The 72,089-nt window shown below is 31.8% G+C and overlaps 2 protein-coding genes and 1 long non-coding RNA gene across 6 annotated transcripts; 1 reads left to right on the forward strand and 2 right to left on the reverse strand.

The window, feature by feature from the left end:
- Positions 1 to 18,304: 18,304 nt before the first annotated feature.
- Positions 18,305 to 20,167, reverse strand: LOC129314902 (uncharacterized). Its single transcript, XR_008594319.1, has 2 exons — positions 20,030 to 20,167; positions 18,305 to 18,678 (listed from the first exon to the last, which is right to left on the reverse strand). It is a non-coding gene; the product is annotated as an uncharacterized LOC129314902 (long non-coding RNA).
- A 2,532-nt stretch (positions 20,168 to 22,699) lies between these two features.
- LOC129315595 (uncharacterized) lies at positions 22,700 to 35,084 on the forward strand. Of its 4 annotated transcripts, XM_054959425.1 has the most exons (15): positions 22,700 to 23,026; positions 23,178 to 23,257; positions 23,898 to 24,059; positions 25,210 to 25,423; positions 25,983 to 26,069; positions 26,143 to 26,282; positions 27,472 to 27,552; positions 31,221 to 31,285; positions 32,088 to 32,147; positions 32,244 to 32,260; positions 32,948 to 33,078; positions 33,159 to 33,246; positions 33,675 to 33,888; positions 34,032 to 34,123; positions 34,210 to 35,084. In XM_054959425.1, exons 1-15 carry the CDS (start codon positions 22,841 to 22,843, stop codon positions 34,540 to 34,542), a joined length of 1,950 nt encoding a protein of 649 aa, XP_054815400.1. In that variant the 5' UTR covers positions 22,700 to 22,840; the 3' UTR covers positions 34,543 to 35,084. The 4 variants fall into 4 exon arrangements, with proteins under 4 accessions (XP_054815400.1, XP_054815398.1, XP_054815399.1 ...); XM_054959423.1 differs by having other exon boundaries at positions 32,088 to 32,260; XM_054959424.1 differs by having other exon boundaries at positions 23,901 to 24,059; positions 32,088 to 32,260.
- Positions 35,085 to 58,279: 23,195 nt separating this feature from the next.
- LOC129316539 (uncharacterized) lies at positions 58,280 to 60,795 on the reverse strand. Its single transcript, XM_054960959.1, has 3 exons — positions 60,691 to 60,795; positions 59,715 to 59,966; positions 58,280 to 58,471 (listed from the first exon to the last, which is right to left on the reverse strand). The coding sequence occupies exons 1-3, from the start codon at positions 60,793 to 60,795 to the stop codon at positions 58,280 to 58,282; spliced, it is 549 nt and encodes a 182-aa protein (XP_054816934.1).
- Between the last annotated feature and the right edge of the window lie 11,294 nt (positions 60,796 to 72,089).

Below are 72,089 nucleotides of genomic sequence, written 5' to 3' on the forward strand. Positions count from 1 at the left end.
AAAGGAAGAAGAGGGAGATGCAAGAATTGAGAAGATTGAGAGCTATGCTCTGATACCATATAATAGTATTGTGAACACCGTATTTTGTCCGGGCATTTTTTAAAAATAATAATAAATAACTAAAAAATATATAAAAATACAAAAAAAATTTAATCCTTTTTAGGATTATATTTTCAAGAAAATAATAATAATCATCATCATCATCTAACAAAAAATCCTCTCTCCTTTTACCTTAGATAACCCTTCTCTTAAAAGAAAATTAATTAAAAAAATACTATGAGATATCTTAATAATAGATTGAATAATAAAATAAAATAAAATAAAGAGGTAGTATCACGTGCATGCCAATTTGAACTGCCCAGCTTCAGCAACAAAAACACAGCAGACATGAAACAGACAAAAAGAAGGAAAACGAGAGAGAGAACAGTCAGCCACGCATGCACGAAGATAACGCCGGAAAAACGCACGAGAAGACACAGAAAAAGGAACTTTCAGCCATGCAGAGAAACCAGAACACGTCAACACACAGCCACAGCTGCATAGAGAAAAATGCAGAAAAGAAACAGAGCAGAGACACGCCAGCTGATACACACAGAAAAGAGACACACGCACAGCACGTAAGCTCTCCTCACACGCAAGTAAGCTCTTCCCTATTTCTGCTTTAAAAGAGACGAGAAAACTGGAAGAAAAAGAGGACGGAGGGAGAAAACACAGAAAACAGAGACTGGGAGAAAGAAGCAGAACAGGAAGAGAAGAGAGGAGACGGACAGAGAGAGGAGAGGAAGAGAGAGACTGAGAGGGAGAAGGCACGTCAGAATAAAAAAAGGAGGAGGAGTCTGCTTCTGTTCCTCTTCTTGGTCCTTTCTTTGTGGAGGAAGAGGCACAAGAAAAGCCAAAACGAGAAGAGATCAAAAGGAGGGCTGCTGCTATTTCTAGCAGAAAAAACAGAGGGTCGTGAGTGTGTCCCTTATGTTTGGAACGACAGAGGGTCGTGGGTGCTGCTATTTTCTTGGTGCTTTCTCGCAACCACTATTGCCATTCCTCTTCCAGTCTCGAAGAGACATTCATATCGATCAAGCTTGAAGAGCACGAGAAGAGAGAGACAGAAAGAGGAGGAGAACAAGAGGAGAAGAAAGACTGAGAATGCGAGTCCGAGAGGAGACAGAAAAGGAAGCAAAAACAGAGCATCAAGACGAGGAAAAATGGAGGAAGGAGAGACCGACGATGGACGAGAAAAATGGAAGAAAAACAGAGCATAGAAGGAGAGGAGCGAAAATGGAGAAAGAAAAAAAAACCAGACATGCACGAGGAAAAGAAGACGGTGGCTTCAGCGGTGAAGGGAGTTGATCGAGAAAAAAAAAGAGAGAGAGGCGTGCACAAAGAGACGGCAGAGAACTGAGAAGGGTGAAAAGGACCAGATGAAAATGATGAAGAAGGAGCAGAAGAAATAGAGAACAAGAAAGCAGAGACGGGGAATGAGAGAGAAGAGATGAGGTATTTTTACTTAGACTGGAAGAACGAAAAAGGTAGAGCACGAAGTGGGGACGGACTGTTCACAGATGATAAAACAAAATAAAGGCTTCCGGTTGGAGCTCAAGTCATTGGTTCCCTTAGTATGCCTTGAGGCAGCTGTTCTCATTGTTCAAAAGGGGATGATGATTTATTGGAAAATCGGTCTGCATGTATTGTATGGGAAGGCTTGCTGAATATTGCGTTGTGCCAGCAAATACGTTAACAGTATTACCAGACTCATTGCCATATACAGAGTTTACAATACTGGGATGTGCTGTCTTGACTGCATCTGGAGCAATGGCCCATTCGAAAGAGGATGAAAAGCCAGAGAAAGCAAAAATATTTGGTGCTAACCACGGGAGCAATGATAAGGGCCATACTGAAATCATATGCTGCTGCAACTTGAGGATGTAGTCATTGTTAGTTAAATCAGGTAATATTTAAATCATGTCATCTCCCTTAATTTAGATTTGCTGATGAACATATGTGTGTGCGTGTGTGTATATCTTGATAGATATTGAGAGTGTGGGTTGATTTGGATATACATTAAAGATTTAGAGATCAAATATTTTTATGTAGAATTTAGAACTTACCCGAGAGATGTTTGATAAAAAAAAAAGAGCCTATGAAAGTATTGTTGATGATTTGTGAGGTTGATTATGGTTTGGAGCCGTGTCTATTGTAGTTATGATCTTGCTAAAAGTTTATGCCAAATCTGATTTTTGTTTAGAATATATATCCTCAAGTCGAAAGAATAGTGAATCATCAAATTAATTTATTCTTTTCGTTGTCTTTATTGCATGGATTATTTAGCCAACCATAATATTATGCACCGATTGCAAATGCAAATATCTTGATTATCTATTTGTTGAGAGATTTTAAGAATCTCCATAGGCATTTAAAATGATCCTATATCATGAAAATCAATAAGATTTCGCAGGTATGAGGATTAATTTTGTATATAATAATATGGGTTTCAAAAGGCCCATCATTAAAATTAAATCTTTTTTATATACAATTTAAATCAATAAAATATTTAAGTCTAATGAGAGATTTCAAGAATCTTCATTGAGATTTAAATTAAGTATATCATCGGGTGGGATGATAAATCCTCGCAGATGATGTGATTGTCACTTTGTATACAGTAAATAAATAAATAATTTTTGTAAATAGAATTATAAATGTTTTTAAATAAAATTAATTAATTAAATTAATGTATTAAATCTTTTGGTCATATGAGATTTTTGAATATCTATAGACCTTTAGAATAATCATCATACCGTGAAAGTCAATAAGACTTTGCAAGTATAACGATTAAGGTTTCTATATTTAAGAATATAAGTTATATAATTACACATCAAAATTCAAAAATTGAAAAAAAATGATTGAAATTAAATCACTCTTTTATCGTGAGAGATTTTGAAATCTCCGCAGATATTTAGAATAACTGTATTATCGTAAGAGCTAATAAGGTTCTGTAGGTATAGCAGTTAAATTTTCTAAAAAAATAATAAAAATAAAAAAATAATTCTTAAACTCTTTTCTTTTCTTTATTCCAAAAATTTAAAAATAGAGGAAATAATTGAAATTAAATCACTTTTTGCAATTTAAAACACACATATCAAAATTTCAGAAATGGTTTTATTTGCAAAATGGTGAATTATTTCTAATTAATTTCTCTTGAAAAAAATATTTTCACCAACAAACTTTTAAGCCCGAACTACGTGAACTTTGATCCCCATCACAGGGTACGTAGGCCTCAGAGTCAGATTCTGAGTCAAGTCCGTCCTCCCTTGTAAATAAATAAATATTTTCCACTTAATTCTTATCATTTTTATATCAAACACATGAATATAAAAGGGATAATTAAAATAATTTTAAAACTATATTAATATAGTACAACAAACTTTAGGTAACCGTTCTCACGAACGGGTGTTGTGGGGTGCCTAACACCTTCCCCACACTCAACCGACTCCCGAACCTTTTCTTTGAATTCGCAGACTATCCTTATCCACCTTTAAATGGTTTCCCGAGATTTCCCTCAAAATTTTGGTGGCGACTCCCATTTTTCCGATCTTCCTTCCGAAGGCCGAAACCTCCGCTCTCGCACCGTCCGCGTCGCATTTCTGGGTGCGACAAGTATTTAGACAGAATATTTTATATATTGAGTTGAGAAAGACTCGATACATATATAGGAGAGGATTGATACACATATAGGAGAGGATGGATCTAATTAAATCCCTAAACACTTTCCTAAAATCTCTGATAATATAAAGCTAATTAAAGATTCTAAAAAGTAAACGATACTAATAGAATGGAGAAAAGGAAAGTTAGGTTTTAAGGTATTAGTAAGCATAGGACCTAATAACATAGAGCCCATATCTAATAATTAGTCATGGGTGTCCAACTTTTGATAGAAAAATAATTTGGTTACAAAACTCATGCCATTAACTAAAGCTAGGAGAAAGCTCTCTATAAACATCTAGATCACTACAATCAGACTTTGAATGAAGATTTGGAAGATGTTTGAAGTTTGTTTCCTTTGCTATCAATTTGACAACAAAGTGCTATCAAAATCATGTAATGTGCCATGATGTATGGTGCCTTACGCCTTAGCGCATGTGCTATTTTCTGCACTATTTTACTATTTTGATGTAAATGCTTTGATTTTTCTTCTTAATTCTTATGCTTCTATAAATCCTTCAAACTCTAATTTGAATATATTGAAAGTGTAAGGGATCATTTTAAATTGTGAAAACTTGGTAATTCTTGTTGAGTTAGACCCTTGATTACCTTAGTTTTTGAAGTTAATGGTGATTATAAAGGGGGATCTTACAACTTGAAGAATTCTTAAGAAGCATTCCACTCTTGAATGGATGAATCACGTATTAATCTTCAAGCCTGACTTAAAGTGAGCCTTAATGCAAAACAAACTATTCAAACTTGTTAAGTTTCCGAGATTGCACACATGTGATTCACATCATAGAGAGGCAATATATCTCTGTAAATCATTCATGCTTGGTATTCAAATTACATACACATGATTAAACTCATAGAGAAGCATGGTGCTTTAAACACATCATATGCACTTTGGTTTCCTCTTAAATCATTAAAATGATTGGTGAGTTAAAGTGAAGATAGCTCATCCATGCTTGAATCACTCTTATCCACGCGTGAATGAAAAGTCTAACAACATTTAATACACTTTGCGGGAAAAGTGCATTATTTATCATAAGTCACTTTTACAAATGTATAATGGCTATATTTTGTATCTTATAGGTTCTAATGGTCTTAAACCATGAAAATTTATAAATAAGACCTCATCTTGAGATAGTGGGTAATGATTATACAGATTGAACACATACTTGTTGCATTAAACCTTCAGTTTTTCATTATGTTCATGTAAAAAGCTCTCAAGCTAGTTCTTAGGCTTATATTGTTATATATACTCTTTGAGATAGTTTCTAAGAGTGCCTAACAATTTCCTAGTTATTTCTTTAATAGATAACCTAATAGAAAAGCATACTCTCTATCATTAAAGAGATTTAAGGAAGGATTTCTTTGATATATTGAGAAAGTGCTCATTGTTTTAAAGTGAAGTGTTAAGGAGAATTACTGATGTAGTGAGATATCTTATAAATGGCTTGCAAGTGCTTGTGAAAGCTTATGGTTTGTATTGAGGTAACAAGCACTCATTAAAGCTTGTATCATAGTGAAATCATAACTTCATGCCTAATATATAATTTTATTGCAACATACTTCCACTGAAATCATAATTTCATATCAAATATATCTATATATAATGTTATACCCCACTAACAATACTCTTTTCCAAATAATAATTATATATTTTTCCAAACATGCTTAAGATATTTTTGAACAATTTCATCATACTCCAAACAATAATTTAGTTCACACTGAACCAAATACATATACATATATATATATATATCAAAGTTGAAATGATAATTTTTATTTAAAATTAGAATTTTAAACATAATGTTAATAAATGAGATCAGAGATGATGAAATGATGACTTATATGCCATGATATGATTATGCCTTGTGAGTGCATGAATTATGTTGCATGATCATATGTTGGGTGGGAGGTTGCCATAAAAGGAGTTACTATTTTATTTCTATGTAGAATATAACCAATACCATGGACAGCCTCAATGATTTGTTTAGAGTTAATTCTTTTTGAATCACACCCAGGGATAGGTTGCCAAGACCTTTAATCGTTACATATATAATGTCCATTTGACATGATCAAACTGTCACACTTATGTCATACAATCACAATCAGAGGCCTCGCAAACCTCTTATATTATCAAAATTGATAAATATTCCTAATAATGAAAATAAATACTGTTAAATGTTTGGGATCTTAAAGTCTTTCAAAACCATTGAAAATCATTCAAAAAACTTATTTTACTACTTAGCAGAAGCATATAAGCTACATAAGCCTACTTCAAAAAAGGGACCATATGCCGCAACATGTGTGCTACATGTGCCTTGGCATGTAATATAGAGCGATACATATGATAGTTTTTTGCTATCATGATGACTCACTTATGTGAATTTTTAGCATAAGCCATTTCTTTATATGTTATTCGATTAGAGTGACTCAAGTATTCACACAAAACTTATCTAATAAGCTATCTAATAATGCAAGTTTGTTTTCAATCTGATATTTTATTTGAAAATTTAACACTCGAATGCAAAATAACCATTTTTTATTATTTTCACCTAACTTGAGTGTCCTTAACCCAACTCACGCATCCTTAGCCATATTTAAGGGCTTGACCACGTCTAATGGGACATATTTCACCTGATTGAGTAATAATATTATCAATATTACATAATCACACACATTTGGCCATCAAACTACCTTTTTTCACACAACAGGGCCTATGTTTCACAAATCTACTTCTATACATAATTTTGACCAATTTCTCACGTTATCACCACATCTATGTATACGAATCCACATGTACTACAATCTTAGGCTAACCAGTCACGTTTCACCACGTATCACACATTTACATACATTTGGGCTAAGATTCACATAATCACCACACATCACATCAAAAACATGCTAATGCATTTTATGGCAACTTAAATCATTTAAGATTATAGCATATTAAATTCATTATACAAACTCTTCAATAGTACAGTAGTAGCATCACTACATTAATCCCAAGTCTTTCCTTCTATTCTACTCACTATCAGAACCTATAAAAATGTAACCACAGGGTGAGATAATCATCTCAATAATAAAATAACTCACAATTATTAATTAACATGCATAATTGTAAACAAGTAAGTTTATATAGAAATATAAAAATATATCCATTTTCATAAAACTATTTCCATATTAAATAATTTTCACTGGCATGATCAGCTACCATTCAATCCTTAATGTCACCCTGATTAAAACCATAGGCTCTACTTGGCCAATCATACACTTAGGTAGAATCACCAGGCCAAAAGTATTTTATCCTACTTACGGACTATAGTTGCCCTTTATCACACATGATTGGGCCATCATTACTCTAACATCACATCACACTAATATTTAGGAGCACAAATATCCAACACCATACCCTATATGAGCACAAAGAAGATAATTCTCTAACATTACACTTATACAAGCATTATGGAGAAGGATTCCCTAACAACGTATCCTATCGGGTACTAAGGAGAATAAATGTCATATGGACTTCCACTATTCCTCTCAATTGGTGAACTCTCACCCTCTATCATGATCATGCTCATATACAAAGTACATGATTATATTCAACCGATATATATACATATGTTGCTAACCGCAAGTGCATGGGCTGCAGTAAGTAATATAATGAAAGTAAAGTACCATTCCCTCGAGCATTTATTTAAAAACAATGATCAAACAAAAGATTAAGTAAATTCAATCAAGTTGAGCCACACAAAGTTAGGTGAAAATGATTTTATAAACTAAACTACTACTAGAAAATAAAGAAAAGTAATTGATTCAAAACTTCAAACACAAATTGGGATCTAGGATTATTTATCCCCCTTGCATTTAATAACACCAAAATTATCTCCTCTCATAACTGTTTTTAATGAAAATAAGTGCTAACCTAGAGTTTTAAAAATATTTGGACAAGCTCTCTCAAGTCATAAACAAGTGTTTAGTCAAATTAATTTCTCAATCTCTTGTTACAAGTAATAAAACTCAATTTTAAATGCTAACCATAATGTGGCTATGCAAGGCTAGCAAGTATATCTCTATCTTACTAGCAAAACTATCTATTCAACATGTAAATATCAAATTCTTGCACTATTTTACCTAAATTTTACACTTAATCTAGCCCTTTTAAGCACCAATTAAGTGAACCTAACATTTAAATGATGGCCAATCACTTAGAAGCATTAAGGAAAGAGTAAAACAAACACATATATATCCTTAATTATAAAAAGATAGGAAGAACATAATGTTAATCCATACAAGGGTTCAAAATAACCCTAGAGCAAAGAATTTAGCTACTCATAAATATTAAAAAGCTATAACTACACAAGATATCCATAGCCATTATAAGATTACAAGAAGAGAAATGGAGAAGAAATAAAGGAATAAAAGAAATTGAGTTTCAAATCTCTTCAAAGCTTCAACTCTTAGACCCAACTCATTAAAAGCTCAAACCTTGGCACAACAATGCTCCCAAAGTGTCTTCAAGTGTGTAGAATGACTTCTGGGTCAAACTCTCTGAATATAAGTGTCCTACTCAACCAATTTCAGACTTAATAAAATACAACGTTTTCTGACAGTAGCGAAAGTTGCGAATGAAAGTCATGACTTTAGGGCAACTTTTGGTAGTTTTACACTATTTTTGTAGCTAATGAAAATTATTCACTTTGTGCTTGATTTCTTCATCCAAAAGCCTTCCAAAAACATTTCACAAAAGCTCTAGAAATGCTTCTAATCAAAACTTCAACCAAAATAACATGAAATTAGGCCAAAAATATCAAATCAAAGCCAAGAATACAAACCCAAAATAAAATGCACATTTTTCTAATTTGGGCAATAAAAACATATACAATTGGGCCAAAATAGATTAGAATCTAAGGAAAATGTGATGAAATAACATGAAATTCTAGAGTTTAACAACATACATATACATGTATACTTTTATAAATTCATTTCTTAAATCATTTTCCATGCATAAAATGCTCATTTCACAATATGCACAATTTCAAAGCCTAAAGGTAATGTTATATACTACTCACAAATAGTTATACTAATTAATCAAATAAAGTGAGTTATTCAATTATCTTAACCCTTCTGTCACTAAAAAGATTACCCATCGTATTCTTTAATCACTTAGTATCACCACACTTGCTTCCAAGTCACCAAGCACACATGTATTATTAATCTACACAAATTAGCACTATTTATCAATTTAAAAATTGACCACAAGTACTAATTATAACTATTGATTATAACTAACCATTTATTTCCTTTCACTTGACCAACCTAAGTCCTAAATACCCCATTTAACCTTTCTATCACTTTTATAAATTCCCACGCATTCCATACCAATTTTTGCCCCTTTTAAACTATCCATTTAGGGCTAATTTAAGCCTATAATATCAAAACTTTATAGTTAATTCTCAAACTAGTTGTAAGACCTTAATTCAATTCTTAAGAATCTTTTTGTTATAAAAAAAAGTAAGAAATTAACCCCTTAAAACTTCCCGATCTAATTTTTCTATAACTTAAGCTAAGAGAAATTATGGTACAATTGGAGCATAGGGCTGTATAAAACTTACTTGGTAAGCAACCGGTCGAAAATGTCTCCTATGCTTTTAAAATTTGATGCCTTAGCACAAACTTGCCACCTTCTTTTCTCTCTCGCATTTCTCCTCCTCTCTCCCTTTTGATTTTCTTGTCTAACCACACATATACTTATTACTTTTTTGTGCCATGTGTCATGGTGTATGCAGCGTATGTCGCAGTAAAGAAAAATCCTAATCACTCACTAATTTACTAATTTATTAATTTACCCTTAATTAGCAATTAGTTTTAGAATTAAAAATTCAATATGTTACAATATCTCCCTGGAATGGGTGCATTGTAGAACTTGCAACACCCCAATGAATTTGATAATTAAGAAAATCCATGGTTCAAGAGTAAGTATAGAACCTTTGGCTAGATAGCTCCTCATAATTAGTGAGCTTGGACTAATCTCTTTACACAGATTTAGTGTAACACTTGCCCCGAGTGTTATCCAAAAATCACACAATTTAAATAAACTAAGTGTGGTTAAGGAGTTAATCCTAAAACCAACTTAGGAAACAAACCATTTAAATCACTAAGTAGATACATGATTGCAAAGTAAACATTTAAAACTTTTTTTAAATAAAAAAATTTATAGGTTTTGCCTATAGCGCATGGAAGCAAGCTAGGCAAAAGCGAGATAAAAAAGATGCTGTCATGACAGTATGAAATTGCTATCATGCAGCCCTCCCGGGCTAACTTTCGGGAGGCACCATTCTGTCATCCGATCGCCGATCTAAGAAATTTTAAAGCTCACCATCACATTCAAAGGGCACTATAAATGTACCAAATTTTAAAAAGATCTAATGGTCGGATTAAAAATTAGACATGTTAAAAGTTTGGTCATTTTTGCTGTCATGACAGCTTTTTCAGACTAACTTTCGGGGTGTACCATTTTATCATCCAACCTTCGATCGGAGCGATTCCAAATCTCACATGTCACTTTTAAATAGTACTATTAGCATACCAAATTTTAGAAAGATCTAACGGACGGATTGAATTTCGTGCATGTTGCAACATCATCAATCTTGCTGTCATGATAGCAAAAGTGCTGTCATGACAGCTCCTCCGAACTAAATTTTGGAGTGTGCTGTTTCTCCATCTGGTACCCGATCGATGTGATTTTAAGGCCCACTCCTTAGCTTTCCCATCAAGCATACTACCATCATAAGTGGTAGGATTAGAGCAAGAGAATTCCTTCCAAGGTCCAGATATGTCATCCTCTCAGTTATCAGTAATCGGACCATGAGCTCCCACAGTACTAGAAGATCCTTGCCTAGCACTTGGGTCAAAATGCTGATCTGGAACAATATGACCTCTAAGATTTTACTGTATATCCACCATCACTTCAAGTAGCCTAGCCATAACTGCATCCGGCCCCTGTGGTGGTGGTGGTGGAGGCGGAGGCGGAGTTGGAGGTGGAGGAGGTAGAGGTGATTGTCGTTCCTCATTCCTCAATCTACCTCTTCCCCTTCAAGCCATATTAGAACTGAAAGGTATATAGCCACAAGCATAGGGACCTTTCTCCCCTCCTAAAGGAACAAGCCAGAGAAAGAAAAACAATATTAGTTCAGGTTAGTGTGAGAAGGGAAAGAGCATAAGAGTAATGTATTTAAGGTGCCAAGTAAGAAAGAGGAATAATAAACCTAAAACTGATACCAAATGTAACACTTACCCCTAATGTTATCCAAAAATCACATAATTCAAATAAACTAAGTGTGGTTAAGGAGTTAATCCTCTAACCAACTTAAGAAATAAATCATTTAAAACCTTAAAAAAATTATAGGTTCTACCTATAGCACGGAAGTAAGCTAGACGAAAGTGGAATAAAAAGATGCTGTCATGACAGCATTAAATTGCTATTATGATAGCCCTCTTGGGCCAACTTTTGGGAGGCTCCATTTTTTCATTCAACCTCCGATCGAAGTAATTTTAAAGCTCACACATCACATTCAAAGGGTCCTATAAGTGTACCAAATTTTAAAAAGATCCAACGGTCGGATTAAAAATTAGACATGTTAAAAGATTGGTTATTTTTGCTGTCATGACAGCTAAAAAGCCCACATGTCACTTTTAAATAATACTATTAGCATACCAAATTTTGGAAAGATCCAACGGACGGATTAAATTTCGTGCATGTTACAACATTATCGCTATTGCTGTCATGACAGCTCCTCCGGACCAAATTTCGGAGTGCTTCATTTTTTATCCAATATCTGATTGACGCAATTCTAAAAGCCCACATGAAACTTATAAAAAGTTTTACTTGTGACCCAAATTTTAGAGAAATCCAACGGTCGGATTAAGATTTGAACACCCAGATGCAAAAGTACAATTTTTTTTGGTAAAAAACATTTTCAAAATTGTCCAAATCTCATCCTAATGGTCACAAACCTATGGGAACACTTTGGACACATCAAATAGGACTAAAAATACCTGATAGAATATTTAAATGATAGAAAAACCCTTTACCAAAATTTGACCACCCGAGTGCCATTTTTCAAAATGGACCCTAAACCCCCAAAATGCACAAATCACATAAAAGTGGCCAAAATTCCAAATATCATATACACATATGAATACACACGCTAAACATTTTTACTTGACTCTGAGATTTCTATGGGGCCCACGCACCCACTTTCTCTATCCAAAGTGTATGTTTGCCCATAGCACACCATTTGCAATGCAACCACTTTGCATTTGCTTGTGGAATCATATATATACCAAAATAAATACTTGCTTGTAGTGAAAACTTAATCTACTAAATAAATCCATCAAAACCACACACCATAGCCAAGTTTCCTAGCCACAAGTCTACAAGTAAATAAAAATTCATACCCAAGCCATACAATCTACACATACTCACACACATATACATAATCACATCCTACTAGTACTTTAATCTTAAATACATTAGAATAGATTTTCTCAAAAGAAAGGGGTTGTAGTTGTTTACAATTCACAAACAACCCCTAGCTCTACTCCTTTCCCCGTCCTCTACTGGTTCCTTTGCCTGGACCTGAAAATATTGAAAAGAAAAGGGTGAGACAACCACAGTCTCAGTAACAGAGAAATCTACATTGACTATTACAAAGTAAGCCATAATCAAATAAACGAATAATAAATTTAATATAGTATATAATTTAGCCATTTAAAATGTATGAATGCATGACATAGGCCAGTATGGCCTTTCATGACCAACAGAATGCCCCTTGGCACTCTTTAACTCGTAGGTAAACCTTATACCCACTTGTACCTCCACAGCCACAAAACATAATCTAAGACATGATCTAATCTACCGAATCGCCTATGCCCCTTTGATGTGAATCCTAAGCAGTCAAAGCTAACTTTCTCCCAGAGCTAGCTCGACTTACTCTCCATGTGAGGGCTACCTTGGCCTAAGCACTTAACCTCACACTTCATATGCCAGATTTTCTCTCCTACTGAGAGGTGTCAAATACTCAATACACTAACTACTTTAGTGCACTAAGCCTACAATACATAAGGCAACACTGAGTACTGGCAGTGTACCATAGAATATCAAAAGTCCACACCTTCTCATTGATGAATTCCTACCGAAATCATGCCTTTTGTTCGTGTCTACCTTTCTCAAGTATTGACCACTTCAACACTCTAAGGTAGTATAACATTTATAAACCTCCCTCAAACGGTTCCTTAGCCTATCTAAGGTACCTTACTTAATTACACTTCCTTAAGTGCAACTTCTATTCTTATGATTACAATACATGCAAACAAATCTCATTTCCATAAAAACATTGTTGTTAAACAATTAGAAAAAATATATATTTGCACTATAATTAAAGTAGTACCCTATAACCCCTTATAAAGCACATTTAATCTTTTAAAACATGTAATGCATGATAGCTAGTAATATTTATTCAAAAATAGTTAAAACAAAGTAATAAGAAATATAAATTCCCCTGTTACCTCAATCCTTTGGTACCAAAAGTGTTCCTTTTATATAAAATAGGACTTGTCTTGTTCCTTCACTTCTCAATAAGTTCCACTAACAATTCTCGATAACATATAAGTGATCCACATTACTTATAATGATAAATAGCATTAATGAAGACTATAACTCATACCACACAACTTGAGTTAATAAGTCATAATCCATCATAATGGTTCATATATTAAATCAACCATTCATATAGTATCATTTAACCACCAAAACCATTTATTAGCCAACACTAGGCTAATTTCCAATTTATATAATTTTTAATCAATTAAAAACCTTCACATAGTGTCACCAACTTTCATCATTAGCCCTTATAATGAAAACCAAACCTTAATTTAAATCTTATTAGGCTTAAATAGTAAAATTATAACTAAATTAATAGACTTAAATTATTGAAGAGCAAAACCCAACCTCTTGAGGTTTGATTTGTACCCAAAACACCTTTTTTCATCCAATTATCCACTCAAAACATTAGAACATCATATAAAAACTCAAAACAATCTCCCAAGGACCCAAAGAAACTAAAGCTTACAAGAATAAAGCCTTTGGGATCAAAATTCAGAAATTCTCTCTTCCAAAAATTGAAGAAAATCAAGAGAGAGGAAAGAGGATTGAAGTAGGAAGTTTACCTATCGTGTAGCCGAGCTCGCAATGGTCGTAAAGCCTCCAAGATCCAATCCTAATTTCCTCTCCTTCTTTTCTCTTCTTCCTCTCTCCTTCTCGTGCGTTTCCTTTCTTTTCCTTGTTTCATTTCTGCATTCTGCATCTGTTTTCCCTTTAAAATGTTGATATAAAAATTTGGAGAAAATTATAAGAAAGGACCCAACATTTTTTATTATAGTACAAAAGCCCGGGTCAACTTTGATAATTTTTTTCATATTTAAAAATAAAATAAAACTTAATTTTTGCTTAGAAAAATTTAAACTCTGGATCTCTATCAAATTATTCTTAATTTTAATTTAATTATAAATATTTTATTTTATTTTTTTAAAATAAATCCAAGTCTTAAAATTTCAGGATATTACATTTAGTCCTATTGAATTGTCAATTCTTGGATTCTATTGGTAGCATATGGAGTATATAAGGAGTAGTTTGATCATGCATCGGTATCATGTGATGTGATATTGTGCTGCATATTTGAATGAATTTTTATGCCCACTTTTCTTGCCTTAATTAATTTTATTTGCATGTGTATGATTTAGAGTTTTTCTTGATTACTGATTAGTTAGATTCACTCTTATTTAACACTTTACTGGTACTAACTTTAGGAAGGATAGGGAAAAGACTCTAAAGGCTTAAGAATTCACATTCTTATTGTAGGCTTAATTGCCAACTAGGACAATTCTTTTGTTGCACTATTGCACTTTATTTATGGTGATTAGTTGTATTTAGCACCCTAGCCTTGCTGTATGTGCTGTTAATGTCTATTTAGGGCCTAAATATTAGCGCAAGTATGTTGATGATTATTTCAATTGATGTAAAGAGATTAATAAATGATCTTATGTTGCTATGCCTCTCCCTTAATTTTTGTTGGAATCGGGGTTGAGGAGTAAAATTGAGTTGTGTTGAATATTTGTCTTGTGGTATATTGTGCAAATTGTCCTAAGTCCTTGACTTTTGTTTAGGTGGTTGTGTGAACTTTTGATACTTGGTTGAGGTTTTGGACACCTTGAAAGTATTTAAGTGTGAAAAAGGAGTGATTTTGGTTTTGGATGTCTAACTTTTTGATATGTAGCTAGTTCTTGGAATAAGTTTTATGTGGATACTTAGATTACCTCAATTGGATGTCAAACGAAAGCTTGGGGCATGTCATTAGTTCTCCCCCAGAGCTGTGTTGTGACAGCAATTATATTATTAAATTTTATGCAGTGTGCCACGATACATGGCATAGAGGAGATCACAGAGCAATGCAAAGTAGCATGTTGTAGTAGATGCTTCTAAATAAGGGGGAAATGAAATTTTAGACCCTTTTTCATATTGGTTTCAAACTAAAGGGTATCCTAGGCTTCCATATGCTTTTTAAACTCTAATTTGTATATGTTTAGGCCTTGAAATGTGTTAAATTGAATTTTTAACTTCGGATCCCAAAGATTTTGAAAGGTTATACTTTATCAATTATGATCTTCAATCTTTTCTAGTATATTGGTGTTTATTAATGGTTCTAATAATTTCTACCATGGTAGGGTCTATTTACAATTATTTATATTAAGCAACAAAAATTATAAGTTTAATTCTAATAACTATGATAGACCTTCAATGTATAGGTCTTTTCCTTTTTCTACTATGGCATTATTGTTAAGTTAGTAGAGCAATCTAGTCAATTTTACACTTGCCTTAGTGATTGGAGGCTCAAAATGAAGCCTAAACAATAGGAGACATGAAAACTTAGTAAAGCACAAGGTTTTTGCATCCCAAACTCTCAAAATCTCCCTCTATTTTTATTTTTTGAGATAGATATGAAATTTAAAAATTTTTTGCTGTTCACCATGGCGAACCCCATTTTCACTATGACAAATAACTCTTTCACCACAACGAATAGTATAGTTCACAAATTCTTATTTAAGCCCAATATTTTGGGCCTAGATCTAGCCTAAAACTTGATTTGGATCACAAACAAATATCATACACATCACTAGGCTAAAATTTAATCATAATAAAGTGCTTAAACGATTAATTAACTTTGATAAAACTCAATTAACACCTCATTCATGTTCCTAGGCCCAGTTTTATACATGATTCTTCAATTAACACCTCAAACTCACAAAATTCTAAATTAAATCCTCAAAATACATATTCCCTTAATTAAGTCCTCAAACTCAATTAAATACTTAAATACTTTTATTTTCTCAATTAATTTCTAACTTAAAAATTAGGATGTTACACGTCCAATCAAGGTTTGAGGGCCAAAACGTCAATTAAGATTTAGGGTGTTTATGGGTTCGGTTTGTTTTAGTTTTAAGGAAAAACTAAACTAAACTAAACTAATTGGTTCACTGGAGTTTGGGACCTATTTAGTTTTTTTTTTTGATCAATTTGGTTTTGGTATTGATTAATTTTGAAATTTTTTATGAAATATTTTCCACATATTCGAACTCATATATTCATATTCACTTATAGTTTTTAACTATTAATTACTATTTGCAATGAAAAAATTGCTTTAGCAGAAAATAATATTTTTATCTATTAAAAATCAATCTATTATATTTAAAACACTTGATTGTAAAATTAAAAAAATTATCATAAATAATTATCGATAATATTGAAGCTAATTGTAACATATTTTTATTAATGGTTTACAAATAATTGAACTTAGGAAAGATTAAAAAAAACTTAAAAAAATTTATAAAAATATATATAATAAATATAATAAAGCTTGGTCTTCAAAAGCAAAAACCTGAATCGAACCGAACCAAACCAAACTAATTGATTTTGTCAATAGAAAAATCAAACCAAATCTCATTTATAATTGATTTTGAATAGTTTATATTAATTTGGTTTGGTTTAGTTTGACGTAATTAGTTTGAATTAATTTTAAATATCTTTTAAGTTTATATCCAAACATAACCGTACTCATTGGATTTAGCAAAAATGTATTGTCTTTCATAACATGACAAATTAATATTTAAATTTTATTGAGATGGATGTCATACACAACCCTATCTCAAATATGATTGCTTCTCATAAAAGAATACCTATATAAAATAAAAAAAATTGGATTTAAATCTTCAAAAATTGATATATGTGAATCTCTATAAATTTTTCCTTTTTTAAATATTTTTTTTCTCATTTTATTATTTTTTATAAAATATAAATCTTTCCTTTCTTTCTTAAAAGGTAATCTTTATAGAAATTTATAAATATCAACTTCAGAGGATTTAAATTCAAAAAATTAACATTACACCTGGCACGTACAACCTCTAATAAGAGGATCGTAGTCATAATCAAAATAATAACATAGACACCTGGGCAGGGACATATTAGATGTCAGCGCATTTTTATTTCTTAGGATGTAACGTAAAATAAAAAATAGAATAAAGAATAAATTTTAAAAAAAATAGGCATTCTATTTAGTGTGGGAGGAAGGGAGGAATTTTAATATTTAATATTACTTTATTTGGTTTAAGATGGGAGGAGTAAGAAGAAAAAAATAATTATATATGGACAACTATACTCTTATCTTATCAAATTCTCCCAATCTTTTATGAATAGTAAATAAAATACAAAAGTGAATTTTTAAAAATAATCATAAAAACATAATGTGAGCTAAATTATAATGACAATATATAAATATAAATCATTTCGTTTCATCCAAAAATATATAATTGTAATCATAATTATATAATTAATATATATAATTAACTATATAATTACAAAAGAATTAATCTTCACCCAATTGCACCATCAAGAGTCAAGACCAATTTTTTTTCCCAGCATGAAGACCAATTAGAAACTATACATGCATTATCAAAAAGATAAATTTTCTCCCAATTGCATGCTTAAAAAATATATTTAAATATCTTTAGCAATAAGTTATGACATTAAATATGTAATAAAATGGGACTAAAAAATCCTTTCATCTTAACAGGTGCTTTGGTCCTCAATCATAGAGCATACAACAAAATATCAACAAAATCCCATCAATTTGAAATACAAGTGAAATATGAAAACAACAAAGTCCAAACTTAAAGAAATGCATCAACTTCTATTGAACATTATTTAATGATGATGGCCTATGACCTGGTTGTAACATCTCAAAAATTTAATTTAAAGATTAGATTAATTAATGAAAAAGTTTAATTAATTATTTAAGTTAACTAGAGGTTAGTTAGAGAGTTTAGATAACTTTTTAAGTCCATTGGACTCTATATGGGGCTTAGTGTAGGGCTTAGAAAACTATTAGGCTATCTTGAGTTCAAACTAATGGGTTTTAGTGAAGTGTCCAAATTTTTCTGTTAATGATTAGTAACATACATTAAAAGTGAGATAATGATGATATTGAGAAGTTGACTACATTGTCAAGCAATTAGAACTCCACCACAAATGTTCCCAAAAAGGCAAACACAAATAACATAAGTTGATAATACCTATTCATTCAGAGACTTAAAAAAAAAAACCAAATCATAAGCTAGTACTGTCTTCCTTTACATCCAAATCACCAACACTTTCATTGACAACATTTGGCAAGATTTGATCCTTAGCATTCTTCGATTGAACAGCATGTGCAACTTGTAAAATGCGAGCATCAATACTGTCCTCACCTTGATCCTTCAAACCTTATTACCTGCCCCAAGTGTCCTCCCTTGGGGGTCATTACCTTGAACCTTCACATTGTGAGTATCCTTTTCCAACTACTCCATAGAATGAGTTTACTGTAGAACAAAAGCACATCTCACAGTGATCACATATCTCATAGTATAGATAGAGTTAGAAGACAAATTTTTTTAAGAAAAGGGCCGAATATTAAATCTAAAAGGAGAATGACAAGTAAGAATCTTATAAAAATATTAATATCAAATTAGAATTTTTTAACATTGGCATTATCAAATTCAATACTCTTTCTTTCATGTTTCGATATTAAAATTATTAATTTGATGTTAATTTTTTTACAAGATTTTTACTTGTCATTCTCCCTAATCTAAAGGCAGCATCCGTATTTTTAATTTCCAAAAACGTATTAAAAGTGTTGCATTAAAGCTCAATAGCAATGAACTTAGAAGGAAAGTGATTTTTTTCTTTCTACTCAAAAAAGCATCATAAAAAATCAAAATTTTGCAAAATAGCCATAACACATCTTTTCATTTGCCAAAACCAGAACTTTGAGAACAAAGTCTTGATTAAAAAAATTACAACTCGTCGAATCAATTCCCCTAATAACTTCAATATATGGAGTTTTTCTAAACATCTCAATATGGGCATCATAAGTTGACAATAAATTTAACAAAAAATAAAAGTAAAGCAATAGTTTGCTCAAGAAAAGAAGAAAAATCTCAATCAATTCCTTTTGATTCACTAGAGCAAAAGATGAATGCCTGTTGATTTACAGACAAAAGAAAAGAGAGCATATTAAGTATTCTCTTCAATTTAAATTATAAAATATTTTTTTTCAACTCATTTTGATTTAAAATATAAGACATCCGGTAAGTTTTGAAAGTTTTTTCCTATTTTACCCTTATATTTATTAACTTGGTTTGTTATATAGTATTTATGATGTTTTTCTCACTCTTCATAATAAATAAAACTTTATTAGTCTACAAGAATGACTATGCTTTTTCATATTATAATTCTTCTTTAAAAAATATTATATCTCTCATTTAATTTCTTATTGATAGCGAAAAGGATGAAAAGAAAAACTTATGATATTTTTAATTGAAAACAAAGATATAATTAAATTTTATTAATATTTAAATTATAATTAAAAATATTTTATATTTTAAACAAAAGAGCCATAATAGGATCGCTTTAAGGAAGGCAGAAGAAGAAAAGATCGTTACTTCGACGCAGCCATTCCCAAAACAAATTTTAGCACACAGTCCCTCCCAATTACTGAAGCACAGCACAATTTAGCAACAGCCTTGAACAACAATCGCTGAAGACTCGCTGTAATTTCTAATGCAAAAGAAAACTAACGAATGCGCCAACAAATGAAACCCTAAATTAGCTTACTAATATGCAGATGGTCCCATAGAACAATGAGAAATTAAATATACAAATAGAAAATACCATTCAGCGATGCAATACGATCCGAGACCCATATTCTTGACCAAGTCTTCACTTACACCACTGACTGTTCCTCCGTCGACACCGTCTGTCACAACTATACTCAACTTTCCCTTGTTTGGCTGTTGCCTTGTCTATCTGGTGGTTCTCCGATTATGGATGTTGTGCGCTGAGAAGAGGGGCAACTCGGTCATTTCATTAGAGGGTTTTTTGAATATTGACCTTTAAAATTAATTTGATCCTCAGTACAATTTGTTTCTCAAGGATATCAGCAATTTTCTCAATTATTAATGTTCTTTTTTAATTATTATTAAAAAAATAATAATAAAATTTTTTCAAATTATATAATTAATAATTTAATTATTTAAAATATTATAATTTTATTGAAGTCTTTTAAAATTTATATCTCAACAAATTTAAAAATAAAAAAAATATTTTCTCTTAATTGAAAATCACAAATTTCAATAACAATTTCTATTTAAAAAATAATAATTTTTATTTTATAAATTATAAAAATTGAATAAAAAATTTTAATTTATCAAGTATAATTTTTATTCAAAAAATAATAAATTATATTTATAAATTTATAAAAGATGAATAAAAAATTATAACATATCAAATATAATTTTTTTATTAACAAATAAATTTTTAAAATAACAAACTTCAATTATAATTTTTATATAAAAATAATTATTTTTATTTAAAAAATTATAAAAATTGAATAAAAAATTATAATTTATTAAAAATAAAATTTTTAATTTAAAATTTATAATATAAAATTTTTCAAAATATTATGATATTTTAAAGGTTCAGTTTATTATTTATATAATTTAATAAATTTTATTATTATTGTCCCATTATTATTTTAAGTTTTAGCACGAAACTACGAGAGCCAAGGGAGCCTTGGCCGCCGGGAGCCGAGGGCGTCGTCCGTCACCGGTTTTCTGTCTCTTCCAACCTTGCAAGGCCGCCGCCGCCTCTGCCTTATTTCAGTCTGTTCGTTTTGGTCTCCTCTGATCCCGATCTCTTGTCTCCTCCTCCCTTTCAAGCTTCTCTCTCATCGTCATTGTTTTAAGCCCAGTGAAGGTTTTCTGTTTTCTGAGTTCATGGATCTTCATAATTCGGGCGGTAAAACTTTGGCTTTTTTGTTTTGGAACTATCCATTCTCCATTCCATGATATATGCTCGCTTTGGCTTTGAACTTTCTGAAAGGTTGGTTTACGCTTTCTGGAAATCAACCCGAACGAGTTTGGGAGCAGTTTGTTCCATCTTAGTTGAGAATTTTTTGTTCTTTTGAGCATTGTGCGTGCAAGCAACCAAATACCGAAGCGTGTTTGAGTTCCTAAAAAACTTGAGTTTAGAATCATCCTCCCAAGCCTTGAATTTCTTTGTTTCTGTTTGTTCATTTCAATGGGGTTTTTGTGATGCTAATAAATAGTATGTTGAGTTCATATTCCAATATGAACTTCTCTGCGCTTATTCCTGATAACCATTGACGAACTCATTATGCTTCAAACTTTGGAGCTTATAAATAATAAAATAATTGTCTGGCCTCGGTTAATGAGCTCATTTTGTGATTTATGGATTGATGTTGGCTTCCTTCAATTCGAAAATTGAGCATTGAATTTTTTTTTATTTCTTATATATTATTTTAATGTGTGAATTAAAGATGTATTAATTTAATTGTGATCTAGTGAATAAATTTTAAAACTTAGGTTCAATGGTATCAAGTTTTAATTTTTTTTATGTGCAATAGTACTGCACGAATTTTTTTCTTTTTAAAGTATAGAACGTGGCTTCTATCAAGCCAAATTCAATACTTATATTTAAATAAAAAATAAAAATTTGATGTGACATGTGTGGTATATTTTATAATTTTTTTTTTCTTTTTTTTTGTTGCTAAAGCGAATAACGCAGGCAAAATTTGATAGGTCAACCTAGACCCGCTCAAAACAATTTAGAGTCAAGTTTAAAAAAAGATATTTTTTTAATATTTGTACCTATTAGCCCAAATACCTGAATAAAATTTTTTTATAAATTAATGAGATTTGAAAATTTTTCTTGATTTTAATAAAAATATTAGAAATAATTTATAAATAGAAATAAAATAATACTTTTAATTATGGGTGTAATTAATAATGTTTTTTATTTTATGAAAAATATAAAATATATTTTTTTATACACCTAAAACTTGAAAAATTAAATAATATTTAATTATATTTTATATATTTTAAAAATAAAATTTTTTATTTGGGTATTTAGATTAATAGTCACAAACATAAAAAAATTATTTTTTTTTTAAGCCCGATCCTAAATTTTTTTTGAAATAAATTTACGTTTTGAGTTTGATTTGAATTACCGACTTTAATAATATAAGAAGAAAGAAAGATAAATTATAAAACATAATTATATATTAAAATGAAATTATAATAGACATAATTTGTCATGTCATATTAACTTTTTATTTTTTTATTTAAATATAAGTTTAAAATTTGACTTGATAAAAGTTAAGTTTTATATTATGATACTTAAAAAATAAAAAATTCATTGAAGTCAAGTTTTAAAGTTTATAATATTTAAAAAATATTTTTAAAAGTATAATATATTGATAAATAATTTTTTTTATTGGAATATCATGGTCAAATTAGCGGTATTTTCATTGAAATTTTTTCATTTCAGGTGCGGGATTGTGTTGCGAATCAAAACAGTGCAGACTCCAGGAATGTCTGGTTGATTTGCCGTGGCTCCGGGGTCTGAAGGATCTTTACCTGAAAATTAGTGTTCTAAGCATCTTGGATTCTCCGACTGCGTCTGATGATTCCGGAGGAAGAGATGTGGGTGTTTTACATGATATCGCTTCCTCTGACACTTGGCATGGTGTTTTTCACCCTCAGGTATTTCTCCGGTCCGCATGTTCCTCGTTATGTACTTTTCACCGTTGGATATGCCTGGTTCTGTTCCCTCTCCATTATCATCCTCGTGCCTGCTGACATCTGGGAGGTACGATTTCCTCCCCCCTCTAATTCTCTTCGGTTTACTGCTTTTTTTTTTTTTTTTTTAAATCCTGCAATTTGAGGCTTCAAACCATAAGCTTGATTTAATTCTTGCGATATGAGCTGTAATTTTTTTTTTTAAATTTTTATACTTTCAGACGATCTCTTCTCACCATGAGAATGGAAGTATTTCTTTCTTTTGGAGCTGGTCATATTGGAGTACGTTTTTGCTCACTTGGTATGCTTACTTTTTTATCATTGTATGTTTGCATCACTATCGCTTCTTCTACACGTGGACAGCAAAATAAATTATGTAGCTGCTAAAGGCTGAATTTCAGCTTAATGTGTTGGTTAATGGTTCAACGGTTTTGGCTCGTTTGGTTTATTATTTGTCATGGTTGAGAGTACCGGATTGGACGACTGGATGAAAAACCAGTGAACTGACCTCCTTACTAGTAATCCATTCTTATATGATAAACCACCAGTGCATAACTCACCAAAATAGGTCGAGTTTAAACAGGATGGTTTTTGACTCAAGTGGTCAAATGTTGACTTTCAACAGCACACAGTGGCACATAGCATTCTTGCATGTTCTCATCAGCCTATGTTGAAGCACAGTCAATTCAACTGTTTTGGAATAAGTACTGTCGAGCATGTTATTGTCTACTATAGGCTATATTGCTGTTTGTTGGACATTTTCAAAATTGAGGTGACCTTCTATATGTGCCTTCATGGTAATTTGCCTAATTTCCTTGTTACTTGCGTTCTTATATATTTCTCTGACATACTTGGTGTGATTGTTGCATGGAGATACTTTTAATTGATGCTAACGGATTGCAGATGCATTTCCTCATCTATTTAAATTGTGTTATCCTAAGCAGGGCTGTGGTGCCCCTTATTGAGGGTTTTGAAGATGCTGGTGACTTTACTGTATCAGAAAGATTGAAGACTAGTTTATATGTCAACTTGGTCTTCTATTTACTTCTTGGTGCTGTTGGTCTTGTTGGGCTAGTTTTTCTCATTATGATGCACAAGACCTGGTGTGTATTCATTCCTTGAACCTTCATTTGTTTGGGTGCAGATTTTATTTGTTTGTTTGTTTTTGCAATATTAGCTCTAAGTTATTGCTGCCTGGAATTTTCCAATCGTTTCTGGGTAAAGCTGTTGATCATCATTTGAAGAGCATCATGCTTTCCTCATAGTTGCCAGCACCATGCTTGGTTATGACTGATGTTAGATAGCATCTGAATTTTGGCATACCTAAAACTATCTTTTTTATTTTTTGTGCTTGTGGATGATGACGTTTCTGCACACCACTGTTTTAGAGGCCTCCACTGTAACACAGAACTCATCTGTTAGTGCTCTGCATTTGCAAAATTATATGTAAGCTAAGAAATATTCTTAGGATCTTTCTCTAATTTAGACACCAACTTGCCTTTGTGCATCGTTTTAATAATAGCTTAAAAAACAGTGGTTAAAGCTATTTTCCATATAGAAATGGTGGAAAAAGATAGTGAGGAGGTCTGTAAAGTGATGATTCTCTGTCCTTGTACAGGAACTATAACTCTAAACTTTGTTATTTACAGGAATAACTGTTTTAGAAATTCGGATATCTGGTGTCCTCAGTGGCAATTATGGTTTATGCCCCTAGATGCTAACACATCAATATATATATATATATATAATGTATATGAAACTACACTAATTATAAGCCATGAGTAGTGTGGCTTATTTCTCAATCTCTATTCAATGGACAGGAACCCATGTCTGATTGCATATATATTCTGTAAATATACATTTGATATTCTGTAAATACACATTTATAGAATTCTAAGTTTGACACCATGGTAGCAAATAGATTTGTAATAATAGCAATGGTAAGAAATCACAGTTACAGCTTTTCAATATGTTCAATCAAGGAAAGTTACTGGTTAATATTAGGATATGTAGGCCGCAGTTATCCTATATACTGAATTCAAAGCTTGAACGGCTTTCCAAAAGATGGGCTCATAAATGCCTTCTCTCTATGCAATTCCTTGTCTATTTCTTTGCTTGGTGATTGCGGTCAACAAATTATTACGTCTAATACCCTTTTCATTTGTGTGTGAGTTTTTCATATCAGTTTCAAATGAATCATCTCTTTCTTTCTTTTTTATTTTTTTTTAATTTCCCTTATATGTTTATATACAGGAGTGGCAATCTTATGGGATTTGCCATGGCTTGCTCTAATACTTTTGGACTTGTTACTGGTGCATTTCTTCTTGGCTTTGGTTTAAGCGAAATTCCTAAAAGCATATGGAGAAATGCTAACTGGACCACTCGCCTGAAAGTTCTTTCCCATAAAATTGGGAAAATAACTGTCAAACTTGATGATGCTTACCAGGAACTTTCAAATGCTATTGTTGTATGTAATTTACTATAGTTGTCAGCTAAATTTCTTTTATAATTTTTGCCCTTTTGCTTTCACATTCTGCATGTGGAAGCTCTCAACTCAAATTTACTACTTGCGTTTGAAAACTAATTATATGCTGAACATTAGTTGTCACTTGTCTAGGCATCATTGTTCATAGGTAATGGAAAATAAATTTTGTTTATTAAGGAATGATTAGTCTTTAAGGGGAATATGTGCTAGAAAATTTTAAATCTCTAGTACGGAGACTCAATTTTAGATGATTTTTCCATCTCTATGAAAATTTCACTTTCAGAGACTTTTAGCTGCTTTGATGAACTATTTAGAACTATCATGGGCCATTTTGTAATTAGTATAGTGTTAAGTTTGGAAGGGGAAAGTGGATGAAAATGGATGAAAGTGGCCCTCATGTCCCTGGATTGCATGTGTGCTACTTGTTTATGTTGCAGGGGAGAATGTTGTTACTTTGTTTTCAATCTATATGTACCCAAAGAAAAATATCTCAGAGACCTTATATGGATGAACTATACCTTACTTTGGTTAAATTTTATAGGTTGCCCAAGCTACATCCAATCAGATGTCCAAGCGTGATCCTTTGAGACCTTATATGGATGTTATTGATAATTTCATAATTCAAATGGTAAAGAGCTAGATTTTGTTTATGGAACCAGATTTTCTTTGTAATGATTAAGGTATAAATTTCAATTTTCCAGTTTAGGGAAGACCCATCCTTCAAACCACAGGGTGACAGATTGGCAGAAAATGATATGGATTATGATGCTGATGAAAAGTCAATGGCAACCCTAAGGCGTCGTCTTAGGTTAGCTCAGGAGGGTTACTACAGGTATAAAAGGTAAGGAAATAATCAACTAGTCTTTTACGGGTTGTTTTTATTCACTCAGTATAAATTTATCATTATCTTGAATCCTTTATGGCCTTTTCAAATGGTTATGTTCTTCTTATGTGGATAAATGCCTAATGAAGCAATATTTATTTTCTTTCTTCTTCATGTTATGATAATTGGCTTTGTGAAATTGATGAAAGAATGATAACGTTTTTTACATGGTGTGCCCAACAATTTATTTAAGGGGATAATGCAACTTTTAATCTCTCAAGTTTGCCTTAGTTATTGATTTAGTCTCTCAAGTTCAATTTTTATTGTTTTGGTCCTTGTTGTTTGAAAAAAAATTAACACTGTTAAAATCTGTTGACATGAATAATGGAATATTGATGGTAGCTATGTAAATTAATGAAAAAAAGTATAATTATTTAGATAGGGAAAAATAGACTCAAAAGTTTTAAAAAGCAAAAGAAAAAATGGAACGTAATGTATTATATTGATACAAATTAAATTGATTTAAGAGATAATTTGTTCTCATGTAGCTGCATATACATTCTAAGTCATCACATACTTTACACATTATATTAATTTGAGAGTTGATTTATCTTTTCGAAACTTGAAGGACTAACGTGGTAATTTAAGAAAATATAAGGGACTAAATTGATAAAAATTAAACTTAAGGAACCAAATCGATAATCGAGTTAGACTTGAGAGATTAAAAGTTTCATTACCCTATTTAATTAGTTATTTTCTTCTTAAAGATCATTTTTATCTTCTATGTCAACGAATGACTTTTACATCGCTGGTAATAATGCTACTCTGGCTCATAAATTTCTATTGTAAAATTGACCTGAACCAAGAAAAGTTTCAGCCTCACTTCCTTGCTTCTATTAATAATAACAACTGTTCCTAAAATGTTATTGAGTGAGGTAATAGATCTGTTCTTGCCTACTGATCATTGAAGAGATCAATTTGTTGTAAGAAATTGTCCTGTTGCTAGAATATTTCAACGCTGACATCATCCATAAAACCTATGTATTAAATGAAGTTCTTGTCACTAGTTGTGTCCCAAACCAGTGCAATCTTCTAGTGACCAGATTTATGTGAAAGTGTGGTTATTAGTTGTAGGGCTATGTGTCTTGACCCTACAAGGATGGCCGCTTGGAATTTCTTTTGAGCCATAACTAAAGTTTATTTGCAGCGAATACTTGACTTACGTATGGGAAGCTCTTGAATTGGAGGATACAATAAAGAATTATGGACGGCACAACTTAACTGGATGGTATGCTTATAATGATGATTTTCCCTTCTTTCTTTTTGGTTTTGTTTTTAGGGCCCAACTTCAACGTCATATAGTACAGGGCACTGTGGAGACCTTACAAGAGCATTGGAAAACTCGAACTAATTACAAAATTTCAATTTCTAAACATAACCCTTAGAACACTTCGTTTGGCACTTTCAAATGTTTTTTTTTTTTTTTACCAAATTTGAAAAGTCATAACTAATTCTAGAAAAATCGGGGTGATTCAAGTTTCAAATTAAAGCTCTTGAGGTCCTTTATAGGGGAAAAATGCTCGTGGGTTTGAACAGTAAAGAGTTTGTCCATAATAAATTTTTGGAATGAATTTCCGATTATACTCTTACAATTTTCAGATTTGATGTTTAATTTGTTTCCTCTTGGTTTACTTACTTCCTTGGAAAATTACAATCTAGGACTTCAATTTACATTCTTATATCATTTATGATTATGCCAAAGTCTCAATTTTTTTCCATGGGCTTTGGACCCTTCCTAGCATATTACAACTCAAATTATTATAAATACTTGCATACTTTCTCAATCAAACAAAACATACTTCCATAATACTTGACATGTTATAATACATGATTCAACATGCATAATTAACTCATTGGGCATCATCAAAACGGCTCCATCACCATCCATTTGTAATCCAAAATAGTGATCGAAAGTTGATAGACTTGTTCTCAAAATATTGTTCATAGTTATAATATAAATTTTCCAATCACTTGGACTTGGTCCTAAAAACATGGTTAGAATGATGGAATGAGATTTGAAAATCTCAGTATCATAATTATCATTACAATCACTGAAGCATGTTAATCATTGCAAGTTGCAAAATAATTGCCACTTACATTCTTAAAACATATGATCAATCAATCGACATGGACATGGACAAGGCATGCTCAAAGAATGATCACATAACTTCATTTTGCTAAAATAGGCAAATAAATTATTTTTAAACCACATCAACAATCAATCACATTATGAGTTCAAAAATAGTAAAAATGCTACCTTGGTCACTAGAAAATGAAACTTTCTTTTTCTTTGCTTCTTCAAGGCCACGACTTCCTCCACCACAAATATCAAAGTCTATTGCATAATAATATGTGGCCAAGGTTATTCATGGGCTAATGGAGTCATTAAGCTTGAACAAAAGCTCCGTTACCCCTTACTTTGTTTCTTACTTCCTCTTTTAGGTGAGATTTTGGAGTTTTTTGTATTTCTACTCCAAAAATTCATTTCTTAGCCTTTTCCCTCTTATTTTTCCATGAAGAATCCAAATATGAAGTTGGATTTTTGAAAAACTCACTCCTTCTACTTCAATTGCACTTGGGCGAGACACATACCCTTTTTCTCCAAAATAATAGATTTTGTTCTAACTTGATTTCTAGTATTTCTCCTTGGTTCTTGGTTTTGGTAAAAATCATATTTCTTATGGTTAAGTCCTAATCTAATCAAGTACTAATTTTGTAAACAAATTGGCAACATCTCCCCGTAGGAAAATGAGCTCCCAAAATTACAAAAATATGTGGCTTTCAAGCTTACAACTCCTAACACTTCATGACCAAGCTTTATCAACAAGTAATCAAGCCATAATTCATTTATAATCATCAAACCCTTTGCTTGAAGATCATTTTTGCCCCAAAAAGAAAAAATCAACTTAAATTGCTTAAACACAAGATTCAAGGGAGATTTTCTTTATACCTTACTCCTAGCTTCTTCTTCGTTCTTTGGCCAAGACTTCCACCACCAAGAAGGGACTGTTGAGCTTGTGCTTAGCCGCTGGAAATTGGTGAAGTGGAGCTTGAAGAGAAGTTGTTTGATGAAGGAAGTTTTGGTATTTGAAGTCTACTTATAGAAGATTTTATCCCTTGAACTTGCTTTCTCCCTTTTAACATCTCTTGAACTCTAGAATTAATTTGAGAGAATCTCACCCATCACCAAAAGTGGTGGCAGCCAGAATGAAGAGAGGAGGGGAAGATGAGGTTCTGTTTTCTAAACCTTAATCCTTGTGCTTGCATTTGTTTGGCAAAATTTGTGTTTTCTCCTTATTTTCTCCTCTTGGCTGAATTTTTTAAGGGGGTGGTTGGCTTTTTTAATCACATGCTAATTGCTTGTTAATTCCTAACCCTTGTATCTGCAACTTTGAAATCTAACGCTTAATCAAGACACACATATCCTTCTCCTTAATTCCTATTGGCTAGTTTTGTGCTTCTTCTTGATTTCCACACCATTTCCCCTAAATTAATTTTCTTAAATATTGCCTTGAAATATTTCTACAGTTTTACTTAGCACATAGGAAAAATTTCCGACTCTATTGGACTCAATTCCCTTCTATCTTCTTTTTCTTTTGTCCATTTCGGCCTTCTTCCGCTATCGATCATGTCATTTTAGTCATTACACCATTTTGGTCATTCCTGACCTATCTGGTGCCTTGCCTAGATTTGCATGACTCGTTACAGAAAAACGTGTTTTGGACTGAGGGACTTAAGGCGTTGCCATTGGATCACTTTATAGAGTTCTCTTTATTGAACTAATTGCCCTTGGAAAAATCCCTTCTTCCTTTCTTAAATTGTGATGTCAAATACGATTATGAATGGTCATTTGGCTATTTTGACCATTCCAAGCATTTTGTCATCGGACATTGAACTTAACTGGCACTATGTCATGTAACTTAGTAATCCTCTAACCTCTGCTTAGTACTTTTTATTTGGCTATTTCGCATCATCTTGTGGCCTTTTCTAGCCTTTGATCATGATCTCCTTCTGACCATATCAGGTACCTGCCCTGACTGCACTATACCCAGCCTGACTGACTATAGCGGCCCTAGTTGTGCTATTTCTCATTTCATGTGCTCACTTTGTGTATCCATCTTCCACCATCTTCTCTTAGCCTTAATATGAACATAGGGACTCTTTACCCGGCTGCCATCTTCTGTTCAATTCTCAATGTAATGGCATTTTGTAATTATCACAACAAAAATTTCACTATTTGTCCCTTCACCAACTTAGGTTCCCAGTGATTGGGACCTAGTCATGAGAAACAACCATCACCGCTAAGTCTATTTGGGTGAAAATAATTGGGGAAAACTTTTTCACGCATTTTCATGGCTGTTTGACTGGGTTTCCATCCTCATAAAGCGATTATGTAGTCACATGGCCTAAAAATCCTTTATTTGCAGTGTAGTCCCTGAACTTTCTTTTTTCATTATAATGACTTATTTTTTGCAATTTAGACCCTGTGGACATATCCCCCTTTTTTTGCTATTTATACCCTATTTTTAGGGGTTTTTTTTATACCTGCTGGATTGACCAGGGACCCTGTTCAGCTGCCCAGACAACTTCATATATCTGGATTCTTTTTGTTTACAGAATCCAACAGATTTTTGAGATTCCTTCTCAAATTCCCTCTATTTGCTCCAGAAAGCACCTAGGATTTTCAATGAATAGTAACTTTAGGGCCTAACTTGTCCTAAAGCCATTAAAGTCTTATTTATATTTATGTTTTTCCCGGCTATTTTTACTCACTCTAGGGCATTTCTAACACTCTTAATTCATCTCAATTCATGTCTTAACTGATTTTTAGCTTGGGAGAAATACTGGATATTACATAATTCCATCTTACATTGACATTTTATTCGATACTTTCAGGAAATATATTTCAAGCATTAGACCTGCTCGGCCTGGAAACTTGGGGTCCTTCTTTGATTCTTTAGGTAATAGGCAGATTACTGATCCATTTGTTCTGCTGCATCAGGACTAATATTTAAAATTTACTGTTTTAGAGTCCTGATATTTCTTCACTTGTATTAAGTAATTTCCCTCAAGGTCCCACCACACACACCCACATTATACTTATTCTAATTTCCGAGTAATGAGATATTGGGACTGAGATAATGTGATTTGTGTTAGTGTGATAATTTGAAGTGGGATTAGTTAGTAAATAACTGAATTGATTAGATGGTTTTAGGTAATTAGAGTGACTACTTGACTTAGCTTTCTACTCTTCTAGCATACAAAATAAGAGTGCACTTGTACTTGGAGGTTTTTGTTGAATTCAGCAATTCTGTATTTTTCCTATTCTCTTCTCTAAGCAACTCATACGATTTTGGTATATAGAGAGCTAAGTTTGATAATGTATTATATTTTATCATATTTATGGCTTTAAAAGTGTTCTTGTTAAAATATGTAGATATATTTTTCATTCTTGTAGTAAATATTAGTTGGTAGTTAAGGGTTATAATAGCGTTAATTACTTTGTTTTGTGGTACTTTTATAAATACCATAGCAACCTCTTGTAAATAGTTGAGAAATATCAAAAAGAATCTTTTTTCCCTCCGATTTTTTTTCAGTTCTTAATACCATCTTGCTTTTGTTGGCATTTTATTGTGTTAAATAATGTATTATTTCATCTTGCACGGTTTATCCAATGTCTCTTTTGTTTAATGAATAATCAAATATGAAATAATTTAATCAAGAAGCATTTTGGGTGGGGGAATTTATTGTATTTCTTTGCAGAATATTTCTGGCGATGCATTTTAAGAACGCATGTGGAGAGAGGATTGGCTGCTTCACTTGGTATCCTGTCTGTTGCAATTCTTTTAGCTGAGGCAACTCTTCTACCTAGTGTTGATCTATCTCTTTTCTCATTTCTTATAAAATCCGTGGGAACAGAGGAGGTGTTCGTGCAGGTGAACCCAACTTTCTTTGTCTCATTAGGCAGGTGGAATCCTTTACACATAATATAACTTAACAATATGCCATTTTCCTGCTTCCCGGTTTCTCTCTTACAAAGCACAACTGTGGTGTTTTAAATGTGGACATGGAGATGTTTTGATTTAGATATATTTAAGTGGGTATGTGCAGATCACTAGAATCATATGCATTTATCTGCGTATTAGTGAATTGCATGTGTATTTCTTCTAGTATTGGTGGCTGGTTCCCCCACGTATCTTCAGCAGTAGAAATTTCATCCTATTGTTGAAATTAATTCAATCAAATTACTCTTGAAATTTCATATAATGTATATTTGATTGGATAAAATGGTTTGGTTTAACTACAATTTGAACAAATGTAAGTTACTTTTTGAATTGCACCTCATTGTTGCCCTCACCATACAGAATCAATAAAAGTACAGCTAGAATTTTTAATTTTTTTAATGAAATATAATTTTTAATTTCATGCCACCACCTTGTCAAATATAAATTCTATTGTAATTGATGAACCACTGAGGTTATTAGTATACATATATTTAACTGGGGAGCTTGTTACACTTTTCTAAACTACACCCTGTGGGCAGTGGGGTGAAGCTGTTTTAAACTATTGGTTATATCTTTGAAGTAATGCATGTACTAATTTATCTTCTTTTTCCTGCTTAGGTGTTTTCATTTGTTCCTCTCATGTATATGTGCATCTGTACATACTACTCCTTATTCAGAATTGGAAGGTTGATGTTCTACTCGATGACACCCAGACAGACTAGCTCAGTTAGCTTGCTTATAATATGCTCGTAAGTTGATCTTTCTGCTTTTTGAATCACTGATGCTATCATGAGAATAATATTTATGTTTTATCTTCACTTGCTCCCAGGATGGTTGCTCGGTACGCTCCCCCTGTTTCATATAACTTCCTCAATCTCATTTCCCTTGGTTCTGATAAAGCCACTGTATTTGAACAGGTATTTTTTATTTGGTTCACATCTGTAGAAGTTATTTGCCTTTCCTGATTCAATGAAGTGGCTATAATTCCTTGTAATTCTATGTATTTTTTAGATTTTTTTCTATTCTTTTTTGACTATATAATCAACTCACTCCCTCAATAGATTTTCATTTGCTCTGCATGATGTACGAAGCCACAAAACGCATTACCCAACTCGTTCTCTGTGTTCTTAATACATCTCTTTTTTATCTTATTGTGTTAGGCAGAAGATCGTTCAATATTTTGTAACCCTTGAAAGGTTTTGTTGTCTCGGATCTATTTGTATTCATTAGTTATGCCTGGCTGATCAACTGAGAACACAACTGTTCACTATTTGAAGTTTTGCATCAGAAGTTTATATATATATATATATATATATTTGTTACTTCATGAGACTTATGATTGCAGAAAATGGGGAATATCAACAATGCTGTGCCTTTCTTTGGGGATAGGTTTAACAAAATCTATCCGCTTATAATGGTTATATATACCCTTTTGGTTGCGAGCAACTTCTTCAATCGAGTATTTGATTTTCTGGGGAGCTGGAAGAGATATGTTTTTGGAACTGAAGCTGAAGACACGGATGGTTTTAATCCCACAGGATTACTTATCTTACAAAAAGGTATTCAAGCCACCACCTTTCAGGCTTGCTAACTCGGGTTTATGTTATTACCGTGTCAGAATTTCATCATATATGAATCAATGAACGTTCTAATAATTTGGGGTATTGATTCGTGCATGATTATTGGATTTTCTTATTTTCAGAGAGGTTTTTACTCAAACATGGGCCCCAAGTAGGCGAGCAAGTTGTTCCATTGACAAGGAATTACGATATTGAATCTGGCAACAGTCTCATGGTGTGTGGAGTTTTTCACATTTTTAATCTACTTTGTGCCATGTCTTGTGCAGAGCTTAGTTTACTCATAATTTGTACGTTGTTCAGGAGAGGAATGGTGTAGAAATGAGACTAGCTCCCAATATACTCGAGGAAGTGGATAGAAATCCATCCAGAACTAGGAAGGATGAGACAAGAAAATATAGTTTGAACAAGGAAGCCATCAGCAACAAGTATGCTACTGTCAGAGAGAAGTATGGACAAGCATTTAGATTAAGGCTAGAAGACAACAATATAGCCTCCACTACGGTTCCATTACTCGATGCCGACAATACTTACTCCGTTAATACCTCTAGGGTGTCATCTTCAGGTTTGGCTTCATCATGGCAAACTATGACATCAGGCTTTCGTAGTTTTAAGGCTGACATTACCAATACATGAAGTTGACATTTCTTGTGTTTCCTTATACGAGAGTCCCTTGATATATCTCAAAGACGAATTCAGCTTTATCTTGGCTAATTTACAAAAGTGGTGATTGGTATAATGGAGACCATTATTACGGTAATGGGAATGTCTGGTGTTGTGCCTGGCAAATCTTTAGTATCTTATTTTCTGGAACCAAGTGCACCCTACAGATGGAAAGATGGGCCTCCTCCATGAATTAGTCTGTACAAATTGTAAATTATGTGTAGGAAAAAGATTCTTAGATTGTAAATTTTGCCTGCCACGAATTCTTATTTCCATTCCATTGATGATGCTTCTAATTCTAGCATAACCTCTCTAAGTACATTAACTTGTTTCCTTTTGGCAAGTCTCTTGCTTTTCTAACGCAAATGTGCGCCACTATATTTTTGGGATTTTATGTCAGTGTAAAAATGAAGAGAGATACATTAGCAGGCTATTCTTATTTTCTTTTAGCCACTTGTGTAAAAACAAGCACGAATATGTGCAATGTGATATCCTATGCTCATTTTTGTTACGAAGGATTGGTGAGGTAGGATTGGGTAATACTGACTTTTTAATAATTGTTTATTAAAAAATTCAGTACCCCATACCAAATATTAGAGTGGGTTGTGATTATGCATTATCTTAATCCAAATTGTAAGGAGAGTAGAGCGGATTGTAATTTTGGGAGGATAACGATAGAGAATTAAATGCTACATTAGAAAAAAGGGTTCTATCAGTAAATATTAATTTGTCAAATGGAGGGAAAAGGGGGGTAATGAGGGAAATTGAAATTGTAGTGTGTGATTTTTCCTTTATGGTAAGTCACAGGCAATTCGTAGATAATTGTAGAGATTATAGTTTGAAGCCCACTTTATCAAGAATGAAACAACAAGAAGAAACCTTATTTTACTCTAGTGTTGGCTGCATAAATTGCATGAGGTTACTGTGATATATCATTAACTAAGTTTTTAAGAAAATTGTTAATTAAGAGTTTTCGTTCAAGTTCAATAATTTTTGTTAGTGTTTTCTTTGATCTTTTCTATTTTTTTTTATATGATTCAATATTGTTCAGTTCATTTTTCTTATGGGTGTCTTCCACAGCTTTTTTGATGCTGTTCAAACAATCTCAAATGATTTTATATCATTTTTTCCTCCATAAATGCCTTTATCATCTTAACAATCACAGCTTGAGCTTCTATGATCTTTCATTCTTTACATAATGCATCAAATAGGATGTTAAAGGTAATAAACATTTGGATGGACGTCTTTCGATATCATTTAAGTGAGTACTTGATTTGCCTCTTGCCACTTATTCATGCTACAAAAACCATGGATTCGACTACTGTAAGTAACAAAATTTGGAGACATCCTATGCCCAATCATCTCGTAACACAAAGCCACAATGACCTATTTATCTTTACAAAGTGCATCAGACATTGTGTTGTAGGCAACTGCATTAGGTTTGATTAACTTTTTTCCCCGTCTATTGCGTGGCAGATCTTGTTTTTTTTTCCAATTTACATAGCCCATTGATCAATGTGGCATAAATAACCTAGTCTAGCTGAAATTCTTCAACCATCATGTTATCGTAAAAATCTATGGCCTAGCCAATGTTTTGATTAAAACAAGGGGGAATCACGTATAAGTTCTATAAAGTAGGCTTATTTATGAATAAGTTCCGTGAGATTTGAAAACTACAATGAAGTCTCTTAGGATTTGAGTATAATTTAAAATTAAGTTACAAAAACAATAATGCCCTTATTAAATATACACTACATTAATCAAATAATTAATTTGCAATTATTTCATCAGTAATTTGAAACTAAAATTTTAATTTTTTACAATCATAACTTCACATATATAATAGTTAAACAATCATGGGTTGCTAATGAAATTCAACATTAATTGCTTACAATTACTTCATTAGTAATTTATTCAGTTTTTTACAATTATAACTTCACATATTCAATAGTTAAATATTTAATTATTGAATATGTGAAGTTAAAGTTGTAAAAAGCTGAAGGTATAGTTGTAAATTACTATTAAAATTGTTGTAAATTATTTGATTAAAATAATATATACACATTTAATAGAAATATTATTGTCTTTTTATCCTAATTTAAAATTGCACTCAAGTCTCAAAAGATCAAGTTGTGGCTTTTAAATTTTTCAAGATTTATTAATAAATAAATTTGCTCTATGAAACTTAGATATAATTTTTCCTTAAAACAGTATTTTTGCAAGTGTAGTCATAGTTACAACTGCGAAGCTTGTGTGAATGTCCTTTTACTTGTACCCATTTTACTTTTAATGTTTATTTGACTTCATTTCAGGAAAAAAAAAAAAAAAAAGTGCGGCTTACGTGAATCACGGGGAGGGCAGAGCCTGGAGGCAACAAAATACATTTAAGATTATAAAAAATTGGGAGAACCGCATTAAGGATACTGAAAACAAAAAAACAAAAAAAAAAAAAATTATGTCGCAGACCCAGGGACCCTTATTGCAATTTTTTTAAAACGCAAAAGTATAATTTTGTTTTCATGTAATTTGAAAGCTCAAAACCTACCCCAAATCCTCATCCAAGAAACACAATATAATGTTTGTGAATTATCAACACAATTATCCATGCGTATCCATTTGATTTATAAGTTAATTAAAATATAAGTCACACAAAACATGTATAACACAATGTACATAGATACACAAGATGATATTTATGAATTCTTAATACAATTAAAATAGTCACACAGAGCATGTATAACACAATATCCATAGGTGCACAATATGATGTTCATGAATTATTAACACAATGTTCATAAATTCTCAATATAATGTCTATGTATGTTCAGTTGATTAATAGATTTAATAAAATATATAAGTTACACAGACAATACATAAGACAATGTTTAGTGTTCATGAATTCTCAACTAAATGTCTATGCGTGTTAAGCTGATTAAGGGCAGAATTGTACTTTTGTGTCCAATAAAAATTGCAATAAGAGTTTTTAGGCCTACGGTACATGTTTAGAATGTTTGGGGCCTAGAATGCAATTTTTTCTGTTTTCAAGGCTCTTAATGTGATTCCCCTTACAAATTTTCTAATAAATCCGATAGTACTATGAAGGCCCAAAGGTTCCATTTATAATTATGTTTTTTAATGAAATGACTTAATTGCCCCTCTTAAAATCAACTAATTTCCAACCCCGATCTCTTCTTCTCCATTACTTTTCTTTCTCTCCTTCCTTCTTCTTCTTCCTCACTCTTCCTTCTCTCAATTAATGTTTGGCAAGATTACAAAGACTTTAACCTTCAATTTACTAATATGAGATCTCCTTGCTCCGTAACACTCTCTAGAAATATATATATATATATATATATTGTCTTAGAATTTTGAAAAATTCACATGTTTCCTTGTATTTTGCATAATATTGACCGAAATGCCAAGTATTTAATTCCCGTGTTTTGGCAAAAACAATTGCGAGCATTCACATCTACTCTATAATAAGTTATTATTGTTATATAAATATAATATAGTAGTGATATATTTATTGTAGTGTATATATATATATATATATATTTTTTGTGTGTGAGTACCTACAATATAGCTGCAAAAAGATTGTGTTGCATATACCAATGTAATAAATTTATGTATTATAATTCTTTCTGTAAATTATAATTATTTGCAGCTTCACACCTTAGCTATTTTTTCAATAATAAAGCTATACTTAGCCACTTTTTTTTATATTTAAAACTACATGAGAGAGAGAGAGAGAAAAAGGTTAAACTTTGGAGGAAAGAGGAGAAGTAAAGCTTGCTGCATGTAAAGTAAGAAATCATTGATATAAAATAATAAATAAATAAGAAAAATATGGGATAGGGATGAATTTATGGTGAAAAAAGTATTATTATAATATAGGATGAATCAATAGTGGAAAGTGACGTAATAAATTGCTGACCACTTATCTTTTAATAGTTAGATGATCAATTAGTCAGGCGGTGAAAAAAAAAAAAAAAGAATTACTGAGAGGGTGTGAAAAAAATCAGGGAAAAAGAGGCTTAGGAAGAGAAAGGGAGGAATACAATAAAATTTTTATTTAAATTTTTTCCTATCTTTTAATTATATTGAAATAATATGTTTACTTTTTTAACCAATACTATTGTTTAGCCTCTATTAAAATTTTTTTAAATATGTGTTATTAATTATCTTGATGTTCTTATATGTATTTTAGTTATACAACTAAATAAAATATAATTTTGATTCTTTTTTACGCCTTGGAGTAGTGAGAGGAAAGGAGCATGAGAAGAGAGGGGGTAAATTACACACGCCCACCTTACTCACATATTAAAAGTTTTAGTTGTAATTTATGTTTTCTATATTATATTTTTTATAGTTAATTTGTATCCTTTCTATAATTGATAGACATGATTATTTATTTACCTATAGTTATGCATTTAAAATTAATAATTCACATTTCTTTCTTTCTATAATTGTTTGTTACATGTACATGTGGTTTTAATTTTAAGTGATAATTATTGATTTACTCATTTAGAATAACAAGTCATATTTATTTATTTCTATAATTGCTGTATTGTTATTAATAATTGCTTATTTACTATTATATATATCATGCATTGTCTGCTGAAATTTCTTTCTATTAGTTATGCCCTTAGATAAATAATTAGTATTTATTTTCTTCTAGAATGGTTAAAAGTTTGTAGGGAAAATAACAATAAAATCTCTTTGAATTATATAAATGACAATTTAGTCTCTTGAAATGCCATAATGCTAATGAAATCCCTATAAATTTTTCTATCATTAGTAAATTAATATAAGTGACTAAATTACCCTTGACTTTGTCATAAGTTTTGTTTAAAAAATTATAACTTTTCTTCTTAAAATCAAAAGTAATAGCAAATTATAAGTTTGTATATCAAGAGCAGTCTGTCAATTTGAATCAAGGGCAATTTGATCATTTGCATTAATTCATTAATGACAAAAAAATTTCTAGAAACTTTAATGAAATTATAGCGTTTCGAAGAACGAGATTGTTATTTATATAATTCAGAGGAATTTTATTGTCATTTTTTCAAGTTTATATATGTATATGCACACATTAATATATTTCAGTATTAGCAATAGTTGTTGAAATCATGCATTGCCTCCATGAATTTATCTCAATTACTCAATTAATATTTATTTCTTTTTGTAATTATTAGATATATATATATATATATATATTCATTGTTATTAATGTTTAGTGTTAGTGATAATTGTTTAATTATTATTTCAATATTTATTTTAGTATTATGACCGTTGCGGTTGAAATTATTACTTTGATATATATATATATATATATTTATTTATGAAAGAAGATAAACCCAATAGAATTCCTAATCAGGAAGAAGATTCAGGTGAAAGAAACTATTTTGTGGATCCACTCTAAAGACACTTCAGTATAGTTTCTTATGATAAAATATGGTCAATTTAAAAATGTTTATTTCTAGTTATTTAACAATCATTTTAGTGATGTTGGCTAATGTAATTAATTGTTCATGTTATGCTTTCGATTATTAAAAAAATAGTTTTTCTGCACTTGAGGCAGCTAAACCATTATTAGTTCTTATGTAAGATTTTACTAAGAATTTGAAAAAGAAATTCTCCTTTTATTATCTTTGTAATGTGTCTAGATGCCAATAAAGAGTATTGTCACGAAGATCCACTGGATAGCAATCATAGTGCTAAATTATGGACCATCTCAAGTGATAATGGTTACTTACACCCACTTTGAGACCATCTGTGATCCTCTACTACTACCCACTACCTCCCTCACCCTTCCATTCATCACACCCTTTACTTTTCTCACGTCTATTAGTACTATCACAAACACTAGCCTTAGCCACCCCTTCACATGCCATGCCACCATTACTACTACTCTTTGTGCCACCACCTTTGTTTATGCCTTTGTCATCGCTGCTTTTTTATATGCGGCTTGCTCCAATGTAGATATGCCTTCGAACATGCCTAATGGGCATATTTAGATATTTTAGAAAATTAGGAATGTATATGTGAACTTTTTTAGTGTATTATATTAAGGGATACTCTAGTATCAAGTTGTGACATGGCATGAGGTTGTAGGTGGTGTGCATAAGCCACACCATACGTAGTAGGTGATAAGGCATAAGGTGATAAGTGATATGGTATAAGTTGACCCATACGTGATGGGTGACAAGGCACAAGGTGGTAGGATAATGTGGCATTAGATGACAATGAGTGGTTGACATGGCGTAAGGTGATAAGTGACAAGGCATGAGGTATTAGATGATATGGTATGAGTTGACCCACACGTGGTAGGTAATAAGGCATAAGGTGTTACGTGATATAGTATGAGTCAACCCACATGTGGTAGGTGATAAGGCATGACGTGGTAGATTGATGTGGCCATTTTTAAATATAGGCATGCTTAGTGAGTAAAGGACAAAGTTAGTGAGCTTGTTTTTTGCTACAACATTAATAAAGGACAAACTTTCTTGCTAATTTCCATTTAGTGAGGGATATATGTCATTTAGTGAAGGATTTAGCCCTTGCTAAATCACTCTTTTCTAGTAGTGTATCCAAGTTCAAATGGTGGCAATGTGGTTAATCAACAATTTAACAACAACAACAAACTTCACTATAACATCCATTTAATGCATTTCTAACACTTTAATTCTCACCTAATCAATCTAAAATATCAACCTCTTGTATTTTCTTGCAACCAATAGGTACATTATCTCTCATTAACTCTATTTAACTTTTATTAGCTTAAATGTCATCATTTACAACACTTTATCACCCAAAATCACCCTTTATATGCCTAAGGTTCATTTAAATCTGAAGACACATCTATATGGATGCATAAAAACATCAAAATTTAGTGTAGAACACTTAAACAACTCTTATTAGTCCCCTTTAGACCTATAGATTTGGACCCAAAGCCATAGAGTCTGAAAATCATCCTCCCATAACAAACCTTAACCCAAAAGCTAGGTGAAGAGGAAGAGGGAGGTAGGAGAAACTTATTCAGAGTGATTAGAAGCTAAAACTCTCCTTAAAGAAGTAGGGAACTTGTGACTTTATAGAGGATAAACCCCTCTCCTTCATCCCTTGCATTTTCTTTTTTTTTTCCTTCCTTCTATCTGAGTTCATGGTCATGAACCACTTGTTTTGATTTTTGGCCATCCGTCACAGTGCATTGTGCATCCATTGTGGCCAAATGGCACAATGGGCCCAAATTGTGTTTTGACTCCTTTAGTTAGTCCCAAGAGGACCAACACCTTTCTGAGCCCAATTCCAAGGCTATAGACAATTTCAATAGGCCCATTAGTCATTTCTAATCATCTTTAAGTTAATTTCACACATTGATTTACTTAATTACCCTTCTTGAACTCATTCAATCCAAAATTTAAAATTCAAGATGTTACAAATACAATTAGGTCCATTAGTTGTACCATCTATTATTTTCTTAAAAGCTTCATTTACCTCAGTATCGCATATCCTTCGATAGAATAACAGATTTTGTTCTTCTTCATAAGTTATTAAATCCTTCAAGTTACTAGATGAGCCCCCTCTATCATTGAAAAGCTCGTAAAAGTAGGTCTCCTTTGTATCTTTAATATCACCATCTATAACCAAAAATCTTCCTTCTTCATTCTTTATATACCTTGTTGCAAATCTTTTAATTTTCTTTCCCTACTCTCAACAATCTTATATATTTTTTGCTCTCCATCCTTTGTCCCAAAACCCTTGTAAAAATCTTCAAATGCTATAGAATGAGCTTTACTTATGGCTTTCTTAGTTTCCTTCTTGGCCACATGATATCTTTCCTAATTTTCAACATTATTGCACAAATGGATTTTAAACACTCCTTTTTATGTTTGATTTTTTCTTTTACATTCTCACTCCACCACCAAGACTCCTTATCTCTCGAATCAAATTTTTTTGATTCTCCTAAAACTTCTTTAGCAACCTTCTTTCTCTTTTTGGTCAATTCCTCCTACAAAATGCTAGTACTTCCTTGAGGCTCCCAAATTCATTTTGCTAAAAGATTCTACTTGAAAATTTCTCATTTCTCACCTTTTAACTATCACTGCTTAATTTTCACATTTACTACTTGTTGGAACTTTTGATTTTTACTCTTAATAAGCTCATCAAAGACAAGAATCCTAAGTTGTGTTGTTAGGCCATCCTTAGGAATCACCGTATAATTTTTTCAAAGTCTTCTATTCCTGTTTCTTACTAAAAAAAAATCAATATATGACTTTGAGGCTCTACTTTTGTAAGTGATGAGATGTTCATTCCTCTTCTTGAAATAAGTGTTGACAATTTTGAAATCATAAGCTAAAGAGAAATCTAGAATAGATTGTCCTTTATAGTTTAGCTCCCTAAAACAAAAACCATCACATGCTCTTGCATAATTACCTACCTCCCTCTTGACATGACCATTAAAGTCTCCTCTAATAAAAGATTTTTTTTCACTTTGTGGTATGCTTTGAATTAATTGCTCTAAATCTTCACAAAATAATTCCTTAAGATTGGCTTTTGCCCTAACTTGATGTGCATAAACACTAATAATATTGATAATCTCACATTCAACAATCACTTTTAAAAAAATAATTATGTCTCCAATTCTGTTAACCTCTACCACGTATATTCTTCTTCCACTTCTTATCAATAATGATACACACCTTATTCCATGTGCTTACTTTCCCTATATAACAAAGTATGAAACATTTAATATCCGTAGTTTATTCACTGATCCATTTAGTTTCCTATAGGCATAAGATATTAATTCTTCTATGAATAATAACTCCTACAACCTCTATAGGTTTACAAGTCAAAATCCCAACGTTCCAACCACCAAATCTATGCTTACATGAACTAACTTCTTTACCTGTCCTCGTCTAGAATAACATAGTAGCCCTTGGTCATTTACACTACACTCACAACTTGTCACTACACTTGAGCCATATAGCGCATTGCTTACAAGCAATGACCTAGCATTAACAGTTGAAATTATTGGGCTAGATTATTTCGATATATAAGATTTATAGAAATTTCAATATAAATTAGACTTTCCAAATTAAATTTAGACCAGATTGACAATATAAATTTTATAAATTTTTATTTTAATAAATATAAAATAATATTTTAAATATGAAATATCTAAATCAAAATCTAGATGTTATAGATCTCATTACATTGATGAGCATGATGGTGCTTATTGATGTGATAAACACTGAAGATGAGTCCACTAATGACTTGCTATAGGAAAAAGCACATTGCAAGTTATACCATTAAACTTTGAATAGGAATGAATGGAAGAAGGAAGGAGATATTAAAAACATTTATAACTTAAAAGCACCTAAAAATCAAAAGTATGAACATCTAAAAATCAGTAGTAAAAAAGAAGAAGAAGTAGTGCTATAAAAAGTAAAATTCAATAGTAAAAAAGAAGAAGAAGTATTGCTATAAAATATACTTTTTATAGTAGCTAAAAATAACTTTTTACACAAGTTTTACTAAAGAAAAAAAGCATGTACTCATCACAAGGAGGATGAGAGGATGTAAATTAGGGAAGAAGAGATGAATGCGAGGAACCTAAAGACTAGAGACTATGAAATGGTAGTTGGATTTGCTAGAATGAGGCTCTTGAAGGCAAAGGGAGAGTTTTCAAAAGTATCACTAACAATCTTAACACAAAATAAAAAGTGAAGTTCATAGAGATATTTTAAAACAAATTAATAGTTATTATGAAATAATGATCAAGTATTATTTATTTAACAGTTATTTTTTGTGAAGAACCATTTCAAGTTATTTAATAATTATTTACAAATTAACAACCAATAAATAACTATAATTTAAAAAAAATAAAAAAGTTACTTGATCGGGTTTTGTTTTAACCATCAAGTAGTTGATTCAACTATTTAATAAGTACTTTAAATAACCACCAAATAAGATTTTTTGCAAAATCCCACCTCCTTTATAACTGATAAATATAGGGCGTCATATAAGAATGTTTTTATAGTAGTGTTATTTGATTTGGTTAATTGATAAAAGAGGTCTTGAGAAAATTAATATATTTATTTATTTGAGGTGATTAGTAGCATATTATTCGAATCCATTAGAATATTGTGGTATGAAAATTCAAGTCGATCCTCCTGATTGAACCAATAAACCTTAACTGGTTTAATGAAATAAAATGCTTTATTTACGACTCGTTTGATCACAATTCAACTATGGTTTTGACCATTAATTCTTGTACCATTATTTGACTAGTTTAATGAATAATTCAAGTTTTAGTTCCTTATATGTTACTTGAAATTTGAAAAGCAAGTATATATCTCAAGATATAACAAACAATGATCAACCAACAACTTTTATACACCTTTTCTCTCTTAGTTTCTCTCCCTGTACTCTCTTTTTCATTTGCAGGATGAATCCAAACAAAAGAAGAAAAAGAAGATACTACCAGATGTTAATATACACATATATTCATAAATGTAAAAGGTTCAAGAATGTTACATTCCTAGATAATTACGTGTTATCATTATCTAAAGCATATTGAATATGATAAATTTGAGACTTCTCTATAAGTGTAGGTAAACTATTGTAGAACTGTAGGATCTTCACAATATTGAGATATACTAAACCCACTAGAACCATGTTGGATGTTAAATCCAGAAATACAAACTCTCAAAATCATCTTCCTATCAACCAAGATGTTAAACTTCTAGGGAATGTTTCGGGTCTTTTTTTCTAGATAGTCATACATAAAAGATATGATGAGAACGTATGATAGAAATTGTTGTAAATACTATATTTTGTCCAGACGTTTTTTTAAACTTAATAAAAAATAATAAATTCAACCAAAAAATATAAAAATATAAAAATAAAATTTAATCTTTTTTGGGATTATATTTTTAAAATAAAAAATTTTAATTAATAGGATTTAATTTTATTTTAATCTAGATAATCTTTTGTTTGTTAGGATTTTATCTCTTTTAGTTCATTAAAACAACCAAAAAAATATAAAAGTAAAATTTAATCTTTTTTATGATTATATTTTAAAAATAATAATAATAATCTAACAAGAATAAAAAAATATCTTGCTTAAATCTTGAAAAATCTCTTTCAAATTATTCCAACCATTTAAAAATTTTGAGAATTAATTTTTGAGAGTTAACTTTTTAAATCTTATTACTTTTCATAAAAAAATAAATGTATATTTCAAAATCAAATTTCTCTCTCTCTCTCTCTCTCTCTCTCTCTCTCTCTCTCTCTCTCTTAATTTAATTAATAAAAAATAAAAAAAAATAAATGGGCGGGTGAAATGAAGAATCACCCAGCCCTAAATTGCCTTTCACAGCAACAAGAAAAAAAGGACATCAGACTTGCGTGCACAGAGATAGGGCAGAGAAATAGACGGCGAATACAAACACTTTCAGCCAGAGAGCAAAAGTGAGAGAGTAGACGCGCGTGCAACTGAGAAGAGTAGAGCAGATGCACACACAGACACTTTCGACGCGGGCAGAGAGAAGAGACGTGCACGGTAGGAAGAAGACCAGGTATTTTACTTTGATTGGAAAGACAGAAAATGGGGGGAAAGAAGAGAGACCGAGAGTCGAAGGGGGACTAAGGATGAAAGAGAGAGAGAGAGAGAGAGAGAGCAAAGGTTGGTGGTGGTAGGAGATGAAATCGGATACCATGAGAAGGCCGAATCTAGTAGATGAAATTTGGTAAGAGTGTTGTCTAGCCAAAAGATCAGTTAGATCTCTGCTCTCTTCTTTCATGTTTTGGCTTTGTCTCTAGCTTCCATTTCACTAGGCAAGTCATCATTATCAGCGAGGTATAAGGTTTGAAGTAACAAATTCATGCCAGTCCTATTGAGAAAGTACAATTTCTGGAGATTTTTTTTAAAAAAAGGAGACCGAGCTAGGTTTGAGAGAAGGAAAAGGGCAAAGTCGAAGAGAGGTGAAGTCTGGAATGGGAATGAGAATGTGAGAAAGATTGAAAGAGAGAGATTTCTAAAAAAATAGATATAGCCAGAGAAGGTGAGTTCAACATTGTCTGGGGAAGAAGTCCAAGCTTGAGCAAGTCGAGTTGGAAGGTGGTTCGAGTCTAGAGGCATGAAAACTGAGGGGAGCAACAAATTAAAGGGGATCCAAGTTTGAAGCACATAGAATGATGGAAGGACTCGATTTCAAAATATTTTTGAATCTTTATTCTTCAAGGCTTAATATAATCTTAATCTAAAAAATTTGCTGGATGAATTTATACTTGAGGATGATTCGAATCCTGTAATTTGTTTCCCTTTCATTCGGGATAATTTTAGAATTTTATTTGTTGCGCAAACATGTTGGTTAGATGTTTGATCAAGTGTTTGAATGATAGAATATTGTTTTGAAAGGAGTTCTTGGTGCATGGTTTGTTGATTGTGTGCTGTTCTAAATTTCTTTTATGTCAGCTCTTTCTTTCAGATTATGTTGCATTAATAGTTAATGTTCTGCTCTTGAGTTGGTTATGTCAAGAATAGATAATGGGCTAAGGGTGTATCATTTACTCCAAATGAAGTTCACTTTCAAAATCACCTGTTCTCCTCCTTTATTTCGTCTGCTAAAATTCAAGTTTGAATGGATTATAATGGATTATAGTTTACTATAAGTGAGCTTCCCTCGAAGGTTTTATAGGGTTAGTACAGCGACAATAGAAGTGACAATTGAAGTTTTAAGATTTATGAATCTAGGATGAATTGTTTTGTGCAAGCATGATATAAAGTGATGCAATTTCCCCCAATTTAAGCTTGTTGAAATCCATTGTTGCATCATGAAATTCGCCACCCTTGTACCAAGCTTTGTGGTCTTTTTGTGATGTAATATAATTATGGCCAAATACATACGTTTCCCTTGCTGCATTTTGAATGTTCCTTTTCATCAAATTTTAGTCTCTTTAACCGTTTATGATTACACTTAAATGTTATTAATGTTTCACTTTGTGCTGTTCAAATTATGAAAAATTCCTTCCTTAGCGAATGAATTAAATGATCAACAAAATGAAATTTGCAGCACTGTGCGTACATGTTTATGTACCAAATTCTAACCTTTGATTCTCATTGTGATTCCTTTTATCTTGAATTTAAATATATGTTAATTCATTTTTTATTTTTGAATCAACACAAGTAATAGGTGTTTTATTTAGAACAATGCCTTGTAATAATAAGTATAATCTTGTCATTAGGCAGTTTTGTGAATAATAATTAGATAAAAGATAGAAGAAGCAACCAACAATTGGCAAAAGATTTTGTTTGTTGAGTAGCTAATTAAATCTAAGATATATAATAATCATAATGATGATAACAATTATAAGAGAGCATATTCATGTTTATTTATTTACCATGTGAGATTTTAAAAATTTCTGTAGGAATTTAAATGATCTCATATTGTGTAAATCAATAAGGTTTAGCAGATATGAGAATAAAACTTATATATTAATATGAGTTTCAAAGGCCCATCATTAAAATTAATTCTCTTTTTATAATTTAAATTAATAAAATATTTAAGTTTTATGTAAAATTGCAAGAATTTTAATAGAGATTGAAATTAATTGTATCATCGTGTAGGATAATAAATCATCGCAGATGATGTGATTATCATAGTAAATAAATAAATGATTTTTATAAATAATAATATAATACACTTTTTTTTAAGAAAAATTAATGTATTTAAATTATAAATCACATTTACTAATAAGATTTTTAAATCAAGTGACAATTTTAAATCTCTGTAAACTTCTAAAATAATTGTATTACCACGTGAGCTAAAAAAGCTTTGTAGGTATAATGATTAGGATTTCATATAATGCGCGCGCACACACACATTACATGCATAATAAATCTAGTAAATTAATAAAAATATATTTAAATAAATTTAATTCTTTTATCGTGTGAGATTTTAGAATCTTCACACATATTTAGAATAACTGTATTATTGTATGAGCCAATTAGGCTCTGCAGATATAACAGTTAAATTTTTCAAAAATAATAAAACATAAAAAAATAATTTTTAAACTCTTTTCTTTTCTTTATTTCAAAAATTTAAAAATTGAGAAAATAATTAAAATTAAATTACTTTTTGCAATTTAAAACATACATATCAAAATTTTAGAAAATTATTTTATTTGCAAAATAATGAATTATTTTTAATTAATTTCTCTTTAAAAATATTTTTACCCACAACTTTTAATCTTAAATTATGTGGACTTTGATCCCCATCACATGGTACGTAGATCTCAGAGTCTGATTCTGAGTTAAGTCCTCTCTTATAAATAAATAAATATTTCTTACTTACTGTCCGTTTGGATTGAGGATTTAATCGATTTTAGGGGCAAAAAAATCGATTAAGCCATAATTTACCCAAACATCCACTTTTTCCCAAAATCGATTTTTTTCCCAAAAAATTGATTTTTTCCTAACGCTCCAAATCTCAGCTTCTCCGCTTTTGCATTTTTTTGTTACAAAGTTATATGAGCAAATTACATAAAAAGTCCAAGAAAAAAATCACAAAAAAAGCACAAAATTTAATAAAACTAAAACAAAATTTTTTCTCTTCTTTTTTTTCTTAATAAAATTTGAATCTTTAAAAAAATTACTAACATGAGTATCCAAACAGATTGCGTTATAACATAATCAATTATGATTAAAATCTACCACTTAATTAATTATTTTCATAATCTATTATACCCAACTGAAATCCAAACGGACCTTTAATTATTATCATTTTTTTCAAAAACATAAATAAGAAAGGGATAATTAAAAAAACTTTAAAATCATATTAATTTAACACAACAAACTTCAGGTAACGTTCTCACGAACGGGTGTTGTGGGGTGTCTAACACCTTTTCGACACTCAATTGACATCCAAACTTATTTTCTGATTTCGTAGACTATCCTCTCCTCTTATAAATGGTTTCCCAAGATTTTTTTTTAAATTTTAGTGGCGACTCTTGTTTTACCGGTTTTCACCCCAAAGGCCTGAACCTCTACTCTCTCGCTCCATCCGTGTCGCATTTTTAGGTGCGACAACTATACATTAAAATTGTATATTATTATGATTATTATGTAGAACCTTTTTAATTTTCTCAATCATATCTTTAGCAATTATTTCAAAAAATTCAACAACCAAACAGTTAAAGAATACCACGAACACGACTAGAATTATCACCAAAAGTATAATGCACCTTGTTTAATATTCACCTTGATATTACTAAGACAACATACTAACACGTTATTATGATAATCAGGATTACTTAAAATTTCAAGTAAAAGTTATCACAACCTAAGGGTTTAAAAGTAAATAGTTTAAAACATTGGGATCCCACAAAAAATCATTTTTAAAAATATTGTTTGAGCTCAAACTATAGTTTAAAATCAATCAAATATGATAATGAAAGCATGGAAGCACAACTTGCACTTAAAAGCACACTTAGAGCAAAATTAGAAAATCTAGAATTTGCACCAACTGCCTCAGCGCATACCTGATCCGCCATGGTAGATGGCACAAAGAACCATGCTTTCACTAATACATGTTTCGCGGCGAGACTACCATGCACCGTGATGCACTCTTGTTGTCATGGCAGCAACTGTTGTCATAACAGCACCTCAGACCAAAATTTAGAGTGTGCCATTTCGTCATTTGACATTCAATTTGAGTAGTTCAAGTATGTACACAAAGCTCTTCAAGCCTTCTAACTAATGGCACTGATCTCACCTCAAATTCTTAACCATTAAAAAGATGGACACCCAAATTTAAAAGGCTTTATTTTCACTTCAAAACACATTTAAAGGTGTCCAATTTACAACACCAAATGCCATTAGCTTTGGAATTACTTTTACCACCTCAAATAGACAACACACAACACACATGGCCAATCATATCACACAAATAACTAATCATACTCAAAACGACTAGACTCCCAATTTACAACAATATAAAGGGGCAAATAAAACTCAACATAATTATTGTTTTGGTCATTTTCACACATAAATCATTACAATTATATCACTTGTAATTGTATCTTGGCTGAACATACTCATTTAACCATAATAGCATCAATCTTAGGCTGAGATACAAACACATATCACAAGTCCTCATACAAGTGAGACCAAAACAATGTAATGCTCCTAAGTTGGCATGCAATATGACATATACGTTACAAACCCAAAATAGGAAAGAGAAGAGCTATACACACAAAGCTCTTCACTTTTCAGTTGTTCCTTCCTTTCCCTTGCCCCTATCGAAGCCCTCACCTATCAAATATAACCACGGGGTGAGATAAACATCTCAGTAATAGAATAATTCACTACTATTAATTAATATGCACAATTATATGAGAGTAAAGCTATTATACACCAAAACATACTTTTAACTCATTACAACATAACCTTTTCCATAATCAATGTTTATTTTCACTCTAGCATGAACATTCTACCATTCAAGCCTCCATATCACCCTAACTGAAACTATAGGCTCTTGAACCAAGTGAACATTTATAATGGTCCAAGATCACCTTCAGTGGTAGGATCACTCGACCAAAGGTAGATTCTATCCAACTTTCAGACTATGGTCTCCCCTTATCGCACACGAATTAGGGTGTTATTACTCCAACATTACATCACTGATACTAAAATGGGTCAATCTCCAATGCTGTATCCTACTTGGATACTAAGAAGAAAATCTCCAACATTATACCTCACTAGGCATTAAGGAGATACATGCCATATAAACTTTCACTACTCCTTCCTACAGGTGAACTCTCACGCCCTGACATAATCATGCTTACATATCTTATACATAATTCATATACATATCTAATTCTCACTACCATCATATAAAACTTTTACAAACTTCATCGTTTCAAAATCTTTTCACATGCACAAATATTATCAATTATCACTCTAAATAAACTTTAAATTCACAAGGTTTTAAGTTCTTATAACTCTCAAAATCCACATCTAACAACATCCACCCTTCCAAAACACTCTAACAATCCTATTAAGTATCTAAATGTACTAAAATCATCATCCAACTACCTACATTGTCCAAAAACTCTTAAATTATACTTAGGGTTCGTCCAAACCCTTAACAAAAATTCCAAATCCAAGCCAAAGCCATAAACTTAGGGTTAAAGGCTTGATTTAACTTTCTAAGACCTTAAATAAGTCAATGGGTTTAGTCTACCCTTAAGAACAATCAAATCAAAGCCTTAACCATACTTAAAAGCATCAAAATTCGCATAAAAGGGAGAGGGAGAAGAAAAGGAAGCTTACTCAATGTATATCAAGCTTGTAAGGCTTTTAAAATCACGTTGGAAGCAAGTCCTAGCAGCTACAAGCCCCTCCATTGTTCCTTTCGATCTCTTTCTTTCCCCTCTCTAATTTCAAGCTTGATTCACAACTGATAAAATGCAAATTTTGCACGTGCACCACGGCGCATTGACGCGTCTACCGCGGTGCATGGTACAGAGACCCTACCACAATTTAAACTTCCCTCCGTGCCATGGCTTGCTCAAACTCTGACCTAGCCTTCTTCTAAGGTTGTCCAAGGATCTAATAACTATATTAGTCTCCTATAAATGTCATTAATCAATAATTTATCTAGTTTGACCAAAATACCCTTAAAAACACTAATAATTCTCATATTGGAAATTTAGGATGTTACACCTTATACCTGTAATAAGTCAAAAATGCAAAATAAAAATTAATAATTGATATAATAGTACTGAAACATGAAGCTTACTCAATTCATGTGGACATAATCAGAACTTATAATTTTTTTAGCTTTAAAGGTGGGTCTATCAAATTACATGTCTTGCAATAATTTTTGTTATCATCATTTAACCTAGGTTTAGCATTATATGGGCCACATATATTGTAATGCCAACCATCTTTAGTTTCAAGTTTCAAAATTCTTCCTTTGATGACAACTTCCTCATCCTACAAGTAAAATATAACAAATGCTTACTTAGGACAACTCCATTTAAAAAGAAAGGAAGAAAGATAAACCTATTTCTAAATTTTATAAAAGGGGAAAACAAAAGACACCAATACTTTTGAGATATTGTTGATATTACAAATAGGAAACCTCTTTGGAAAGTTGAGCAGGTATGTTAGGCTAAAATAATCTACATTAGCACATACCACTTGAGAAAAAGCTTGAGACATTTTTTAGGACTGCTACACCTTGTTAACCCAAAAGGAAAAGATGGTGGAAATACCCAATAAATATAATTATTATAAAATTCCCTCATACTTTCCCTTACATGTGTAAAAGATTTTGGACCTCTGGTACTTGTAAGTTGAAATATATTTTAGTTGTAGGAGCATAACTTGCTAGCTGTGGCTTATATATAATGAAGACATATAGAAAAGAAAATAAGTTGAAATGAAGCAGAGCACCTATGAACACTATATTTTGTTTGGACATTTTTTAATAAAAATAATAATAAATTTAACCAAAAAATAAAATTTTAATAATATAGATAAAATAAAATAAAAATCTTTAATTAATAGGGTTTAATGTTATTTTAACCTAGATAATCTTTTGTTGGTTAGGATTTAGAGTTGGAGAAAGCTAGAGGAGAATAATTGAGAAACATCCAAAAGAGTTCAAATATGAAGCAAAGAAGAAGTTAAAGCTCCTGGTCACTACAGTAGATTTGAATTTTTTTTATTCAGATCCTAATTCTTCTAGTTCCTACTTTATTGTGCATTTTATGATTTTAGTCACATTGATGGTGTTCAAAAGGGTAGGATAATGAGAATATTATGACAGATTTAATATGATACAGTTGGTAATAGAGGTTATAGCTAATGATCTCTACTGAATATGAGATTCTTAAGTTTCAAAACTTGGCAATATGAAATTCATCTAGCGGATAAGGCATTCGATGTTATGTTCAAATGAGATTCTAAAAGAAACAGAGGAGGAAAAAACATACCTTAAGTCGTTAATTCACACGTACATATGCGGGAACAAAATTACACCAGTCAAACTTCGTTTGGGTACACAACAAACACACTCTCTGAGAGAAAAACCTTGTAATGAGAAAAATGAGACTGATGAAAAACCGAGAGCATTCTGTGTTTCTCTTTTTGTAGAGAAAACCGCACCCATAACCAACTCTTATGGGAACGTGCGGCAGTTTCTCCAACCGCCCAGGTTTCAAATTCAAAGGTTGGAGAATATTACATTTTAAGGCCCTGAGTAAATTGCATTTTAAACCCAAATGTTTTTCATAATTCTCATAAGAGCCCCATTCTCCAATTTGGGCTTTTATATAGGCCTGAGCCACCAAGGGTGGATAACCCAACATCTCCCACTCATACTTGGTGGAGAAGATAATGTCAGTTCTATCTCTTTCTCTTTCCTCTCTTCATACTAGGTGCTTTGTCGTGATCGCATAGGCTTGACGTCTTCATTTCAGTTATTTGTATTAGCGAATCCTATTAAGGACCAGCACAAATAACTTTAAAGTTGATTTTATTCTAGATTAAATTCGTGCCTTAATGTCCTAGATTTATGAATATACACTTTTTCTCATTATGACTAATCTGATCCCTCTTAAGTCAGTCCAAGACTCAGATAGTTCTTCTTATATACGTAGGATCCACACTTATGAATTCACAAATTATTTCATAAGGGACATGTCTTGAATACGAGTATAGATGTGTATATTTAAGATAATCTTCTTTTTGTCCATATACCACTTTGATAGGAAACAGTCGCTTTCCTAACATGAAACCTTCAGGTCGCATCAATCATGACCATAGGGTGCATGTTAAAGTAGCAGACACTGTAATATATCTCCATGATAATGTCAAAGTCAAAGGATATCAATGAAAGGATTTTTTCCTTTCTGGGACTCACACAGCAATGAAGCAGGGATTTATTCACTTGCTTCCCATTGCGATTCTTAAGCACATGTGGTATGAAACACATGTTATGGTATTACTCTTGCTTATAAGAGTATACGTCATTTTCATTTATTATTAGCACCATACAAACATAGGTTTAGATATTCATTGTATCTAAACCCAAATTCTTCTTTTCTATTGATCTCACATGACGTCAATTTAGAAGAATTTATCGTTTGGCTACAAGTATCATGGATATGGGGATCTATGATTTGATCCAAGTATGCTTACGGATCTCATCTCAACTTTCTCTTTGATCGAGGTGACATATGATTTGTGTTTCTTTTCTACCAAATTAACATTTTTGTTGCCTTACTGGTGAACACTAATGTCTCATCTTTGATTTCAATATCAAAGGTAGTTGCTCGTGTGAGAGAGTGAACCTTATCAACCTGTACGACATACTAGACATTGTATATTCTCATTTGTACACATATAGAAGTAATAATAAAAAAAATTATTAATATAACCAATATATTACATCAAGTCAATCTAGCCATGCCAAGAGCCCTTATATGTTTCTCAAATATCTCCTTAGCTATGGGTTTTGTTAGGGGATCTGCTATCATACATTTTATGGAAATGTATTGAACAGTGATAACCTTTTATGCTATATAATCCCTTACAAAATTGTACTTAATGTCTATGTGTTTAGTTTTGTTATGATATTTAGGATCTTTGGTATAGGCTATGGCTGCAGTATTGTCAGAATGAATTAACACTGGATTTGTACTTTCATTTCCAAACCCAAGATGTTCTATAAATTTTAAGCTATATAGCCTCTTGCACTGCTGCAGTACATGCTACAAACTCAGCTTCCATAGAGTGTAGGGCAATGCATGTCTGCTTCTTACTACTCCAATAAATGGCCCCATTGTTTAGCAAGAAAGTGTAGCCTGAAGTTGATCTTCATTCATCTTCATCTCCGCCTAAATCCATATCAGCGTATCCTGTCAGGCGTAGATCACTCCCTTGATAACACAGTGCATAGTCAACAGTACCTTTTAAGTATCTTAAAATCCTCTTTACAGCTTTCTAATGTCCTTCTTTGGGGTTGGATTGGTAGCAACTCACAAGTCCTACGGCATAATAGATATCTGGTATTGTACACATCATTGCATACATCAAACTTCCAACTGCACTGGCATATGGAACTCTTTCCATTTTCCTTTTGACCATCTCAGTTTTAGGACCTATATCAGGACTAAGCTTCACACTTGAAGCTATTAGGGTATCCATGGGTTTACAATCTTTCATATTAAAACGTTCAAGAATCTTTCTTATATAAGTCTCTTGCGACAGATAAAGAAGCTTCTTAGAGCGATTTCTTTGAATTTTAACTCCAAGAATATATTCTGCTTCACCCATCTCTTTCATTTCAAAATTCGATGAAAGCCATTCTTTAATAGCGATTATTGAATCCAGACTATTTTTTGGCTAGTAAAATATCATCCACATAAAGAGATAATATTACAAAGTTTTCATTGAACTTCTTGATATAAACACAGTGGTCTTCCTCAATCATTTGGAATTTATATGAGATTATTACTCTGTGAAACCTCAAATACCACTGTTTGGATGATTGTTTTAGTCCATAAATTGATCTATTTAATTTACATACTTTATTTTTTTCCTTTTCCAATAAAACCTAATGGCTGTTGCATATAAATTTCTTCATCCAGAACACCGTTAAGAAAAACAATCTTTACATCCATCTGGTGCAACTCTAAGTTCAGACTATTTACTATTTCCAGAATCAATCTAATAGAATTGAAGCGTACAACAGGAGGAAATGTATCCTCATAATTTATTCCTCTTGTTGTGTATACCTTTTTGCTACTAAGTGAGCCTTGTATTTATCAATTGATCCATCCATTTTTCTTTTGATTTTAAGAACCCACTTGTTCCCAATAGCCTTTCGGCCACGTGGTAAATTAACTAATTTCCATACTTTGTTAGTCTTCATGGAATCCATTTCTTCATCCATTGCTTTCTTTCACTTATCTTTAGTAAGTCCTGATAAAGCTTCATTTACAGAACATGGCTTATCATCATCTAGAGGAGTTACTATCACTGCTTCACCCTCAATTTAAAAGCGTCTTTTTGGCACACTTTCTCTATTACTTTTTCGAAGTAGGGTCTCTTGTGGATTTTGATTCTTTTTAGGTCTTCTGAAAGACCTTTTAGAGCTCCCACTTAAATCAGCATTTTGTGATGATTCAGGCCTTTCTATAAGTTTTATATTATGTTGCTCTCGTGCCTCGCAAAAAGATATAGTTTGATCAATTTCTCCCCCACTAGGAAACTCATTTTTTAAAAATGTGATATTCCTAGATTTAAATTTAGTTACAGTTCCATCATCATTTTCACCAATGAAAACATAACCCTTTAATTGCTTAGAGTATCTTATAAAGATACATTTCTTTCCTCTTGGACCTAACTTTCCATATTTATGGGAATCATTATGGGCATATACAGCTGACCCCTATGGTCTTAAGATATTTAAATTTGGTTTGCATTTTGTCCATAACTTATAGGGTGTGGAAGTAATTGATTTTGAGGGCACACAATTAAGTATGAAAGCTGTATTCAGTAAAGTATCCCCCCAACATGAGATTGGGAGATTTTCTTGTGCCATCATTGACCTAACCATGTCTAGAAGAGTCCTATTTCTTCTTTCAATAACTCCATTCTATTGCGGAGTGCCAGGAATAGTTAGTTATCTAATTATTCCTTTTTCTTCACAGAGTTCTTTAAATTGATCAGACAAGTATTTATGTCCTCGGTCAGTATGTAATGCTTTAATTTTATTGTCCATTTGATTTTCAACCTCATTAATGTATCATCTAAAACACTCAAGAGCTTCAAACTTTTATGATATCAAATAAACATGACCAAAACATGAAAAATCATCGATAAAGGTAATAAAATACCAAGCTCCGTGTTTTGCCCTTATACTCATAGGACATATATTAGAATGGATTAATTGTAATGGATTTTCAGCCCTAACACCTTTACCAAAAGGTTTTCTTGTTGCTTTACTAGTTAGAAAAATTTTCACATAAGGACATTTCCATATTTGTAATTGGACCTAGCATTCCTTCTTTAGCTAGCTTAATCATTCTATTTTGATTAATATGCCCCAGTCTAGCATACTAAATATTCATATCTATATTATTAGAAGAGGTGGTAAAGCAATCATGAAAATGAACTTGGTCAACAATATCCATTATAAAGAACCTATTTGAAAGAAAAGAACAACCATAAAAAGTTGAATTGTACATAATGTCAACAATCTTGTTATGAAAATTAATTACAAACCTAAATTTTAAAAGGCAAGCAATTGAAATTAAGTTCTGTCGGATGTCCGGTGCATGTAAAACATCATGGAGAATTAAGGTTTTTCCACCTTGCAAGGTCAACTTGCAAGTTCCTATGCCTTTTACCTTAATCCTCACATTGTTGCTAACGTAAAGCCACTTGCTTTGATTTGGCAACCGACGGTACTCTACGAAGGATCCATGATCCTTGCTTATGTGGTCTGTGAAGCCTGAGTCTACAATCTAAGAAGAGAAAACAGTTTTCGTTAGAAAAACATTACTGGAAATATAAGAAAAATGTGAATTCACATAATTCACAAGTACCTGATCACGTCCACTTTGCTCAGGACAGTCTTTTGCAAAATGGCCCATCTTTTGACAAGCAAAACATTTGACCTTTTTAAGGTTAATTCTCTTTTTGCCTCTTTTTACCCTTTTTCTTGAAAGGTTGTTTATCCTTCTTTACTCTAGGGCCATTCTTATTACCCTTCTTATGTTGTTTCTTGCCTCTTTTGGGCTTAGAATTTGAAGGACCACCTTCCTTGACAAGGTAAGTCTGTTCAGATGGCTTGTAAGCCTCCAGACGTTCAGCCTCTAGCTCCAGGTGTTTAGCCACATCGTTAAAGTTAACAATATTTTCATTGTGGGTTAAGTTAACTTTCATATGCTCCTAGCTGTGTGAGAGCGATCTGATTATAGCCTGTACTTGCTGTTCGTCAGAAAGATTGTGCCCGACTTCTTTAAGTTCACGAATCATGTTAGCCATCTCTCTAAGGTGCTGCCGTATGGGAGTATTTTGCTTTAATTTATAAGTGTCGAATTTAATTGTAAGCCTTCTCAGTTTGGTGGTTGAGGTACCACCAAATTTTTCTTTTAAGGCAGCTCACATGGCTTGGGCAGTGGAGTGCTTCTCAAATTCGCACATCAGATCATCCGCCATAGCACTTAGAAGTGTTATTCGTGCGATGCTATTTTTTTGTTTCCATACCTCAAATGCCTCTTAGTCTCTCCTATGCTGAGCCGAGTTTCTTGCCTCAGGCTCGGCCATGACTTTAGTCAATGGCTCAACAGCATCTTGTTTTTTCAAAATATATGACACCTTATGATGTTAGATATCCCAGTTATCCTCGTTTAATTTGTCACCCTTATTCAATTGAGCGATAATGCTTTTTGTTGCCATTCTTAGTTCTGAGACGAAACTATCCCACATTAATAGTTTTCTATATCAAACCAAGAATAAAATACTTATGAGAAACATACAATGTCTTATATTTGTATTATTCTTTATTAGAGTAATGATAACTCTATTAGGTCAACGATCAGGAGGCTACGTTTGTATCTCCCATCACATTGATTTTAATAAAATCACTATCATCTATAAAGAATTTTACAAATATTTTAATCGTTACATATGGCTCATAAATGATCTATTACTTTAGAGCTCCCACTCAAATAAAGTGTATATAAAGCAATTAAATATAAAACAACATGCTTCATATATTTCATAAATCATCAAGGTCTTAATATAGCATAAAAAAAAATTAGAACAATAGAATAATGCTTAAGGTACAGACCTAAAAAAGACGACTCTTAATTATGTCTTTATATTTTTCTTGTACTTTCATCTCCTTGATGGCTCTATTCCATAGAGGATTTCTAAAGTATGACTTGTTTCGCTTGTTATGTTGCACAAGCTCTTTCCTAAGTTGTTTAAAAATTTCTCCTATAACCACGGCTTGTCTTCTTTCATTATGAAGCTTGAATATGCTCTGACTATTGGAGAAATTTGATCCGATTTTTTTTATTCTTTTAGCTTCTCTTTTTGCTATATTTATGATCACTGAGGATGTGAAAGGTTGTTCAACATCTTCATTTTCATTTTGAACATCCTCATTACCCTCTGATTCATGTTTTAGTCCTGATAGCATGCGCACCTCTTTAAGTCCTTCAGGCACATTTTCAAGATCAATATTGGGATCTTCTTCAAGATTAGAATTAGAATCCTTACTTTGAGATTCATATTTCTCCTCCTCCTCTTCGAAGGGTTCCGGGTCAAAATCCTTACTAAGAGGTTCATAATCTGGTTCATCCAGCTACTCAATGTTGACAGAATAATTTTCTAAGTTATCATTACTGCTAGAAGCCTCTTGCTTCATATTTTCCTTGAAAAATAAATAAATAAATAATTTAGAAATATTTTTTTTACAAACTCATAAAAAAATATTAGATAACTCAAAAAATAAATTCTTGTTCTATCTCAAAAAATATACAAATTATATATCAAAATGAAGATCTTGAATTTAGGAATTTTTTAAGACCAATTTTGTCCAATTTTGGTTCCACATGCACCCATACGTGCCCCAAGAAGATGTTAGATCAAGAAATACTTAAAAAAATATATAGTCACTCTCGGGGAAGGCGCGTGCACAACACGTGCTGCTTATCCTCCTCTTACAACGACACGTGTCGAAATATAGTCTTCCACGCACCACCAGATTCATGGTGGGGTCATGCACGCGCCGAATGAGTGAGCCAGTGGGTCCCACGAGCCACATGTCCTCTTTATGTATATTTTTTTTATTTAATTAATATATATATATATATATAATTTTTTTAAACTGGGTCAGGTTGATGAACCTGACCCATAGACCCATGAACTTTTGTTTTTGTTTTTTTTGGTTGGGCTTCTAGGCCCAAACCTTTCCTCCTTATTAGTTTTCTTTTTTTTTTTTGGCTTCTGGGCTCGTAGCCCAAAAACCTTTTTTTTTTACAACACATCAAAACGACATGTCATTTGGATGAAGACAGAAATAACACATCGTTTCTGTCGTCGTCTTCCTCCAACTGGGTCAACTTGACCTGGTTCCTCCAGCAGGTCAGGTCCGTCAGACCTAAAACTTCCGGAGACAATATCTCCTCCATCCGATCTCCGTTTTACTCATTCTTGGTGTCGTTTTCATCATTTTTTTTGAGCTCTACACATTTATGCAATTCTTTTATTCAAAAACTTATTTTTTAAACACCTATTATTTAGTTCATTTTCAGTCTTTATGCTTGTCACTGTTGATTGCATGCAAAACGTGTATGGCCATATAAGAAACATTCATATTAACCAAGAAGCATATTAATACATTTATTTTGATAGTGATAATCTTAAAGATAGACAAAGAAGATCGAAGTGTAAACACAATAAGAACATAAAAAACTAAACTTAGAGATTTACGTGTATAGAGTTAAGCAAATCATTATCAGTTCTTTAGACATAGGAAACACATTCCAGGAAAGATGAAAGCTCTGATACCAATAAAAGAAACAAAGGAGGAAAAAACATACCTTGAGTCGTTAATTCACACGTACATATGCGGGAACAAAGTTACACCAGTCGAACTTCATTCGGGTACACAACAAACGCACTCTCTGAGAGAAAAACCTTGTAAGGAGAAAAATGAGACCGATGAAAAACCGAGAGCATTCTGTGTTTCTCTTTTTGCAGAGAATCCAAAATTTGAACAAACTGAAACCACACCCGTAACCACCTCTTATGGGAATGTGTGACAGTTTCTCCAACCGCCCAGGTTTCAAATTCAAAGGTTGGAGAATATTACATTTTAAGGCCCTGAGTAAATCGCATTTTGAACCTAGACATTTTTCATAATTCTCATAAGAGCTCCATTTCTCAATTTGGGCTTTTATATAGGCCTGATCCACCAAGGGTGGATAACCTAACAGATTCAAAATTAAAACTGGTGAATTGCAAGCCTTTATTTGACTCTCAAGTAAAAAAAGAAAAACCTTGGGATCTATTGTGCCTTGAAACGCCATTTTAATGCTCTTGTGAGTTCAAAACCCCCCTAAGTGTGATTTATTCGAGTTTGTCTTTGCCTCCCTATACCATAGATCCTATTTTTAATCTCTTGAAATAAGCGTGCTCATAGATTAGCAGGATTTGATGGCTACACTTGTTAGTTCTATTGTTATCACTTAAAAGATCCTAAATCCTCATGTAGCTCATTGTTGTTGGCTGAAAAAAAAAAATTGTTGTTAGCTTGGAGTTTATGCTTTTGGTGTTTCCTTAAAAGGATCAAATCAATTATGTTTGCTATCCTAATTAAGCTTAGCATAATTTTGGTCATTCCTATCATGGCTTTAGTTAAAAATAGTGTAGAAATTATTGTGAATTGTGCCCAAGTGCTAGATTGGATCCTTGAAATGACTTTGGTGGAATTGCTGTAAATGATTTTCCCTCAAGATTCTAATATGTATTAAAAGATGTTCTGGAAAGAATATGATTAATGTTCCATTTGCTGTCTTTATCAATTTAAGTCCCATCATGGTTTTCTCTTAAATAAAGTTGTTGATATTGTTTGATGGTACTTGATCTAAGTCTTGGTAAATACCTATTATCAGTATGATTGTGGTTCTCCATGTAATTCAAGTCAAGTTGCTATTGTTAATCATTTTCAGCAAGCTTTTAATATGTATTACATGTTGGTGAAAACTCCATATGAAAATCTGATTTGCTCACCTAAATGTTTGATCTGGTTTGGGCATTATACTGTCACATTTTTTGGCTCTAAAACAATGAAGAAATTGTTGTGTTTGTTCTTAAAAAAATAGATTTCAAATAAAGATAGTGCCTACTGTACTAATTAGTTCAAATTGATTGTTGGCATATTCCTATCATGTTTTGGCCAAGGAAAGTGAAGAAATTGATGTGGTAATTGTTTAAAAAAGAGAGACTCACAATAATATATATTTTTTGTGGTCATAACTTGTTTGAACTGATTTTTGGATATATTCCTGCCACAGTTTTGTCTCAAACAGGAAAGGAAATTGTTGTAATTATTAGACTAGGTGTTGAATTGGATTTGAAATAAATTCTCTTAGCATGAAAGAGCATGCTAATATGTAGAGGCATGAATTTTGTCTCTATATCAGCCTAAGGGTCCTTTACTTGTCTAAAATATTGTTATACTCATATATACCTTATGGCACTTTCTATTATGATTGCGTGCACGATTCCAATTATTATGACGAGCCTATCTTATAAAGGGTTGGGGGGAGAAAGTTGGATTCTTGTTAAAATTGAAATCCAATTAAAGAAAGAAAAAAACAGAGAAAATGAATTGAATAAGAGAGGATTTTTTTTTTTATTATTTACTTGCCGTATGAGATTTTAAGAATTTCCTCAAGTATTTAGAATGATCCCACATTGTGTAAATTAATAAGATTTCACAAATAAGGGAATCCAAATTGTAAATATTAATATGGGTTCCAATGGGCCATTATTAAAATTAACTCTTTTTTTTATAATTTAAATTAATAAAACATTTAAGTCTTGTGCGAGATTCCAAGAATCTTGACAGTCTTAAATCAATCACATCATCATGTAGAATAATAAGTTCTTGCAAATTTCATGATTAATAATTTATATAATAAATAAATAAATGGATTTTGTAAATAATAACATAATCAACATTTTATTAATAACAATTAGATCTTTTGGTCATGTTAAAATTTTTGAATCTCTATAAACCTTTAGGATAATCATCTTACCATGTAAGTTAATAAAGTTTTACAGGTATAACGATTAAGATTTTTATGTTTAAAAATATAAGTTGTATAATTACGCATTAAAATATATTTAAAATATATAAATTATTTAATCCTTTATTGTGTGAGGATTTTGAATCTCAGAAGATATTTAGGATAATTTTATTACCATATAAGTCAATAAGATTTTGCAGATATGATGATTAAAGATTCTTAAAAAAAACATGTATATATGTGCTTAAAAAATTATTACTGATACTTAAAAATATAAGTAAATTAAGTTGTTAGACTCTTTTATCGTATGAGATTTTAGAATCTTCATAGATATTTTGAATTATTGTATTATCATATGAGCTAATAAGGCTCTGCAGGCATAATAGTTAAATTTCAAAAATAATAAAAGAAAAAAAATAATTTTGATCTCTTTTCCTTTTTCTTATTTAAATATTTCAAAAAATTGAGAAAATAATTAAAATTAAATTACTTTTTACAATTAAAAACATACGTATTAAAATTTTAGAAAATTATTTTATTTGCAAAATAAATTATTTTTAATTAATTTCTCTTCAAAAAAAATATTTTCACCAACAAACTTTCAAACCCGAACTACGTAGACTTTGATCCCCATCACATGGTATATAGGACTCAAAGTCTAATTCTGAGTCAAGTCTTTCCTTGTAAATAAATAAATATTTTTTATTTTATTATTATTATTTTTAAACACGTGAATAAGAAAGGGATAATTAAAATGATTTTAAAACCATATTAATTTAACACAATTAATTTCAGGTAATCGGGTGTTGTGAGATACTTAACACCTTCCCTACACTTAATTGACTCTCAAATCTGTTTCTAATTTTGCAAACCATCCTTATCTCCTTTAAATGGTTTCCCGAGATTTTTCTCAAAATTTTGATGGCAGCTCCTACTTTACCGATTTTCGCTCTGAAGGCCGGAACCTCTACTCTTGCTCACCGTCCGCATAGCATATCGAGTGCGACAGTGCCTATTGGGAATTTTTAAATGAACACATCCAAGTATTGGGGAAAAAGAAATTACCATTATACAAATTCACGCTACAAAGAGAAATAATAATATTAATGGGAGGCTTCATATATGAATCATACAAATTATTTGTTTCTCGAGCACAATCTCCCAATAGTACAACATTGATAGATCTTTATCTTGATTTGATAAATAAAAATTGTTATCTACACATAAACAAACTAAGCAACAGTCAAAAAAATCATTAACAACATAACAAACTCTTCCTCAGCAATAGTGAAGGATAGCATCTTCTTGTGTGAAGCCTCACTTTTGTGATTTTGAACATTGCCAAAAACCTTGCAAGAATCCAATCACATCTATAATAAAGTTAACAACATTGTAAGATAAGAGACCTATAGACCCATAAGATAAACATTACCAATAAGGTCATCTACATTGTTGTTCTTATCTTCAAAAAGTTTATTAGCCCTTTGAGTGCATTTTTTATTAGAACAAAATGGAATTACCATTCCATAATATTTTTACATGTGCTTTGCAAAATGTTTTAGCTTGGAAATTGATTTTCCATGGATGCAATGATGCCTTATGTGAACTTGAATTTGGTAGGACTTCAAAATTTTTAAAGAAGTATATTTTTCCCTTGCCCATATCTATATCATATTGCTCAGCCTAAGTTTTATTTTGAAGGAATGCTCGAATGGTATGTACCTACAAAAAAGATTTAACAACAACTTGGAAGGAAGACAACTTTACAAGTACTTAGTAAAAAAGATCTTTGTTCTTTTACCTTTTCATCCACAAGAGTGAAGAAAATATTTTATATTCTATAAGGAGGGTTCTTTTGTTATATTAACTACTTCCTTAGAACTCAAACAACAATACAGCATCTCTCTTGGGCATTACTAATTTGGTTAATGAAGGCATATGTAATTTTACCTTGACGTTATCAAGACATTTCGCACAACACTATCATGGTAACTAAGATTAAATAAATCCTTATATTAAGTTACCACAATAGAAGAGCTTAAAAACAAGAAGATTTAGTTTAAAGATTGAGATTCTAGAAAACCCTTTTGAAAAATTGTTTGAGCTCAAACATAAGGTAAATTGTCAATTAAGAAGTCACGAAAGCATAGTAAATAAGTAAACAAACAAAAGATAACACAATAAAGGAAAAGTGGCATTCTACCCAAAATACTCTAAAATGACACAAAGATGTGAGGGCCCTCTCTATACCATAGTGCACATACCCTGTACTATGGCATGCGCACCTTACACCAAGGCACACTGGCTTTGTCATAACAACATTCTATGGCTAACTTTTAAAGTGCACCATCTTGTCATCCAACGTTTGATTCAAGTGATTCAAGTATCCACATGTAGCTAATTAAGCCACCTAACTTTTAGCACAAGTTTCTCATCAAAATACACTACCATTTACAAATTGGACACCTAAGTGCAATAAGTCATATTTTCTCTTCAAAATAAGCACAAAGGTGCCCAAACCAAGTGCTAATAGCCCCAAGACCACTTAAACCAACTAATACAGATCACAAAGCACCTAACTGAATAATTAAATACTCATAAAAACATATCAAGCACAAAATGACTATCAAAACCCTAATTTACATCAATCAAGGGGTAGTAGCATAAATTTGTCTTAATATCTCTATGGCTAATAACAAATACAAAAACAAGCAATATTCACACTTGTATTAGTATTTTGGCTTCTCACAATTTTCATAGCAATCACATCAATCTCGGTTGAAATACACCAAATAACATCATAAACTTTGTGTAAGTATAACCAAAAGAATGGATGTTCAAAGTTGGCAATGTAAATCACACACACACACATTCATTTATTACAACAAAAAGAAGAGGCTACACAATTAATACCACTCCTACTCCTTGACAAATTCTTCCTTCTCTTTGCCCTTGATGAAACTATCACCTATAAAATTATAACCACGAGGGTGAAAACAATATCTCTGTAACCAAATAATCTAATCTATCTACAAGTATGGTAGGAAAGTTCATGAGCATGTGAAGTGTTAATTAAAATAGATAATCAAGAAGCAATAACCAGCATATATTTACATCCAAACAATGCATAATTAATCACTCCAACTTATACCCTCTTTATTACTTTTGACTAAATCTGTGGACTAACAATTCAATAGGGCCAGGTCTATGTGAGACTAGCCCAAACTCACCAATTATAGGAGGTAGCTCGACTAAAGGAGCCTGTACCTATTCTCAAACCATAGATTCCTCCTTTAATGAATTTTCAAAGTGTTGTATGCCCTATATACCATCATGATAGTATTAGGATTTTCAAATAAGACTGAGCACCAAGGCTACCCAAGGCACTAGTAGATACCATATGGATTTATAAGTTCTACTTCCCTATGGTGAAATCTCACCCTCTCATAATGAACATGCTCACACATGTGTCACAACAAGGCATAGTTATATTACACCATATCTAGTTCAAGACCAAGTACTAGAATTTGCAAATTTAAAACCAATTTTATGAAGATATATATTTTTAGTATAAAAGCATCCTTTTAACTATATCTCACTTCACATGGTTTTCCAAAAATATAAATAAACATTCTTGTTTACATGTTATGTAATAGAACAATAGAATATAATTTCATAAAAAATCACAACCATCCAAATAAATGAGTAAAACGATTAGATCATTTGATTACCTTAACCTTTTTGTCATAAAAGGGTTACCCGTGGCAATTATCTACTCCTTTAGCCTCCACTAGCTTAAAGGGATCTGAATAATAATTAATCTATAAGATTAAACACTAATCATCAAATTATAACTTATAACTTTTAAGCCAAGATAGGTTACCACACTCTCCAAAATTTATCATTAGCCTAATGAATACTCTAACCACATTCCATTAACTCCATTTAACATCCATAAACTTAAATAACATTAAATTACAACTGACATTACTCTAATTGTAAAGTCTCTCTTACTAATTCACACTTAATTATAACACTCCTGGGTAACCATGGGATTAACCCTGACGAATTACCCTATTATGGTTAATCATTTTCAAAACACTTTTGAATTCAAGTAATATTCTTTCACAAATTGGTATCCCAGTTTTCAAAATCATTCAAAATTATTTTTTAAGGACATTAATTAGTCCATAAATAGAGTTTAAGATAATTATGGAAGCATGAGATACCATTTCACATAAAAAAACATCGCAAGAAAATTAAGAAAATCAAGACAGCATGCAAAAGAGGTAGGCACTGCGACATGCTCCTCTCTATGTAACTTGGCACAGCGTAAGTGCCATGCACTACGGTGCACTACATAAAATTGACAGCAATGCTAATGTCATTTGATAGTAGCAAGGGGCCAACTCTTCGTATGCCCTAGTTCTCCATCAATCATCTAATTGAGGTAAAATAGGTGTCTACAGACAACTCTTTTATTCCCAAGTAATTTTACATAAAGGAATTAGACACCCAAATTCATTTTCATACTTTCCATATTACTTCAAGTGTCCAAAACCCAACTTTTATGCCAAAAGCTACAACCAACACCTAAAACGTACTCAATGGACTTAAGACTACATGTGCAATACACCATATGGGCAAAATAACTTCAATATATCAATTTTAGCTTACAATCCCTTAATGTTAAAAACAGATAAGGAAGATCTAGCATTGCATATATGTCATAATAAATTTCTTTTCATCCATTCACATTCATACCCATCTCTTATACCTTACTTGCACCAATAATTCTGGCCTATCAACATCATCATTTCACATTATACCATATCAAGGGCCCAAAATACAAATATCATCTCACCAAGTATTTGATTCAAGTGAATGTATGAACTCAAAACATGAAATGCTAGTTGGCAATATCAATATTGCATTACACATAAAATAAACTAAGGTGAGGCCTACTATAAGAACACTTGGTCCTATGCCTCAGGTGCTTTTCCCTTTTTCCATTCCAGAATAGAGCCTATAAAATGTTAAGAGAGATGAGTGAGTACAACCACTCAATAATCAAGGTTCCTTTACCCTATGCAATTGCATATTAATTGATATTTTAAAACAAACTATGTATGAGGCATATAATCACATATCGTACACTTTCACAAATATCACATGTTTCAATTTTAACGATAAGCAGCCTATACCACGTGGATTTTATCACTACTTCTCTCTCTAGGTGAACTCTTGCTAATACGATCATGCATTACTCATGCTCATACATAGCATGTTATCAACTCACAATAGCAAACTCACTTTCATATATTCAATAGCTACAACATGTGAGCATAATATATGAATCCATACATTGTCATTTCATCACACACATATACCATCACAACATTCCATGCATCATAAGTTCATTTCTTATTTATCATCATATATTCATATCACATTGCTCATAATATCATATCAAGTTTTTCCCAACAATGCATAATTATTCATTATCATGTTATAATTAAAAACAACTCCTCACAACCTCATTTATGTTTCTCAAAACATGCTACAAATTTGCCAATATAAAATTCTATCTGTTCTTGCTAATCACATATTATTTTAGCAATGGAGATCAATTAACTTACAACTACACAAAATAGATTCCTTCAATTACCCTAAACCTTTGAGTGGTCAAAGGTTTAACCCTCAACAAATGCTTATAAAGCTTGACCTCAAGCCCAATTTGGTGTCAGGGACAATTAATCTATAATTAATCAAGTTTACAATCATCAATATTACTTTTTATAATCTCTTAACTTCCTATTTCAATACTGTAACTACTACACAACATCAACCTTTGAGTTTATCCTTCACCAGTGTGTGCATTAGCTCCCATAAACTATAATTAACTCATATGAACTTGAGTACTATTGATTTCAACACCTAACAATCCAAAATTACTATTTATATAGTTTCAATATCAAAATATCCAAAGTTCATATTTCTAGCATTTAGACTTACCCATTGGGTTTATCCACTCCCTTTAGCTACAACTATTATCAATAAATCCATTAAATATCGTTAGGGGGTCCAACCTCCCTCTCAACTAAAATAATTGTCATTTTTGTCCATAATGAGAAGCTCAAGCTCAAGGACACTAAAAATAATTAATACTAAGTTTAGATAATTTAAACAACTTCCATTAATTTTATTTAAGTCAATGGATTTGGATTCATGGGCTCAAAGGTCCAAAAATCACTTCTACATCAAGCCCTAACTTTTAAATCTATTAAAACGAGAAAAATGAAGGAAGATTAGGGCTTGAGAAACTTACCTTAAGTGATTGAAAACTTTAAAATACTCTTAAATCTTCAAATCTCCAAGCCCTAACAAAGCCCTTGGCGTTTTCCTTTATTTTCTTGCTCAAACCTCTCTTCTCTCTCTATTTTTTAAATTGATTTTGTGACTCATTACGTCAGATTTCATCCATGCACTGTAGCGCATGTCCCCATGCACCACAACATATGACATAAAGAGGGTTCCTCACGTTTCTATGACTTATGTAACGCGACATGCTTTGCACGTACTGCAACATGTGGCACAGAGTTATTTTCCTTGATTTTTCTCCTATTTTAAGGTTCGAGTGACTCAACCTCACTCCAGACTTGCATCTAGGTTTGAAAACACAACTCAAAACACTTGTTAATCCTCTCTGTCCACGTATCATACTAATTCTTACTTAATTGTCCTTAATTAACTCAATTAACAGGAGATTAAATTTTTAGGATGTTACAACTCCCAAACTTCTAATTTAAGCTTAAGATTCGTCTAAGCCCTAGCCCAAAATTTCAAATCTTCATAAATTCACTAAACGTAAGCATAGATGCTTAAAGTAACTCCTTATTGACTCAAGAACCTAATGGGTTCAGCCATAACCTAAGGGAAGATGAAATCATCATCCCATTTTACCCAAAACCTTAGAAAATTTGAATAGTGAAGATGGAGGATGGATCGAAAGCTTACCTAAGTGATTCTCTAGCATAGAATGCCTCCAAAGTGATCAAAAGTTGAAGCTCTAGTAGGTAAAAGCTCTCCTTCTGTTGCCTCTCATTTCACTATTTCCTGCTTTTGATTTTTGAACTACCTCATGACAAACTTATCAAAAATTTGTTTTGTCTGCCACCGTGCGTGGTGCTCCACTACAGCGAATGACACAGCAAGGCCAACTTGAATTTTGTTCTTGCTTTTAGGCCCGATTGACTCAAATTCCATCCTAGTTCACTTCTAAGATTGTCTAAAGATCCAATAAATCTATTAGTAGTCTAAAAACACTATTAATTCTCTAAGTACTCTAATTTACCAATTTACTCCCATAAAATCCTTAAGATTCTAATTTTTGAAATTTAAGTATGTTACATCATACTCATCATATGACATAACTCTATATGAAAAGAAGAAATGAGTGATCAAATGATAACAAACTGTAAGAGAATATAGTATGCACTTCGATGATCATTTATAAGGATGGATTGCCAGACATTGCCTTAGGCAGGATGCCTACTACAACTGCTCAACTAATAACTTGGGAACTCTTCACTTTCTTTAATATGTTCAATAAAAAAATAGAAGTCAATAAATAAGTGAGTAATACTTGGAAAATCAATAGAAATTGGAGAAGTAATAGGTCAACTATTGACTTATGAATGATAATGGCAATTGAAGGGTGGTGTCCATTTAAAAAATTTGCAATTAATTGTTGGATAAATTAGATTGAAAAATAAATAAAAAATTACAAGTTTCTAATAAAGATATTGGGAAGGCACTACATTAAATTGAATCATTTATGAGGGAATAGGAATGTAAAAATTGTATTTATTTATTTATTTGAAAAGAAAAGAAGACCTATCAAATAAAGGCACAATGCTTTGGTTCCTTTTAGAGGGAAAAATGTGGGTAGGGATGATTGTATTTACTCAGTGTGAACACATAAGAGGTTAACCAAGGTTTAAACATAGGATTAATTGACATTGACCAGTAATGATAAAGAAAATTGAGAAATGGACCAATGATATTTCAGCTTGGTTGGACCAATCACATGCCTGCCAGAAGTTATGAAAAATAGAGTTGATTGATATCTTTAGATTAATGGATTCTTCTATACATGTATTGAACTTTACTTTCTATATTTGGACTAATTATTAAGATATTGCCAACATAAAAAAACTATAGAGAATAAGTTATTTAAAATCAAAGTTTGCATACGGAATAATAATTGAAGAAAAATAAATATTAAAAGTTATTTGTATGTATGAAGTGCAATGTCCTTCCTAACAGTCCCAAATTATACTCACTATTATCAAATTGTTGATAATTAGAAGTCCTTATGCTCTAAATTACCATAAGGCACAAATATTAAAAATATGAAAATTAAATTTTTTAAAATAACTGGGATCCCAAAAATATTTTTAAAATTGGTTAAAATACCAAGCCTTATGTATTTGAATGGCATTGCAATAGTTATGGGCTTATGGCCATAAACAGGATAATGGCTTTTTAAAAAGTAAAAAAATAAATTAAAATTCCTAAAAACTCATCTACACCAGTTATGACTTGGCCATAATCGGTGTAGATAATAGTTTTTTTAAAAAGAAAAAAATTAATTAAAGCCATAACTG

The sequence above is a fragment of the Prosopis cineraria genome, unplaced genomic scaffold (assembly GCF_029017545.1).
Source record: "Prosopis cineraria cultivar Desert tree isolate PC_DT_omini unplaced genomic scaffold, ASM2901754v1 PC7, whole genome shotgun sequence".
NCBI classification, from domain to species: Eukaryota; Viridiplantae; Streptophyta; class Magnoliopsida; order Fabales; family Fabaceae; genus Prosopis; species Prosopis cineraria.

Excerpts from the sequence above, each read along its gene's own strand:
- LOC129315595 (XM_054959423.1), top strand. The coding sequence starts at position 22,841 with ATGATTCCGGAGGAAGAGATGTGGGTGTTTTACATGATATCGCTTCCT. Across the intron at positions 26,283-27,471 it reads GGTTACTACAGGTATAAAAG|CGAATACTTGACTTACGTAT; the intron begins GTAAGGAAATAA and ends GTTTATTTGCAG. Across the intron at positions 32,261-32,947 it reads CAGAGGAGGTGTTCGTGCAG|GTGTTTTCATTTGTTCCTCT; the intron begins GTGAACCCAACT and ends TTTCCTGCTTAG.
- LOC129316539 (XM_054960959.1), bottom strand. The coding sequence starts at position 60,795 with ATGGAGGAGATATTGTCTCCGGAAGTTTTAGGTCTGACGGACCTGACC. Across the intron at positions 59,967-60,690 it reads AAGACGACGACAGAAACGAT|CTGGATGAACCAGATTATGA; the intron begins GTGTTATTTCTG and ends AACATTGAGTAG. Across the intron at positions 58,472-59,714 it reads AACAACCTTTCACATCCTCA|CTAGAGGCTGAACGTCTGGA; the intron begins GTGATCATAAAT and ends AAACACCTGGAG.